The following is a 72,089-nucleotide window of genomic DNA, read 5'->3' on the forward strand; positions in this document are numbered from 1 at the left end:
AGCCTCTTCAAAAGTATGAATCGTGAGCCAATGAACTCCAGCCTTGAATCAAGAACTTGCTTATTCGAACAGCTGCCATCTCTCAGCACTCTATTGACTTAGTTTCAATTTTAAGAACACAGATAATCAACACATGGTCTCTCGATTTGATCAGCAGTCTTTCCTGATGACACAAATTCTTCCGTTTTTAATAAAGCAAACACTCCAGTATCTCAAGGACCGTCATGAAGGTTTTCCTCTTTCGGTTTCAGATGCAAAATGAGCAGATGTTTCATCTCCGTACATGGCTTTCCTTCTGGCATCTCAAAGGATTGTGTGTGTGACCCTGAATCCAACCCACAAAATAACTTGATAATATATATAAACTATTGTAACTTTAAAGATTAATATTCGCACAAATCGGTCCATGATAATTCACCAAGACAATGGCATCTTCAAACAATAATTTTGATTGGTAAAGATTAATAACAACACTTTTTACTTCACTCTAACTCCACTCTGCACAAATATGTGTGTGTGTGTGTGTGTGTGTGTGTGTGTGTGTGTGTGTGTGTGTGTGTGTGTGTGTGTGTATCAAAACCAAAACCATTCCAATTCAGGCAGTGTCAATCTTTTTTTCTTCCTACAGTCGACAATCATCTCCTTGGTTTTGGTGGCATTGAGTGCGAGGTTGTTGTTGGTCCATGATTGAACCCTGCTTTCAATCTCCCTCCTGAATGCTGACTCGTTGCCCTCCTCATGCAGCTCATGACTGTGCTATCGTCAGTGAATTTGTAGATGGTGTCGTCATACCAAGCCATGCAGCTGCAGATGTAAAGCGAGTAGAGCAGGGGTGAAATATGCAACCCTCTGGTGTTTGGGAGCGAATGGAGATTTTGGAAGAGTGGTTCTTGCAAATCCACACTAATTGGGGACTGGAGGTGAAGAAATTCTGGATCCAATTGCACAGTATGTTGTGGCGACCCAGGACTTTGGAGTTTCCTCATCAGCTTTGATGGGAGGATGGTATGGAATGCCAGACTCTAGTCAATAAAGAGCATTCTGATGGATTCACCTTTGTCATCTGGGTGTTTCAGGGTTTTGGCAGAGCCAGTGAAGATGGCATCTGCCATAGGTCTGGTACTGCATTAACCAAATTGGAATTGATCCATGTCGCCCTTTGGACAGGAGATGATGTACTTCAACACCAGCCCCTCAATCCACCCTATCACTGGATGTGAGTGTCACTCGTCAATCATCATTTAGGCAGATTACCCCACTCTTTGGAACTGGTATGTTTGATGCCTATTTGAAACAGGTGGGTGCCACTCCCTGTCGGAGTGAGATGTTGAAGATATCCATGGCCAGTTGGTCAACACAGGTTATCAGTCCTCTGCTGGGTTCTCCATCCAGGCTTGATCCTTTCCTTTGATTCACTCTCCTGAAGGCAGCCCATGTTGTCATCTTCGGTTCCTGATAGCAGCAGATCATCAAGAGATGTAGGGGGGGAGGGGGCATTTGCGATGGTTCTTCCCTGTACTAGTGGTCATATCAGGTGTAGAAGGCATTGAGTTCATGTGGAGTGAGGCTTTGCCATCTCCCACTGCACCAGATTTGTTTTTGCAGCACTTTATGTCATTTAGGCCCCTGACACAGCTGATGGGTATCCTTTGTTGTTTCCATTCTCATGCTGAATCTCCACTACCTGCGAGATGGCTTTCCATGGTTCGTATTGGCTCCTTGTGTATCTGTATCTCCAAACTGTGATTTGGCTCTCAGCAATTTCTGGATATTGTTGTTCATCCAGGATTTCTGGTTGAGAAAACTCCCTGAACAACTTGGTGGGGACACCCTTGTCCACAGCTGATTTGATAAAGTTCGCTATGTTCCTGGTACAGTGATTCAGTTTCGCAGGTGAGTTCTTGAACACGATCCAATCCAGGGACTCGAGGCAGTCCTGCAGCTGGCTTCCCCTCCCGTGACCACCTTCTGGTTGTCCTGATCTAATAAGTGTTGTGAGCAATTTTAGGCCCCATTTCTAAGAGAGGATGTGATGGCCCACAGGTGGTTTACAAGAATGATCCTGGTGATGAGAGGAATAATGTTTGAGGAGCATTTGATGGTTCTGGGCCTGGACTCGCCCGAGTTTAGAACAATGAGACAGGACCTCATTGAAATCTGATGAATAGTGAAAGGGCTGGATAGAGAGGATGTTGCCAGTCGTGGGAGAGTTTAGGATCAGTGGGAACAACCTCAGAATAAAAGGATGTCTGTTTAAAACTGAGATGCAGAAACCTTTTCATCTAGAGCAGTGATTTTCAAACTCCTCCTCCACCCCACCCCCACCCCCCGGATCATATTCTACTTAATCCTTATGCCAGAAGTGCTCTGTTAGTAAGGGATTACTTAAAGTGGGAGGTGAGTGGAAAGAAAGTTTGAAAACCACTGTTTTAAGTGTACCTCATTGACTTGTTCTGTGCGTGGTTTCATAACTCCAGAGGAAATGGGCCAGTGACAATTTTTCTCAGGCAAAATATTTCCTTCACAATTGGGTCCACTGCAGTCTTTCTCAGCCTTTATTCCCATTCATATTCCACTTTAAGCAATCTCTTACTCATTTTTCAACACTCCAAGGAATAAAGTCCCAACCTGTTCAACCTTTCCCTGTAGCTCAACTCCTGAAGACCTGGCAGCATCCTAGTAAATGTTCTCTGCACTCTTTCAATCTTACTAATACTCTCCCTGTAGCTAGGTGACCAGAACTCCACACAATACTCCAAATTTGGCCTGACCATCATCTTATCCAACCTCACCATAACTTCCCAATTCCTATTTTCAATATGTTAATTAATGAAGGCCAAGATGACAAAAGCTGTCTTTAGAACCCTGTCGTCCTGTGACACCACTTTCATGGAATCATGTAACTGTGTTTTATCTCTTGCTGCCGATTGGTATAACTTCTCTGTTCAATTTCATAATGTTGGCTTCTGGACTATTTTATTGTGCCCTTGATCTAGAGCACACATGTCAAACTCTGGCAAGCGGGCCAAATGTGGCCCGCGATATAATTATATTTGGTCCGCAAGATCATTTCAAAATGTATTAGAGGTGGCCCACCGATGCTGTTTTTTGGTAATGTCACCCCCACCATCCTCCCCCTTCATTGCACATCCTTCCCCATTGTAACACGAGAAATTGTAACACGAGAAGTCTGTCGATGTCATCAGCCGGCAAGCCGGTTGGAACGCTCCCCGCACAACCAGTCACTTCTCCCACCTGTCGAGCGGTGCGGCGGATTGGCGAGCGCCTGTGATTTCCTGTCGGCGCGACGGGCATGGCAGGCTGCGTATGGCCCCTGGGAAGCGCGAGCCCCGCGCGACTGGCACCGGACAACACTTCCACAGCACAAGCGCACTTCTCCCAGTCGCCACGGCCTTCAGCGCTTGCACCCGCGCGGACCCCAGGGACAGCTGGTTTGGCCCTGCACATGAAGAGAGAGATGGTGGCTGTCGGCAAAAGCTGATCGGCAGCGCACTGGGCCTGAGTGGGTGGGTAAGCAGGGGTAGGCAGAGGGTGTAGGTGAGTAGTAATGGGCAGGGGAAGTTATGGTGGTGCGAGGGGCAGTTAGAGGGAGGGATGAGTAGAAGGAGGGGTGGATAGGGAAGAGGTAAAAGGGAAGGGGCAGGGCGAGTAGGGGAGGGGTGATTAGAGGGTGAGAGACGGGTAGAGGGAGGAACAGGTTGAGGGGAGAGGCAGTAGAGGGGCATGTATAGGATGGGGTAGGTAGAGGCAGAGCGAGTGGAGTGAGGGGTGAGTAGAGGTTGGGTAAAGGACTGGTCAGGTAGAGAGATGATGGGTCGAGGGTGAATAGAGGCCTCGAGCCTGAGGAGTGAGCAGGAAATGCTGAGTCCTGATGCAGGCCAAAATGGACACAGCATTACATATGTTGAAAGAAGAGAAAACATACAGATGTTGTTGAAAATTTTCAATAAATATTTAGTTCGGCCCTCGACTTAGTCCAAGTTTTTAATTTTGGCCTTCTGTGAATTTGAGTTTGACACCCCTGATCTAGAGAGTACTGGCAGGGCAAAACAATTTTGTTTTCTTTTGTCAGGTCAAATTTTGTCACATTGATCCAAAAACAAGTATTTTCACCATTCCTTCATTTCAGATTCTCTGCAGCTGTGGTATTGTTCCTCACAGTGACGGCATCATGTTTGTCTTGTTTATCCTTTACCCCTCCATCCAGACAGATGTGGTGATCAATGAGTCGACTCCACTCATCCAGCACCACTACCATTTCTGCAGCTTGGGCTTTTCATCCCACGTATTCAGTTTGTTATTTCCCCTCTTCTTTTTCTCAGCAAAGAGAATCAGGTTTGTTTGATCATCTTTCTGAATCCCAGTGAAAGGTTATCGACCTGAAGGTTTTAACTCCGATTATTTTTCCAGTAGATGACCTGCTGAGTATTTCCAGCATTGAGATTGTATTTTACTTTCTTGGTGTATTACTGAGTACTTTGAATGGGAGAAGAAATGTGGGTTGGGTTTAAGTGGAGAAGTCTCGATCATGGAGTGGATTTAGAAAAATAGACATAAAAGGGGAGGGTGCATGGAAATAGTTAATTCATCTTTTGAAATGTTTTTTGAGCTATGATTGTTTTCTGATGTACGCGCAGTGTTCAGAATTAAAAATTTATTGTGATGAACATGTCAGAAAATTTGTCATATTGTGGCAACAATACAGGTGCAAATATTGATCTAAATTACATTTTAAAAAAAGAAATCCATTTGTGCAAAATGAAGAGTAAGTGAGGGAGTGACTGTGGTTCCTTGTCCATTCAAAAATCTGATGGCAGAGGGGGAGAAGCTGTGTTTGTACCATTGGGTGTTCGTCTTCATGCTCCTGGACCTGTTTCCCTGGTGATCACAGTGTGAAATACGCCTGGTCTGGGTGGTGAGGGTCCTTGAGGATAGAGGTTGTTTTCTTGAGACTCTGGCTCTTGGAAAAGTCCTTAATACATGGGCGAAGGATGAAAGGGGAAAAGTTTAGTGGAAACATGAGGGGGAGCTTCTCCACACAAGGTGGTGGGAAAGTGGAACAAGCTGCCAGCTGCATGAGGAAATGTGAGCTCAATGTTAGCAATGAAGAGTTTGGACAAGTTCAGGGATACGAGGGAGATGGAGGGTGATGGACTGGTTGCTGGTCAGTGGGACAAGGCAGAATAAGAGTTTGGCACAGACTAGAAAAGCTGAAGGGCCTGTATCGGTGCTGTTATATTCTGTGAATCCATGGAGTGATGCACTGGGTCGTACATCTACAACCCGACAAAACTACCATGGTGCCTGCACAAAAGCACACAATATGCAGCACGTAATGACCAAATGAATAAACTAAATAAATATATGTAGAGGGCCAAGCGGGCACACAGCCCACGTTGTGAACCGTCGGTGACGCAGTTCTCCGACGTCGCGCAGTACCATAAAACAGACCACTGGGCACTCACCCATTTAATGGACCACACGTGCACGGTGCTGCATGCCGAGGAACAGCACGTTGATCTGTGGTGTCTTCTACGGGTAGGTACAGGACATTCACAGGGCTTAATTTAAACCTGCTGGTTCCATGGATCGATAGCAAACTCTTAATAATGTCTCACCATGTCTCATTTGGCAGCCTATAATATACCCTCATCCTTCTTATTTTTTCATTTTACCCACACTGCCTCCCTCGATGAGCCCTCCTTTATCTTTCTCTGGATTCTAGCTGTTGTAAGCCAAGAAACATTTTTGTAAATCTTCTCTGCACTCTCTCCATCTATCTATATCCTTCCTTTGACAAATGAGTCCAGAACTGAACACAATACTCCAAACCTGGCCTCACCAATGCCTTCAACAGTCGCAGCATCATTTTCCAGCTGTACTTTATGCTATGATATATGCCATAACCACCCTGTCTACCTGGCAATCCACCTTCAAGGAACTCTGTACCGTAACTCCAAGATCCCTCTGTTCCTCTGCATTCCTCGATGCCCTCCCCTTAACTGCATATGTCTTAGTTTGGTTATTTTTTCTGGAATGCAGCACCTCACACTTGTCGACATTAAATTCCTTCTGCCATCTTTCAGTCCACTTTTCCAAACAAACCAAATCCTGTAATCTAAGAAAACCTTCCTCACCATCCACCACTCCCCCTATTTTCATATCATCTGCATATTTGCTTACCCAGTTAACCATCCCATTTCATTCCCTAACCACAGATCGAACATTGCCCCCCCTGTAGTGGGCATCTCCACATACTGCTGCAAAAACCAGTCCTGAACACATTGTATAAACTCTAAGCCATCCTGCCCTCTCACTGACTGTGTTTCCCAATCGATGTTAGGAAAATTGAAATCCCCAAACAACACCACCCTATTCCTACTGCAGATCTCAGCTAATTCCTTGCACATTTGCTCTTCTAATTCTCCCTTCCCATTTCCCAGACTATAATGTACCCCTATAATAGTAACCTCACCCTTCTTATTTTTTAGTTTTACCCACACTGCCTCCCTCGATGAGACCTCCAGTCTCTTGCCTGAGCACCGCTGTAATATCTTCCCTGACAAGTAATGTGGTATATAAAAGAAGTCTGTAAAGTTTGAATAAAGCAGTCTTGTGTTGACTAACATGGGTATGTATATGACTTTAGTAGCTGTACCGAAGTTGCCGCCAGAAATGGTGACCCCCGAATGCAAGATTCAGCCGAAGCTTGAATCTCCAGTGATCATGGACACAACGACTGCAGCAGCTGCCACCACGGCTGCAGTTAAACCAGGTTCTGCCTATTTCTCCTGGAATTGACTAGACATGAGCTTTTAAATATGGAGGGCCTGGGTGACAGGGATGCATCTGATCTAATGAATGAGATGCTCGTATTAGCAGATGGCCATTCTCATTGTTTACTTTTTGAGACTCTATTCCTGTCCAAACTCCCAGGTCGTGTCGCAATACCAATCGTTAACATGGATTTCTGCCATCCCCATGATGTAGCGTGGGAGGCTGACAGGCCCGATCATACTGCAATGCAATCATCTGCTCACAAACAGCCGCTTTGATCAGTAGATCCATCTACCGTGTCCTACAAGCCTCCTCTACCTGCTGTTCAGTTAAAGAAGGATGAGTGCACTGACAGGCGGTGAAAATGGTGTTTTTACCATCGCCAATGGGGAAAAAAGCACATAGATGTGTCCCGCCATTTATCTATTAGGAAAAAGGCAGGAAATGAAAAGAACGGCTGCCAGTTGGGGCCTCGGCATCTGGCACAAGTACCGACTGGCCTATTGTATCTTCAAGACGACACTGGTAAGTACAAATATCCTGCCAACCTATTTTGAAAAAAACACATAAATAACAACACTTGGCTCTTCAAGCAGCAAATGGGGCTACAATTCCCTGCTTTAGCAAAGGACGGGTCACGATTGGGAAAGGAGGTGTGACATTCCGTCGGAATTGTGTATTGTCTTCCGTTGCACAGGTCATTTTGGGTGCAAATTTTTTAAGGTCCCATGATTTGCCAGTAGACGTGAAGTGGAGGAAATTGGTCATTCCACCACTTTGAAAACATACCCACTGGTATGCAGCAAAGGGAGAATTTCCTACCTCGGGATGCATACCCCGCACAAAGATGCGTATGCTGTCCTGCTCAATGAATTTCCAACCATTATCTCCTAATTTCAACACCTCCAAAACAGACCAAGGTGTGTCCCATTACATAGACACATCAGACCTGCCGATTTACGCCAGGGCTCATCATCTTCCAACTGATTCACTGCGGCAGTCAAGGGCAGAGTTTACTGCAAGGGAGATATTAGGCATCATTCAGTGCTTCAACAGTCCTTGGGCATCACCGTTCCACACGGTACCCAAAAAAACAGATGGATTGAGACCCTGCGGCAATTACTGTAGGCTCATTAACTACACCCAACAGATACCCTCTCCCTCATATGCAACATTTCTCTGCCCATCTGCACATTTTCCATGTTTTCTCCAAAGTTGATCTTGTCAAGGGATACAGTCAGATCCTGGTCTATAAGGATGACATTGTTACCCCTTTCGGGCTTTTTGAATTTCTTAAAGATACCATTTGGGCTGAAGAATGCCACTCAAACTTTCTAGCATCTTATAGATGCTTTGGGCAGAGTTCACTTCCATCTACTTGGATGACGTCCTCAAAGCCAGTCAAACTGAACAGGATATAACCAACTGCATTTAGGCTGTCTGTTCCAATGGCTGCAGGAATTCCATCAACCATAGCAAATAACAATTTGGCAAGTCCACCATCGACTTCCTGGGACACAAGATCATGGTCAATGGTGTATTTCCCTTAACCATCAAGGTAGAGGCAGTCTGTGCTTTTCCAACACCTACCACGGTTCAGGGCCTGCAGAAATTCTTGGGCATGATAAACTTCTTCACCGATTCATTCCAGCAGCTGCTGACATTCTTCGACCATGGTTTCCGATCCTCACCACAAAGCACAGGGATGATCCCTGGAGAACAGAGGCAGAGGTTGAGTTTGCAATGCCAAAGATGCTTTAATCAACGCAGCAATGCTCCCCCATCCTAACCCCGACACTTCCTTGACATTTAGTCCTGATGCCTCGAGTACGGCCCTGGGTGTGGTTCTTGAGTAGTACGTCGATGGCCATTGCCAACTCCTCATGTTCTTTTCCTGACATCTTTGGCCATTGGAGATGAAATATCGTGCATTGTATCAAGCCACATGGCGCTTCTGATTTGTTTTGGAGGGTCGGCATTTCACTGTGTTCATAGACCACCAGACGCTCGTTTTTGCCTTCAGCAAAATAACGGATCCATGGTCGGCAAGACAGCAGGGTCACTATCATATATTTCAGAATTTACCATGGATGTGCGCTCTATTTCTGGTAAAAACAATGCCGTCACGAATATTCTGTCCAGACTGACTGTATATCATATTCAGCGTGACATTGATATTCTGGAATTAGCCAGTGTCTAGACAATGGACCCCGATGTTCAGGCATACAGTACGGCCATTACTAACCTGGACATACAGCAGGGGGCAGCACAACTGGGTGGCCAACCTTACTTCGTGACATGTTTTTGGGCTACACTCGACCAGTGATTCCACCATCTTGGAGGCAACGTCTTTTTGACCAGATACACAGCTTGTCTTATCCATGCATCAGAACATCTGTCAAGCTCATGTCAAATAAATATGTATGACATGGACTGAAAAAATGTGTCGCTCAATGGGTTTGAACATGTACCTCCTGCCAGACTGCCAAAATTCAGTGCCACATTAAGGCACCTCTTCAACCTTTCCCATCGGTACGCAGGCAGTTGGAACACATGCATGTGGACTTGCTTGGACCATTGCCAGTATCTCAAAACATGAGATACATTCTAACAGTCGTAGAATGTTTCACACGCTGGCCAGTGGCCGTCCCTTTGCCATCCAGTGACACTGAGACAAAGGCCAGAGCATTCATCTTCAATTGGATGGCTAGATTTGGTTTCCCGACCCACATTTCTTCAGACCGCGGAACACAATTCACCCACGGTCCAACGGCTTTGTGGATGTTTCCACCGGCAACTGAAGTCCGCACTTAAGGCCCAACTCACCGGTCTCAATTAGGTTGATGAGTTGCCCTGGGTTCTATTGGGAGTGTGCACGGCTCCAAAGGAAGATAGGTCTGCATTGTCCGAAGAGATGGTTTATGGTACGGTCCTTACAGTTTCATGGGACTTTCATTTCACAACCAACTCTGATCTGAACATCCTTCAGCAGCTTCGACATGGTGTCGCGATCAGCAAACCTTTTCCTAACCACTGGCTTGGATCCTCTAAGCAGAATGTTCCCCCACCACTCCTGGATATTGATTTTGTTTTTATCCCAGGAGTTCCGTTACAATGACTGTATGAGGGTCCTTTCCACGTGGTGAAGATAGATGGGGTTCTTTATACTTTGGACATTGGTGGGCATTCACAGCTGTTTAATGTGGACAGACTCAAGCCTGCCCATGTGGATCCCGCTTCACCTCTTCAGTGCCCCAAGCCCAGACGGCGAGGGGGTCCACCTCAGGTGCATGCAGCTGGTGTTTCAGTTTCTGGCGACGGGTTCTGGGTGGCGGTGGGGGGGGTTGGTGTAGCAGCTGTCTAGTGGGCTGAGTGGGCAAGGTTCTTTGGCGGGTGCGTGAAATCATAAGGCAAAGAGCTGGGTACTCATCCATTTAATTGACAACCCTCGCGTGGTGCTGCGTGCCAAAGAATGGAACGCTGATCTGTGGATTCTCTTGCCGGAAGGTGCGGAACATTCACAGGGCTTAATTTAAACCTGTGGTCCCGTGGATCGGCAGCAAACTCATAATAATGTTCCACCTTGACCCATGGAGCCCGGGACAAGCTGTAAATAAAATAAGCCTGTATAGTTTGTATAAAGCAGTCTTTTGTTGACTAACCTGGTGTATGTGTGTTCCTTTAGTAGCTCTATCAAAGTAGCCGCTACATATATAAATATTTTGGATGATTATCCCACTTACAAGATACTTTTCATCCATCTCACACCCTGTGGGAAGAAACTATTCCCCAGCCTGGCAGTCCTGATTTTGATGATGGACGTGGTTAAAGATGCTGAGCACTGCATGGAAATGGTCTTTGTACAATTCCTTGAGCACTATTTGAACAACACTCCCAGTAATGTCATCGTCAGAAGAAAAGGAGACCCCAGTGATCCTCACAACTCTTTGCATCATTCCTGTCTGATGTTTTACAGCTACTAGACCATCCAATGATGCAGCCAGACAGGAGAATCAACTGCGCTCCTGTGAAATTTCAGGATGAGAGCCGTTGGCCTTGACCTCCTCAGTCTCCTTTGGAAGTGTAGGCACTTCCTGACCAATAAGGAAGTGTGATTGTTTTGTGTATTAATACGTGTGCTGTATGGATGGGAATTTTACGTGATTGTATTGTCTATTCTTGCTCTTTAACAATCTTTAGTGGAAGAAGTAGTCATTGTACTTTAGGATGTACAATCATGTACAGATTATCCTTAAATAGCCATTTGGCCCAGATGTCTATTCAGTCCAAGAATACTTTCGATCACAGGCAGATTTTGAACAATAACACCATTCATTCTGCAACAACTGCCGCTTAATTTTGCCAGTTGTTCAATGGCAAGCTATATAGGAAAAACACCATGTCGACTCTTCTACCTTAAAGGAGTAATTATATTCAAATGGGCAGTAGATCAAGAGATGGAGACAGTGAAATCAGACAGAGGTGAGTGGCTGCTTAAATTAGAAACATTCGTGTTCATGCTATAGAGTTTAAGGCTGCCCAGGAGGAATATAATGTGTTTTCTTTAAGATTGTTTACCCTCACCTTGGTGAAGGATGGGGCCAACAGAAATGTTGTTGGAAGGGTTCGAGAATTGATATGGTAGGCCACAGGAGGCTCAAGTTTAGATCCACAGAGCGCATGTGTTCAGCAAAATGGCCACCCAGTCTCTATTTGGACTTGCTGATATCGAGGTCAACTGAGTCAACCAAATGTAGGAGATTAAGTTGGATGGGGTGCATGTGAAACACTGCCTCAACTGGAAGGTCTGATTGTGGCCTTGGATGGAGGTGAGAGGATAGGAAGGGACAAGTTTGGCAATTTCTGCGGTTTCAATGGGAAGTGCATCAGGTGGTGGTGGGTGGAGAGGAAAGTGCCGTCGAGGGAGTCACAGAAAGATGTGCCCCTGTGAAAAGAGGATCTGAGTGGAGCAGGTTAGAGGATGGTGCTGAAGTTGGAAGTGTTCAAGGTTAACGTGTCAGATGTGGCAGCTGATGGGTGGTAAGTGAGAAACCTGAGGGATTCTGTCCTTGTTCGGCTGGAGAGGAGGTGGGGTAAGGGCAGAAAGAGAATTGGAGATACGGGTGCAGACTTGATCAAAGACAGTATGGAGAAAACTGCATTTATTGAAGAAATAAGACATTTTGGGTGTCCTGGAGTAGAAGACCTCATCTTGGGACTGTTACAGGCCCATAGGACCCCAAATCCTAGCAGCAATAGGAAATCACCAAGACAAAGGGATACTTTAACAAATGTTGTTTTTAATTGTCCAGGCCTTCCAGCATTTGAAATCCTTCTGAGGTCCCCCTTATCCTTCTGTACTCCAACTAGTACAGTCGAAGAGTCGACAATTGTTCCTCATACACTAACCCTTTCATTCCTGATATCATTCCAGTAAATCATCTCTGGCCTTCTCCAACACCAGCACATCTTTTCTCAAATGCGGCACCCAAAACTCTAATTCTGATTGAATGGAAAGGCACTTCTCCAACGACACAAACACAACAGTTAAATTATATTATGTTTTGTTGATATTTACAAAAAATTATTGAAGAGTCAATTAATAATTTTCAAAAGATGCCGGGTCCCTTTTTTGGACTATTATCATAACCTGAAGTTGCTGTGTTACGAGACCAGAGGATCCCAAAACACAGCAGCAATAGATATTCACCAAGACAAATGGTGACTAAAACAAAAGCTGATATTAATTATCTTTAAACATGAACACGATTTACACTTTAACTTATCACTATTTTAATACTTTAACTTAATTTACTTAACTTACCCCCCTTCTAATTCTAAGTGCACATGTGTGTAATGTGTGTGTAAGTTCAGAAAAGTTCTTTGGTTCACAGTCCAATCTCACTTCTCATTCCTCCAAGTCCACTTGTTGCAGTCCATTCATATACTGTGCACATAATTGAACATATATAAAGTTCACCAGGCTTTGGTGCTCGAAAGGTAAATGATTACCACTCAGGAAGGTTCTTGTTGGTTTTCGGAGAGAGGTGTGTTGTTCAGGGAAGTATTACGGTGTTTTTAACTCAACGTACTGTCAGAAATAAAACTTCTCACACATGAGTCTCTTTAAAACTGATGACACGACAAGCTTTATTTACAAGTCTGCAGAGTTGGACTCAACTGGCTTCTCACCAGTTAAGCCCCGATACATACAGTGCATTGATTTTTATACCCTTGTTGTTTGCCCTTCCCCTTCTTATTAATACTGTTTTAATTGGTTAGTATTGCAAAAGCATTCTAAGTACAACTGCATTTTTAATTATCACGTTCGTTACGTACACTGCGAACTCTACATACACTAAATTCTGTTTCTCACCCTTCTTATCAATCTTTTGTCTCCTGCATGTCTCTCACTATGACCATGAAAAGATATGTTTAAAAAAACATATCCAGCTGAACCTTTTGTCCTTGGCTGCTAGTAAGCTCCCTGTCCGTTCTGGCTTCCCTTTTTATGATTAATCATCACATTTTAACTTAAGCCATTTTAACCTAAATTCTCTATCTCTAACAATGTGGTTTATGGTGTGAAAAATAATTTTTTTTAAAAAAAAACAATCTTAAATGGTATAATGTCATATATAGGATCATGTGAGTTGATTGGGAATAATTCAATTTTATGAAAATGTAGATTCAGAGGAAAGTTTAGTGGTGATAACAGAGGCCAGATGTTATTTTCCACAGAGTGTGGTGGGTGCCTGGAATGCATTGCCAAGGGTGGTGATGGAGGCTGGAACAAAAGGGACATTCAAAAGACAACATGGAATGTCCAGGGAAGTTCTAATTTATTCATCACAATCCCATCTGAAATCACCATTATTGATGGATTGCGATGAAGGCCTTTGGTCATCCTGATGAGTTCTAGAACATTCCATTCTGTTATAAACAGGGTGAATGCGATGTTGGGATTCATTCCCAGAGGGACAGCAGGCAAGAGCAGGGGTGTGATGTTGAGACTCCATCAAGCTCAGGTAAGGCCTCTCTTGGAGTATTGGGGACAGTTTTGATGCCTTATTTGAGAAACAAAGTGCTGGCTTCGGAGAGGGTTGAGAGAAGATTTACTGGAATGAGACCAGGATTGAAAGGGTTAACATATGAGGAATGGTTTTCAGCTGGAGTACAGAGGATGAGGGGAAACATATCGAGGCAGTTCAAATGCTAAAGGCCTGGCCAGAGTAAATGGGGAAAGGATGTTTCCCATGGCCTGGATTTTAGGACGAGGGTATAATTTCTGGAGAAAAGATGCCAATTTAAAAGAGAGATTCAGAAAAATTTCTTTAGCCAGAGGTTCATGATCTGTGGAGCTTGATCCCACAGGCGGCTGTGGAAGCGAGGTCTTTGGGAGTATTTAAGGCAGAGATTGCTATGCTTTGTATTAGTCTGGGAATCTTGGTTTACAGGGAAGAAGCCAGGGAATTTGTTAAATATTCGACCAGCAGCAATAGAAATTCACAAAGGCAAGGGTATCTTCACAACATTCATTTATTTATTAATAATCTCTTACTTCACTTGAAACTTAAATCTAACTTATCCACATGATGTGCAAATGTGTGTGCATGTGCGCATGGGGCAAAACCCAAACTATTAAATTATAAGCTTAATTCTGAAGAGTTGATTTTAATGTTCAGTCTCAGAAATTTTTGTGTTGAAAATAGTCTTTACTGCTGTTCAAAAGCAATTATGGAGGAAGCGTGAGCCATCAGACCTCAAAACTCACAAATTTCTTGTCAAGTTGTTTCCAAAGAATTGTTTCTTCATATGACTGATTTTCCACTCTTGCATGGAAATTTCAGGACGTTTTTCTTCCCCAATGATTTAAAAAACCCAAGCAAGGGTTACACGAAGTCCCATGAAGAAACAGACGCAATAGAACTACCCTTGTATCATTGTGCCTCCTGTGTGGTTCAAAAATCCCAACAGAACCACAAAGTACAAGACATGGCTTTAATTCGAGTCACACCAGCGGGAATAAGTAGTATTAATGTCAGGTGGACACTGTCACCTGGCTAATACAAGGATCTCATTGGAATTTTACCATGGGGAGGTACAATATTTAAGGCATATTCTTGAAATCAAATTTGATGGACATCCCTTTAAACTTGTTTGAGGTACATTGTTTCATGTCTCAGCTTTTCACATTTCTGGATGCACTTTCTTAAGAAATGGAAATGATAGACGTCAAACAAGACTTCACATGAACAAGTCAACTCGAATAGATGTCATTTCTCATGTACAAATGAGTTGCTGTCTGAGATGCTGGATTCCAATCACTTTAACATCCACGTTTTGTATGCCTTGGGCTTTGAAGACTTCCTCACTGTGCTGTAGGTTTGGAACGGGCCACGATTTGAACTGAACAGGAGTCTGGCAGAGGCTGCGGGAGCATCGGAGACAAATCCACGGTCACCCAATGACTGTGAAGGGACTCTCTTTGACCTCTCTTTGCCTGACTGTAAGGGGAGCCAGTCAATGTTCAGGCTCACAGTGAATCTTTGTCTGCTTTATTGTCAGACTGAGGGCAATGATTTCAGATTCAGATTTATAGTCAAGGTACATGAATGATCGCACATACAACCCTGAGATTTGTTATCTTGTGGGCCAGGCCAAATGACCACTTCTTGGAATTGCAAGAAAAAACTGGACACTGCGGAAACAAATAAAGAAATGGAAACAAACTGTGCAAAAAAGAGAAGTGGGAAAAATCAATAAAGTGGCAAAGTAAAGTCCTTAAATGAAGCCCTGATTGAGTTTGTTGTTGAAGAGTCTGATGGTGGAGGGAGAGCGGCTGTTCCTGAACCTAGTGGTGTGAGTCTTGTGGCCCCTACACCCTATCCAGCGAGAACAGAACATGTGCTGTGTGGTGTGGATCCTTGATGATAGCTGCTGTAATATTGTTGATGATGTGTAATATTACATTTATGTTTGATGACATGACAATAAATCGTATCTAAACTAATCTAATCTGAAAGCAAGTATTTACCACTCAGCTTTGGGGAGTGTGGGGCTGAACTGCCTTCTTGAAGTGCAGTCATCTTTCTGGTGAAGCTGCTTTTAGGCAGGAGGGTGGGAGAGGGGGGTCTTCCAGGATTAAGATCCAGGGATGATAAAGGACCAACAATATATTTCCAAGCAGGAATGGTGCAGGACTTGGAAGCTGTGGGAAAACTAACAGCCTGGTGCTGCAAGTGTGCGGGATGCATGGCATGAGGAATGTTTGCTGGCTCTCGGCCTGGACTCGTTAGAATTTAGGAGAATGTGTGGGGGGGAGGTCATCATTGAAACATTTTGAATGTTGACAGGCATGGTCAGAGTGGATGTAGAACAGTTGTTTCCTATGATGGAAGAGTTGAAGAGAAGGAACAACTTCAGGATTGAAGGAATTCCACTTAGAGCAGAAATGTGGAGGAATTTCTGTAGCCAGAGGGTGGTGAATCTGTGGAATTTGTTGCCACAGGCAGTTATGGAGCCAGGTCATCGGCAGAGATTCTTGATTAGTCAGAGCATCAAGGGGAGAAGGCCAGGTAGTAGGGCTGAATAGCCTATTACTGCTCCATAGTCTTGTGTTCACCTGGACAGGAGTGATGTTTTCTTATTTTAGTTATCTAAACCTTGGTGAGACACCAGGATTGCTTTGATCTCCTTACCATCACATTTTAAAATTGGAGCCAGTTTGAGGTGTGTGGTTTGCAGCAGGTGTTCATCCCACTTTTCTTTGTTCTTTTGACTGATTATGTTCCCTATTTCTTGCCAATCCAGCTGAAAGTTGTTAACCATGAGGACCGAGCAATTGTGGCCTCTCGGTGATATAGAGGGGCAACTGATTCGATTGATCCTTGTACTTAACGTGTACATTGCACTTGGCAAGAACTTGTATTTCCTCCCCCATAACTGTTTTTAAGATGGAGCATCTGTGTGTGGTAGCTGGCCCTCCTTCATTGTTCTGGGCCTGAGGGAAACCGCTCCTCCTGTATTGAGTTCCATCCATATCAGTTTGCTGTTCATGTGGACGTGGATGTAAAAATTTGGCTCTTTGTGGCCCACGGATGGGGATTACTTGGATCACATGTTCACTTTGGTTTGGTTCCACTTCTGATTCATTGGTATCCGGATTTCAGTGTCTGGCTTTTCCCGTCTCTTGGTCAAAATGTACTTTTCAGGAGGCTGGCTGGTAATCTTTCCTCAGTTTAATCAATGGCCATCTTGCTTTGATGTGCCCCTTCACATTGCATTTGTGGCATTTGGCTTTTTGAAGTAGCAAATATTGGGACTTTGATTCGTCTTCCCACAGCAAAAACATTTTTGACGGGCAGGTTCCTGGCGGGAAGAATCTTGGCACCAAGATTTATTGATAGCCAAGTCTCTCGGACAGACATCTGCATTGCTTCCCACTGTCTCGGCGGCAGTAGCAATGTCTAACGCCAGTTCAGGTGTCAGATTTTGTGCTGCAATTTGTTTTCCTCGGGTCGTTTGTTCAGCTAAACCCATTATGAATTGATCTCTTGACGTCTTTGATCTGCCCAACTGCATTGTATCTAGACAGTTTACATGAAATTGGGGACAGACTCTCTGTGTTGTTGTTTACATCGGTAAAATTTATGACTTTCTGTCATCGCTGGAGGTGGGGTGTTAAGGTGCTGAGCGATCACTTGACAGATTTCAGCAGATGCTTTCGTTGAAGGCATGTGTGAGCTAGTCAGCGATCTTAAGAGCTCAGGTGCCTCCTCCCATTAGGGTTAAAAACAATGCCCGTTTTTAGTGGATGGAGGATTTTCAGTCATATCATGTACAATACAATGATCGTCAAAACCTTCTACAGATGCTTCCCACGTGTCTTCATCTTCATTGGATTAGTCTAAGGGAGCTGCAGGAACTGCTGCCGTCATCTCACTGTCTTCTGGAGTAGAAATGATAAATGTGTCATGGTTGAGTGAGTTCTTGAATCCTCGTCGCCACTGTTATGTTCGAGCCCCCCATTGTAAATAATGACAGCCACATCGTCAATGCCGACTAACTCAATGCTTTATTCATTACATACTACAGAAATGACTACCAAATATTCAGTATAAATCATTTCATACACGTAATGGTGTCATATCCAACAGAGAGGTGAGCATTGATGATGTCTGTGGGAAAGGAGAAAGGGAAAGGGGAGAGAGACAGATCTTGGGGAAGGTGATGGGGGAGAATTGAAGTGGGGAGCTTAATGACAGCCAGAGAAGTCAATATTAATGTTATTCAGTTTCAGCAAAATTTGTGACACATATTCTTGTCAATCTCTGATTCCGAGCATGAGATTCAGCTCCCTTCCCAGCACAGGACATGTCGGACAGGCCTTGATCCTGCTGACACAGTGGTGGAGATAAGTGGGGGTGTAGGAGCAGATTTGTTCAAAAGTGGCGTGTATTTTTGAACTGAAAGTCCACGACATCATCAAGACATTCTACAAGTGGGTGAAGAGCAAGAGGATAAGACGTGAAAGAATAGGACTTATCAAGTGTAACAATGAGAAAGTGAGGAAATAGCAGAGGGGTTGATGAAGACTTGACGATGGAAAAGGATCTTGGTTATTGAAGTGATGACCTGCAGCAAACTGAAAAGCTTGAGCCTGGAGATAAAAGAGAGAGGATGTGCTGGAGCTTTTGGAAAGCATCAAGTTGGAGAAGTGGCTGGGACCAGATGAGATGGATCCCAGGCGACTGGAGGAGGTGAGGGAGGAGATCGCTGAACCTCTGGCAACGATCTTCGAATCATCGATGGGACGGGAGAGGTTCCGGAGGATGTTGATTCTTTATTCAGGAAAGTGAGTAGAGGTAGCCCAGGAAATGATCGAGCAGTGGTTGGTCAATTGATGGAGAAGATGATGAGAGGCAGGATTTATGAACATTTGGAGAGGTCGACTATGATGAAGAAGAGTCAAGGTGACTTTGTCCAGGGCAGGTTGAGCCTTACGAGCCTGATTGAATTTCTTTGAGGCTGGGACTGAACCCATTGATGAAGGAAGAGCAGGAGATGTTGGGTGTATGAATTTCTGCAAGGCATTTGATAAGGTTCCCTATGCAAGCGTTATTGAGAAGGTATGGAGGCAAAGCAACCAAAGGGGCATTGCATTGTGGATGCAGAATGAGCTTGACCACAGATGGGAGAGAGTGGTTGTGGACGGGTCCTATTCTGCATGGAGGTAGGTGCCCAGTGGTGTTCCTCAGGGATCTGTTCTGGGAACCATTGAGATTTGGATCAATGACCTGGATGAGGAAGTGGAGGGATGGGTTAGTCAGTTTGCAGATGACACAGTGATTGGGGGTGTTGTGGATAGTGTGGAGGCCTGTCAGAGGTTACAGCAGGACATTGTTTGGAAGCAAAACCCCGGCTGAGTAGTGGCAGTTGGAATTCAATCCAAAGAAATGCGAACTGGTTCATTTTGGTAGGTCAGATATGATGGCAGAATTTAGTTTTAATGGTAAGACTCTTGGCAGTGTGGAGGATCACAGGGATCTTGTGGTTTGAGTCCATAGGGGGCTCCAAAAAGCTGTTCAGGTTGATTTTGTGATTAACAAGGCATACTGTCTATTGGACCATTAATCGTAGAATTGCATTTAGGAGACGAGAGGGTTAAGAGATGATTTACTGGAATGATACCAGGATTCAAAGGGTTAGCATTTGAGGAATCGTTTTAAGCTTTTCGGCTGTTCTTGATAGAGTACAGAGGATGAGGGGAAATTTATCGAGGCAGTTCAAATGCTGGAAGGCCGAGCCAGAGTAGATGTGGCAAGGATGTTTCCCATGACAGTGGATTGTAGGATAAGAGGGCATAATGTCAGGATAAAAGGGTGTCAATTTAAAACAGAGATGCAAAATATTTCTTTAGTCCGGGGCTCACGAGTCTGTGAAGCTTGTTGCTAAAGGCGATTGTGGAAGTGAGGTCATTGGGAGTAATTAAGGCAGAGATTGAGATGTATAGGATTAGTCAGGGAATCATGGTTTATAGGAAGAAAGCCAGGGAATGTGTTAAATACGAGACCAGCAGCAATAGAAATTCACAAAGAAAACAATATCTTCCAAACAATCGTTTTTTTTATTTATAGTTTATCATTTGTTCCTTAACTCTAAACATAAATGTAACTTAACCCCACAATGCGCAAATGAATGGGTGGGTGGGTGGGTGCGTGCGTGCGTGCGTGCGTGCGTGCGTGCGTGCGTGCGTGCGTGCGTGCGTGCGTGCGTGCGTGCGTGCGTGCGTGCGTGCGTGCGTGCGTGCGTGCGAGGAGGGGGTGCCCATTATAGTTTAAGCTAAATTCTGAAGAGATGATTTTAAAGAGATGATTTTGTTCCATATTTTTTTTTTCTCTCACTCTTCTCTGAACTTTTTAGTGAAGAAGTCTTACATATGTTTTCTGATTCAGAATCAGAATTTATTGTCAAGAACAAGTAATGAATTTCAGTGATTTGGGGTAGCAGAATAGTGCAAACATTCATGTTATAACCATCTTTTAACATTGCTTTAAAAAATGAAGTTAACAGTGGAAAAAAACAAGGCAGTGTCTTTGGCTCATTGATTATTCAAGAATTTAGTGGCATCGGAGAAGAAGCTGTCCTCGTGGCATGCGCTGCTTGTCCTTAGGCTCAAGTACCTTTCTCCTAAGGGTAGCAGAGTGAAGACATTATGGTCTGGGTGGTGGGGGACTTTGCTGAAACAGGATTCTTTTTTAATATAACGCCTCACGTAGATGTTGTCGATGAAGTGAATTCTGCCACCGATGATGTGGCAGGGTGAACTTCCTGAGAGTTGGCACCTCTATACCAGGCAGTGATGAAACCAGCCAGAATGCTCTCCAAAGTTCACCTGTGGAGGTTAACTGGTGTCTTGGATGAAATACCAAAGCACCTAATACACCTCAGAAAGTATAGCCACTGGCGAGCCTTCTTTCTGAATAGATTCTTGATCATCTCCACGGCTGAATCCTCCATGAAGATCGAATCGTGGTCTGCAGACTTCACCCTGATATCCATAATTATCTCCTCTGTTTTGGTGTCATTGAGGGAAAGGATGTCGTTGTTACACAGTAGCCGAGCTGATCTATGTCCCTCCTGTACACTTTGTCATTCCATTTGTTATTTGGCCGAGATTAGTCCTGTCATCGGGAAACACGCAGAAAGCAATGGAAATGTGCCTCGCCACATGGTCACGTGTTAACAATAATGAGAGCGATGTGGGCAAAGCACAAATTCTTAGAGTGGGCCTGTGCTGAGAAACTGTGGGGAGGAGACGTAGTTTCCGATTCATACTGGCTGTTGTCTTTGGTTGAGAGAGTTAAGTATCCAATTGCAGAGTGAGGTACAGGGGGGTGAGAGATTTTACTTCTTGACCAGCTCTGAGTTGATAGCAGTTTTGAAGGACAAGCTGTAGTCAATGAAGAGCACACTTTAGTTCTCAGGGTCAGTCTGATATTTACAATAGACAATAGGAGCTGGAGTGGGCCCTTCGGCCCGTCGAGCCAGCACCACCATTTTACAAATCCTGGCTGATCACTACCATCAATACCCCTTTCCAGCCTTATCCCCATAACCCTTAACTCCTTTGCCCTATGATTTCCCTTTTTGGATCAACAGAGACGACCTAAATGAATTGAATTATGAATTAACCACATGTCGTCTCTTTTGCCTCCCTTGTTGCTCGACGTTCAATATTAATGAATTGGAAAGATGCTGTTGCCCCTAAAAACACTCAATTACTCCGTGATATGGTGGCAGGCCTAACTTTGAATTAATCAGATGTTCTTCCACAGATTCACATTTAAACATTCTATGTCCATGGGCACCTTTAATTCAACATTTTGGTAACAATTAATCACTTGGGCCTTGCTTTATATGTTTGTTTTCTTTAATGGTAGTGAAATTTTATGTACTCACAAAAGAACTTCAGAAGGGAAGGTGAAGGAATTTGGAGTATCGTATACTCTTTAAATCATGTTCTATTAGACATATGTTATAATTGTTTAAATGTTTATCAGTTTATTTCTGTTTGTTATGATATGATCAATTTATTTTTATAATTTGTATTTTATCTGAATCTTCCTTTTTATGTATTACCATTGATTAATGGCTTCTGTTTGTTTCCTGTTTCTTAAAGGCCACTGGAAATATTTTAAAAGAGAGCCTCATGCCTTTGAAGCAATGGGCCTCCTGCCGGGTACCGGATATGAAATGGGCCACCAGCCGGATGTGGAAAGGGCCTCCTGCCAGATGCCGGATGTGGCTTAGTCCTCCTGCCGGATGTGGAATGGGCCTCCATCTGGATGCCGGATGTGAAATGGGCCTCCTGCCGGATGTGGAATGGGACTCCTGCCGGATGCTGGATGTGGAATAGTCCTCCTGCCGGATGTGGAAAGAGCCTCAATCCGGATGCCGGATGTGCAGTGTGCCTCCTGCTGGGAAGGTAATTGTTTACATATTTTTTGGTCTCATGCACCTATTTCCACTTTTTGTGAAGATACCTTTCATATCTTGTCAGGTTCAGAATCAGGATTTATTGTCAAGAACATGTCCTAATATTTGGTGATTTGGGGCAGCAGGATGGAGCAAACATTCATCTTATAACCATCGTTCAGAACTAGACTTAAAAATAAAGTTAACAGTGCACAAAAAAGCAAGGCTGTGTCTTTGGCTCATTGATTTTACAGGATCTGGTGGCATCAGGGAAGAAACTGACATTGTGGCATTGACCTCTATTCCTCAGGCTCCAGTACCTTATCCAATGATAGTAGAGTGAGGAAGTTATGGTCTGGATGGTGGAGGTTTTCCATGATAGAGACTTTTATTTTAAGACAGCATGTCATGTATAGATTCTGACTGGAGTGAATTCTAGTGCCTGTGATGTTACAGGGAGAGCTAAAAACCCTCTCGAAATTATGATTTTCCTGAGATATGGCACCTCCAAGCCAGGCAGTGATGCAACCTACCAGAATGATCTGCATAGTACACCTGTGGAGGTTAAGGTGTGTCTTCATTGCGATAATGAATCTCCTCAGGCACATCACACAATAGAGCCAATGGTGAGGCTTTTTTGTGAAAGCATCACCATGGACGCTCCATGACAGATCTTCAGAGTTTTAATGCTTAGGAATTTGACGTTCGTGAACATCTGCACTCCTGCGACCTCCATGAAGACTGGGTCGTGTTCTTTTGACTTCCTGCAGAATCCAAAATCTTGTCCTTTGTTTTGTTGACATTGAGTGAAAAGTTTGATTTGTTAGCATCCAACCAGCTGATCTATGTCCTTCCTTCTTCGCTACATCATTGCCATTTATTGTTTGCTGACAATTGTGGTGTCATCCGCCAACATGTCGATAGCAATGGAATTATGGCTCACCACACACAGTCATGGGTTTACAGAGAGTAGAGCAGGGGGCTAAGCACACATCCTTGGACTGCGCCTGTGTTGATGATCAGTGGGGAAGAGCCCTTGTTTCCAATTCATCCTGACTGTGGTCTTCCAATGAGAATGTCAAAGATCCAATTGCAGAGTAAGGTACAGAGGGATAGAGTTAGTTGATTTTTGACCAGAACTGAGGAAACAATGGTATTGAAGGACGTCCTGATGTTGATAACTCATCCAAAATTGCTCCTTTTGGATCAACAGAGACAACCTAAATGAATTGAACTATGAATTAACCACATGTCATCTCTTTTGCCTCCCTTGTTGATCGACGTTCAATATTGATGAGTTGGAAAGATGCTGTTGCCCCTAAAAGCACTCAATTACGCTGTAATATGGTGGCAGGCCTAACTTTGAATTAATCAGATGTTCTTCCACAGATCCACATTTAAACATTCTGTGTCCATGGGCACCTTTAATTCAACATTTTTGTAACATTTAATCACTGTGACCTTGCTTTATATGTTTGTTTTCTTTAATGATAGAGAAATTTTATGTACTCACAAAAGAACTTCAGAAGGGAAGGTGAAGGAATTTGGAGTATCGTATACTCTTTAAATCATGTTCTATTAGACATATGTTATAATTGTTTAAATGTTTATCACTTTATTTCTGTTTGTTATGATAAAATGGTTAGACATGATCAATTATTTTTATAATTTGTATTTTATCTGAATCTTCCTTTTTATGTATTACCATTGATTAATGACTTCTGTTTGTTTCCTGTTTCTTAAAGGCCACTGAAAATATTTTAAAAGAGAGCCTCATGCCTTTGAAGCAATGGGCCTCCTGCCGGGTACCGGATATGAAAGGGGCCACCAGCCGGATGTGGAATGGGCCTCCTGCCAGATGCCGGATGTGGTATAGTCCTCCTGCCGGATGTGGAATGGGCCTCCATCCGGATGCCGGATGTGAAATGGGCCTCCTGCCGGATGTGGAATGGGACTCCTGCCGGATGCTGGATGTGGAATAGTCCTCCTGCCGGATGTGGAAAGAGCCTCAATCCGGATGCCGGATGTGCAGTGTGCCTCCTGCTGGGAAGGTAATTGTTTACATATTTTTTGGTCTCATGCACCAATTTACACTTTTTGTGAAGATACCTTTCATATCTTGTCAAGTTCAGAATCAGGATTTATTGTCAAGAACATGTCCTAATATTTGGTGATTTGGGGCAGCAGGATGGAGCAAACATTCATCTTATAACCATCGTTCAGAACTACTCTTAAAAATAAAGTTAACAGTGCACAAAAAAGCAAGGCTGTGTCTTTGGCTCATTGATTATACAGGATCTGGTGGCATCAGGGAAGAAACTGACATTGTGGCATTGACCTCTATTCCTCAGGCTCCAGTACCTTATCCAATGATAGTAGAGTGAGGAAGTTATGGTCTGGATGGTGGAGGTTTTCCATGATAGAGACTTTTATTTTAAGACAGCATGTCATGTATAGATTCTGACTGGAGTGAATTCTAGTGCCTGTGATGTTACAGGGAGAGCTAAAAACCCTCTCGAAATTATGATTTTCCTGAGATATGGCACCTCCAAGCCAGGCAGTGATGCAACCTACCAGAATGATCTGCATAGTACACCTGTGGAGTTTAAGGTGTGTCTTCATTGCGATAATGAATCTCCTCAGGCACATCACACAATAGAGCCAATGGTGAGGCTTTTTTGTGAAAGCATCACCATGGACGCTCCATGACAGATCTTCAGAGTTTTAATGCTTAGGAATTTGACGTTCGTGAACATCTGCACTCCTGAGACCTCCATGAAGACTGGGTCGTGTTCTTTTGACTTTCTGCAGAATCCAAAATCTTGTCCTTTGTTTTGTTGGCATTGAGTGAAAAGTTTGATTTGTTAGCATCCAACCAGCTGTTCTATGTCCTTCCTTCTTCGCTTCATCATTGCCATTTATTGTTTGCTGACAATTGTGGTGTCATCCGCCAACATGTCGATAGCAATGGAATTATGGCTCACCACACACAGTTATGGGTTTACAGAGAGTAGAGCAGGGGGCTAAGCACACATCCTTGGACTGCGCCTGTGTTGATGATCAGTGGGGAAGAGCCCTTGTTTCCAATTCATCCTGACTGTGGTCTTCCAATGAGAATGTCAAAGATCCAATTGCAGAGTAAGGTACAGAGGGATAGAGTTAGTTGATTTTTGACCAGAACTGAGGAAACAATGGTATTGAAGGACGTCCTGATGTTGATAACTCATCCAAAATTGCTCCTTTTGGATCAACAGAGACAACCTAAATGAATTGAACTATGAATTAACCACATGTCATCTCTTTTGCCTCCCTTGTTGATCGACGTTCAATATTGATGAGTTGGAAAGATGCTGTTGCCCCTAAAAGCACTCAATTACGCTGTAATATGGTGGCAGGCCTAACTTTGAATTAATCAGATGTTCTTCCACAGATCCACATTTAAACATTCTGTGTCCATGGGCACCTTTAATTCAACATTTTTGTAACATTTAATCACTGTGACCTTGCTTTATATGTTTGTTTTCTTTAATTATAGAGAAATTTTATGTACTCACAAAAGAACTTCAGAAGGGAAGGTGAAGGAATTTGGAGTATCGTATACTCTTTAAATCATGTTCTATTAGACATATGTTATAATTGTTTAAATGTTTATCACTTTATTTCTGTTTGTTATGATATAATGGTTAGACATGATCAATTATTTTTATAATTTGTATTTTATCTGAATCTTCCTTTTTATGTATTACCATTGATTAATGGCTTCTGTTTGTTTCCTGTTTCTTAAAGGCCACTGAAAATATTTTAAAAGAGAGCCTCATGCCTTTGAAGCAATGGGCCTCCTGCCGGGTACCGGATATGAAAGGGGCCACCAGCCGGATGTGGAATGGGCCTCCTGCCAGATGCCGGATGTGGTATAGTCCTCCTGCCGGATGTGGAATGGGCCTCCATCCGGATGCCGGATGTGAAATGGGCCTCCTGCCGGATGTGGAATGGGACTCCTGCCGGATGCTGGATGTGGAATAGTCCTCCTGCCGGATGTGGAAAGAGCCTCAATCCGGATGCCGGATGTGCAGTGTGCCTCCTGCTGGGAAGGTAATTGTTTACATATTTTTTGGTCTCATGCACCTATTTCCACTTTTTGTGAAGATACCTTTCATATCTTGTCAGGTTCAGAATCAGGATTTATTGTCAAGAACATGTCCTAATATTTGGTGATTTGGGGCAGCAGGATGGAGCAAACATTCATCTTATAACCATCGTTCAGAACTAGACTTAAAAATAAAGTTAACAGTGCACAAAAAAGCAAGGCTGTGTCTTTGGCTCATTGATTATACAGGATCTGGTGGCATCAGGGAAGAAACTGACATTGTGGCATTGACCTCTATTCCTCAGGCTCCAGTACCTTATCCAATGATAGTAGAGTGAGGAAGTTATGGTCTGGATGGTGGAGGTTTTCCATGATAGAGACTTTTATTTTAAGACAGCATGTCATGTATAGATTCTGACTGGAGTGAATTCTAGTGCCTGTGATGTTACAGGGAGAGATAAAAACCCTCTCGAAATTATGATTTTCCTGAGATATGGCACCTCCAAGCCAGGCAGTGATGCAACCTACCAGAATGATCTGCATAGTACACCTATGGAGGTTAAGGTGTGTCTTCATTGCGATAATGAATCTCCTCAGGCATATCACACAATAGAGCCAATGGTGAGGCTTTTTTGTGAAAGCATCACCATGGACGCTCCATGACAGATCATCAGAGTTTTAATGCTTAGGAATTTGACGTTCGTGAACATCTGCACTCCTGAGACCTCCATGAAGACTGGGTCGTGTTCTTTTGACTTCCTGCAGAATCCAAAATCTTGTCCTTTGTTTTTTTGACATTTAGTGAAAAGTTTGATTTGTTAGCATTCAACCAGCTGATCTATGTCCTTCCTTCCTCGCTTCATCATTGCCATTTATTGTTTGCTGACAATTGTGGTGTCATCCGCCAACATGTCGATAGCAATGGAATTATGGCTCACCACACACAGTCATGGGTTTACAGAGAGTAGAGCAGGGGGCTAAGCACACATCCTTGGACTGCGCCTGTGTTGATGATCAGTGGGGAAGAGCCCTTGTTTCCAATTCGTCCTGACTGTGGTCTTCCAATGAGAATGTCAAAGATCCAATTGCAGAGTAAGGTGCAGAGGGATAGAGTTAGTTGATTTTTGACCAGAACTGAGGAAACAATGGTATTGAAGGATGTCCTGATGTTGATAACTCATCCAAAATTGCTCCTTTTGGATCAACAGAGACAACCTAAATGAATTGAACTATGAATTAACCACATGTCGTCTCTTTTGCCTCCCTTGTTGCTCGACGTTCAATATTAATGAGTTGGAAAGATGCTGTTGCCCCTAAAAACACTCAATTCCTCTGTGATATGGTGGCAGGCCTAACTTTGAATTAATCAGATGTTCTTCCACAGATTCACATTTAAACATTCTGTGTCCATGGGCAACTTTATTTCAACATTTTTGTAACATTTAATCACTGGGACCTTGCTTTATATGTTTGTGTTTCTTTAATGGTAGAGAAATTTTATGTACTCACTAAAGAACTTCAGAAGGGAAGGGGAAGGAATTTGGAGTATCGTATACTCTTTAAATCATGTTCTATTAGACATATGTTATAATTGTTTAAATGTTTATCACTTTATTTCTGTTTGTTATGATATGATCAATTTATTTTTATAATTTGTATTTTATCTGAATCTTCCTTTTTATGTATTACCATTGATTAATGGCTTCTGTTTGTTTCCTGTTTCTTAAAGGCCACTGAAAATATTTTAAAAGAGAGCCTCATGCCTTTGAAGCAATGGGCCTCCTGCCGGGTACCGGATATGAAATGGGCCACCAGCCGGATGTGGAAAGGGCCTCCTGACAGATGCCGGATGTGGCTTAGTCCTCCTGCCGGATGTGGAATGGGCCTCCATCCGGATGCCGGATGTGAAATGGGCCTCCTGCCGGATGTGGAATGGGACTCCTGCCGGATGCTGGATGTGGAATAGTCCTCCTGCCGGATGTGGAAAGAGCCTCAATCCGGATGCCGGATGTGCAGTGTGCCTCCTGCTGGGAAGGTAATTGTTTACATATTTTTTGGTCTCATGCACCTATTTTCACTTTTTGTGAAGATACCTTTCATATCTTGTCAGGTTCAGAATCAGGATTTATTGTCAAGAACATGTCCTAATATTTGGTGATTTGGGGCAGCAGGATGGAGAAAACATTCATCTTATAACCATCGTTCAGATCTAGACTTAAAAATAAAGTTAACAGTGCACAAAAAAGCAAGGCTGTGTCTTTGGCTCATTGATTATACAGGATCTGGTGGCATCAGGGAAGAAACTGACATTGTGGCATTGACCTCTATTCCTCAGGCTCCAGTACCTTATCCAATGATAGTAGAGTGAGGAAGTTATGGTCTGGATGGTGGAGATTTTCCACGATAGAGACTTTGATTTTAAGACAGCATGTCATGTATAGATTCTGACTGGAGTGAATTCTAGTGCCTGTGATGTTACAGGGAGAGATAAAAACCCTCTCGAAATTATGATTTTCCTGAGATATGGCACCTCCAAGCCATGCAGTGATGCAACCTACCAGAATGATCTGCATAGTACACCTGTGGAGGTTAAGGAGTGTCTTCATTGCGATAATGAATCTCCTCAGGCACATCACACAGTATAGCCAATGGTGATGTATTTTTGTGAAAGCATCACGATGGAGGTTCCATGACAGATCCTCAGAGTTTTAATGCTTAGGAATTTGACATTCGCGAACATCTGCACTCCTGAGACCTCCATGAAGACTGGGTCGTGTTCTTTTGACTTCCTGCAGAATCCAAAATCTTATCCATTGTTTTGTTGACATTGAGTGAAAAGTTTGATTTGTTAGCATTCAATCAGCTGATCTATGTCCTTCCTTCTTCGCTTCATCATTGCCATTTATTGTTTGCTGACAATTGTAGTGTCATCCGCCAACATGTTGATAGCAATGGAATTATGGCTCACCACACACAGTCATGGGTTTACAGAGAGTAGAGCAGGGGGTTAAGCACACATCCTTGGACTGCGCCTGTGTTGATGATCAGTGGGGAAGAGACCTTGTTTCCAATTCGTCCTGACTGTAGTCTTCCAATGAGAATGTCAAAGATCCAATTGCAGAGTGAGGTACAGAGGGATAGAGTTAGTTGCTTTTTGACCAGCACTGAGGGAACAATGGTATTGAAGGATGTCCTGAAGTGGATAACTAATCTAATATTGCTCCTTTTGGATCAACAGAGACAACCTAAATGAATTGAACTATGAATTAACCACATGTCAACTCTATTGCCTCCCTTGTTGATCGACGTTCAATATTGATGAGTTGGAAAGATGCTGTTGCCCCTAAAAACACTCAATTACGCTGTAATATGGTGGCAGGCCTTAATTTGAATTAATCAGATGTTCTTCCACAGATTCACATTTAAACATTCTGTGTCCATGGGCACCTTTAATTCAACATTTTTGTAACATTTAATCACTGGGACCTTGCTTTATATTTTTGATTTCTTTAATGGTAGTGAAATTTTATGTACTCACAAAAGAACTTCAGAAGGGAAGGTGAAGGAATTTGGAGTATTGTATACTCTTTAAATCATGTTCTATTAGACATATGTTATAATTGTTTAAATGTTTATCACTTTATTTCTGTTTGTTATGATATAATGGTTGGACATAATCAATTATTTTTATAATTTGTATTTTAACTGAATCTTCCTTTTTATGTATTACCATTGATTAATGGCTTCTGTTTGTTTCCTGTTTCTTAAAGGCCACTGAAAATATTTTAAAAGAGAGCCTCATGCCTTTGAAGCAATGGGCCTCCTGCCGGGTACCGGATATGAAAGGGGCCACCAGCCGGATGTGGAATGGGCCTCCTGCCAGATGCCGGATGTGGTATAGTCCTCCTGCCGGATGTGGAATGGGCCTCCATCCGGATGCCGGATGTGAAATGGGCCTCCTGCCGGATGTGGAACGGGACTCCTGCCGGATGCTGGATGTGGAATAGTCCTCCTGCCGGATGTGGAAAGAGCCTCAATCCGGATGCCGGATGTGCAGTGTGCCTCCTGCTGGGAAGGTAATTGTTTACATATTTTTTGGTCTCATGCACCTATTTCCACTTTTTGTGAAGATACCTTTCATATCTTGTCAAGTTCAGAATCAGGATTTATTGTCAAGAACATGTCCTAATATTTGGTGATTTGGGGCAGCAGGATGGAGCAAACATTCATCTTATAACCATCGTTCAGAACTACTCTTAAAAATAAAGTTAACAGTGCACAAAAAAGCAAGGCTGTGTCTTTGGCTCATTGATTATACAGGATCTGGTGGCATCAGGGAAGAAACTGACATTGTGGCATTGACCTCTATTCCTCAGGCTCCAGTACCTTATCCAATGATAGTGAGTGAGGAAGTTATGGTCTGGATGGTGGAGGTTTTCCATGATAGAGACTTTTATTTTAAGACAGCATGTCATGTATAGATTCTGACTGGAGTGAATTCTAGTGCCTGTGATGTTACAGGGAGAGATAAAAACCCTCTCGAAATTATGATTTTCCTGAGATATGGCACCTCCAAGCCAGGCAGTGATGCAACCTACCAGAATGATCTGCATAGTACACCTGTGGAGGTTAAGGAGTGTCTTCATTGCGATAATGAATCTCCTCAGGCACCTCACACAATAGAGCCAATGGTGAGGCTTTTTTGTGAAAGCATCACCATGGAGGCTCCATGACAGATCATCAGAGATTTAATGCTTAGGAATTTGACGTTCGTGAACATCTGCACTCCTGAGACCTCCATGAAGACTGGGTCGTGTTCTTTTGACTTCCTGCAGAATCCAAAATCTTGTCCTTTGTTTTTTTGACATTGAGTGAAAAGTTTGATTTGTTAGCATTCAACCAGCTGATCTATGTCCTTCCTTCCTCGCTTCATCATTGCCATTTATTGTTTGCTGACAATTGTAGTGTCATCCGCCAACATGTTGATAGCAATGGAATTATGGCTCACCACACACAGTCATGGGTTTACAGAGAGTAGAGCAGGGGGCTAAGCACACATCCTTGGACTGCGCCTGTGTTGATGATCAGTGGGGAAGAGACCTTGTTTCCAATTCGTCCTGACTGTAGTCTTCCAATGAGAATGTCAAAGATCCAATTGCAGAGTGAGGTACAGAGGGATAGAGTTAGTTGCTTTTTGACCAGCACTGAGGGAACAATGGTATTGAAGGATGTCCTGAAGTGGATAACTAATCTAATATTGCTCCTTTTGGATCAACAGAGACAACCTAAATGAATTGAACTATGAATTAACCACATGTCATCTCTTTTGCCTCCATTGTTGATCGACGTTCAATATTGATGAGTTGGAAAGATGCTGTTGCCCCTAAAAACACTCAATTCCTCTGTGATATGGTGGCAGGCCTAACTTTGAATTAATCAGATGTTCTTCCACAGATTCACATTTAAACATTCTGTGTCCATGGGCACCTTTAATTCAACATTTTTGTAACATTTAATCACTGGGACCTTGCTTTATATGTTTGTTTTCTTTAATGGTAGAGAAATTTTATGTACTCACAGAAGAACTTCAGAAGGGAAGGTGAAGGAATTTGGAGTATCGTATACTCTTTAAATCATGTTCTATTAGACATATGTTATAATTGTTTAAATGTTTATCACTTTATTTCTGTTTGTTATGATATAATGGTTAGAAATGATCAATTATTTTTATAATTTGTATTTTATCTGAATCTTCCTTTTTATGTATTACCATTGATTAATGGCTTCTGTTTGTTTCCTGTTTCTTAAAGGCCACTGAAAATATTTTAAAAGAGAGCCTCATGCCTTTGAAGCAATGGGCCTCCTGCCGGGTACCGGATATGAAAGGGGCCACCAGCCGGATGTGGAATGGGTCTCTTGCCAGATGCCGGATGTGGCTTAGTCCTCCTGCCGGATGTGGAATGGGCCTCCATCCGGATGCCGGATGTGAAATGGGCCTCCTGCCGGATGTGGAATGGGACTCCTGCCGGATGCTGGATGTGGAATAGTCCTCCTGCCGGATGTGGAAAGAGCCTCAATCTGGATGCCGGATGTGCAGTGTGCCTCCTGCTGGGAAGGTAATTGTTTACATATTTTTTGGTCTCATGCACCAATTTACACTTTTTGTGAAGATACCTTTCATATCTTGTCAAGTTCAGAATCAGGATTTATTGTCAAGAACATGTCCTAATATTTGGTGATTTGGGGCAGCAGGATGGAGCAAACATTCATCTTATAACCATCGTTCAGAAATAGACTTAAAAATAAAGTTAACAGTGCACAAAAAAGCAAGGCTGTGTCTTTGGCTCATTGATTATACAGGATCTGGTGGCATCAGGGAAGAAACTGACATTGTGGCATTGACCTCTATTCCTCAGGCTCCAGTACCTTATCCAATGATAGTAGAGTGAGGAAGTTATGGTCTGGATGGTGGAGGTTTTCCATGATAGAGACTTTTATTTTAAGACAGCATGTCATGTATAGATTCTGACTGGAGTGAATTCTAGTGCCTGTGATGTTACAGGGAGAGCTAAAAACCCTCTCGAAATTATGATTTTCCTGAGATATGGCACCTCCAAGCCAGGCAGTGATGCAACCTACCAGAATGATCTGCATAGTACACCTGTGGAGGTTAAGGTGTGTTTTCATTGCGATAATGAATCTCCTCAGGCACATCACACAATAGAGCCAATGGTGAGGCTTTTTTGTGAAAGCATCACCATGGACGCTCCATGACAGATCCTCAGAGTTTTAATGCTTAGGAATTTGACGTTCGTGAACATCTGCACTCCTGAGACCTCCATGAAGACTGGGTCGTGTTCTTTTGACTTCCTGCAGAATCCAAAATCTTGTCCTTTGTTTTGTTGACATTGAGTGAAAAGTTTGATTTGTTAGCATACAACCAGCTGATCTATGTCCTTCCTTCTTCGCTTCATCATTGCCATTTATTGTTTGCTGACAATTGTGGTGTCATCCGCCAACATGTCGATAGCAATGGAATTATGGCTCACCACACACAGTCATGGGTTTACAGAGAGTAGAGCAGGGGGCTAAGCACACATCCTTGGACTGCGCCTGTGTTGATGATCAGTGGGGAAGAGCCCTTGTTTCCAATTCGTCCTGACTGTGGTCTTCCAATGAGAATGTCAAAGATCCAATTGCAGAGTAAGGTGCAGAGGGATAGAGTTAGTTGATTTTTGACCAGAACTGAGGAATCAATGGTATTGAAGGACGTCCTGATGTTGATAACTCATCCAAAATTGCTCCTTTTGGATCAACAGAGACAACCTAAATGAATTGAACTATGAATTAACCACATGTCGTCTCTTTTGCCTCCCTTGTTGCTCGACGTTCAATATTGATGAGTTGGAAAGATGCTGTTGCCCCTAAAAACACTCAATTCCTCTGTGATATGGTGGCAGGCCTAACTTTGAATTAATCAGATGTTCTTCCACAGATTCACATTTAAACATTCTGTGTCCATGGGCAACTTTATTTCAACATTTTTGTAACATTTAATCACTGGGACCTTGCTTTATATGTTTGTGTTTCTTTAATGGTAGAGAAATTTTATGTACTCACTAAAGAACTTCAGAAGGGAAGGTGAAGGAATTTGGAGTATCGTATACTCTTTAAATCATGTTCTATTAGACATATGTTATAATTGTTTAAATGTTTATCACTTTATTTCTGTTTGTTATGATATGATCAATTTATTTTTATAATTTGTATTTTATCTGAATCTTCCTTTTTATGTATTACCATTGATTAATGGCTTCTGTTTGTTTCCTGTTTCTTAAAGGCCACTGAAAATATTTTAAAAGAGAGCCTCATGCCTTTGAAGCAATGGGCCTCCTGCCGGGTACCGGATATGAAAGGGGCCACCAGCCGGATGTGGAAAGGGCCTCCTGCCAGATGCCGGATGTTGCTTAGTCCTCCTGCCGGATGTGGAATGGGCCTCCATCCGGATGCCGGATGTGAAATGGGCCTCCTGCCGGATGTGGAATGGGACTCCTGCCGGATGCTGGATGTGGAATAGTCCTCCTGCCGGATGTGGAAAGACCCTCAATCCGGATGCCGGATGTGCAGTGTGCCTCCTGCTGGGAAGGTAATTGTTTACATATTTTTTGGTCTCATGCACCTATTTTCACTTTTTGTGAAGATACCTTTCATATCTTGTCAGGTTCAGAATCAGGATTTATTGTCAAGAACATGTCCTAATATTTGGTGATTTGGGGCAGCAGGATGGAGAAAACATTCATCTTATAACCATCGTTCAGAACTACTCTTAAAAATAAAGTTAACAGTGCACAAAAAAGCAAGGCTGTGTCTTTGGCTCATTGATTATACAGGATCTGGTGGCATCAGGGAAGAAACTGACATTGTGGCATTGACCTCTATTCCTCAGGCTCCAGTACCTTATCCAATGATAGTAGAGTGAGGAAGTTATGGTCTGGATGGTGGAGATTTTCCACGATAGAGACTTTGATTTTAAGACAGCATGTCATGTATAGATTCTGACTGGAGTGAATTCTAGTGCCTGTGATGTTACAGGGAGAGATAAAAACCCTCTCGAAATTATGATTTTCCTGAGATATGGCACCTCCAAGCCATGCAGTGATGCAACCTACCAGAATGATCTGCATAGTACACCTGTGGAGGTTAAGGAGTGTCTTCATTGCGATAATGAATCTCCTCAGGCACATCACACAGTATAGCCAATGGTGATGTATTTTTGTGAAAGCATCACGATGGAGGTTCCATGACAGATCCTCAGAGTTTTAATGCTTAGGAATTTGACATTCGCGAACATCTGCACTCCTGAGACCTCCATGAAGACTGGGTCGTGTTCTTTTGACTTCCTGCAGAATCCAAAATCTTATCCATTGTTTTGTTGACATTGAGTGAAAAGTTTGATTTGTTAGCATTCAATCAGCTGATCTATGTCCTTCCTTCTTCGCTTCATCATTGCCATTTATTGTTTGCTGACAATTGTAGTGTCATCCGCCAACATGTTGATAGCAATGGAATTATGGCTCACCACACACAGTCATGGGTTTACAGAGAGTAGAGCAGGTGGCTAAGCACACATCCTTGGACTTCGCCTGTGTTGATGATCAGTGGGGAAGAGACCTTGTTTCCAATTCGTCCTGACTGTAGTCTTCCAATGAGAATGTCAAAGATCCAATTGCAGAGTGAGGTACAGAGGGATAGAGTTAGTTGCTTTTTGACCAGCACTGAGGGAACAATGGTATTGAAGGATGTCCTGAAGTGGATAACTAATCTAATATTGCTCCTTTTGGATCAACAGAGACAACCTAAATGAATTGAACTATGAATTAACCACATGTCAACTCTATTGCCTCCCTTGTTGAATATTCAATATTGATGAGTTGGAAAGATGCTGTTGCCCCTAAAAACACTCAATTACGCTGTAATATGGTGGCAGGCCTTAATTTGAATTAATCAGATGTTCTTCCACAGATTCACATTTAAACATTCTGTGTCCATGGGCACCTTTAATTCAACATTTTTTTAACATTTAATCACTGGGACCTTGCTTTATATGTTTGTTTTCTTTAATGGTAGAGAAATTTTATGTCCTCACAAAAGAACTTCAGAAGGGAAGGTGAAGGAATTTGGAGTATCGTATACTCTTTAAATCATGTTCTATTAGACATATGTTATAATTGTTTAAATGTTTATCAGTTTATTTCTGTTTGTTATGATATAATGGTTAGACATGATCAATTATTTTTATAATTTGTATTTTATCTGAATCTTCCTTTTTATGTATTACCATTGATTAATGGCTTCTGTTTGTTTCTTGTTTCTTAAAGGCCACTGAAAATATTTTAAAAGAGAGCCTCATGCCTTTGAAGCAAAGGGCCTCCTGCCGGGTACCGGATATGAAAGGGGCCACCAGCCGGATGTGGAATGGGCCTCCTGCCAGATGCCGGATGTGGTATAGTCCTCCTGCCTGATGTGGAATGGGCCTCCATCCGGATGCCGGATGTGAAATGGGCCTCCTGCCGGATGTGGAATGGGACTCCTGCCGGATGCTGGATGTGGAATAGTCCTCCTGCCGGATGTGGAAAGAGCCTCAATCTGGATGCCGGATGTGCAGTGTGCCTCCTGCTGGGAAGGTAATTGTTTACATATTTTTTGGTCTCATGCACCTATTTCCACTTTTTGTGAAGATACCTTTCATATCTTGTCAGGTTCAGAATCAGGATTTATTGTCAAGAACATGTCCTAATATTTGGTGATTTGGGGCAGCAGGATGGAGCAAACATTCATCTTATAACCATCGTTCAGAACTAGACTTAAAAATAAAGTTAACAGTGCACAAAAAAGCAAGGCTGTGTCTTTGGCTCCTTGATTATACAGGATCTGGTGGCATCAGGGAAGAAACTGACATTGTGGCATTGACCTCTATTCCTCAGGCTCCAGTACCTTATCCAATGATAGTAGAGTGAGGAAGTTATGGTCTGGGTGGTGGAGGTTTTCCACGATAGAGACTTTTATTTTAAGACAGCATGTCATGTATAGATTCTGACTGGAGTGAATTCTAGTGCCTGTGATGTTACAGGGAGAGTTAAATACCCTCTCGAAATTATGATTTTCCTGAGAGATGGCACCTCCAGACCAGGCAGTGATGCAACCTACCAGAATGATCTGCATAGTACACCTGTGGAGGTTAAGGTGTGTCTTCATTGCGATAATGAATCTCCTCAGGCATATCACACAGTATAACCAATAGCCCTTTTTTTGAATGCATCACCATGGAGACTCCATGACAGATCCTCAGAATTTTAATGCTTAGGAATTTGACTTTCGTGAAAATCTGCAGCCTTCTTTGTTTATTTGGTGTTGCTTCTGGTATGTGTGAGTTGGTCATTTCCCCAGTAGTCTCTTCCTCCTGCTTTATGTGGAATCCTCCAAATCCCAGATGCCGGATGTGGAATGTTTCTGCTGCAAGATGCCGGATGTGGAATGGTCGGCCTGCCAGATGTGGAATAGTCCACCTTTCAGGTGCCGAACGTGGAATGTTCCTGCTGCTAGATGCCAGATGTGGAATAGCTTTGCTGCCATATGCCAGATGTGGGATGGTCCTCCTGCCAGATGCCAGATGTGGGATTGTCCGCCTACCAGTTTCCAGATGTGGAATGGTCCGCCTGCCAGGTGCCAGATGTGGGATGGTCTGCCTGCGAGATATGGAATGGTCTGCCTGCTAGATGTGGAATGGTCCACCTGCCAGGTGCCAGGTGTGGATAGTCCATCTCCCAGATGCCAGATGAGGATTGGTCAGGTGCCTGTTGTGGGATGGTCTGTCTGACAGGTGCCGGATTTGGACTGCGCCTCCTGGCGGATGTCAGCTGTGTAATAGTCCTTCTGGATGTGGAAAGGGCCTGCTAAAGGAAAAGATACTTTGGGGAATCTCCGATGTTCTTCTACCTTGATCACATTTAATCTATCTCTGCTTATGGGCTCCTTTTATTCAATATTTTCCTAATTTATGAGATCACTAGAAACTTGCTTTATTATTTTGTGTTTTACTTTAATGATAGTGAAATGATTTGTACTTACCCGAGAAGTTCAGAAGGTGAGAGGATAGAATTTGTCGTATTAAATAATTTTGTGACTTTTTACAATTCGCCATGTTATAATTGTTGAAGTAATTTACAACCTTGTTGTCATTTGACTGTTATGATATTGTGTTTATATAATAGTTTGATTTCTCTTCTCTAACTCTTTCTTCTTTCTGTTTCCAGGTGCTCAATCATTTATCCAACATCCTGTGGACCAGACACTTTCAGAATTTGGAATTTTATAGAATGTAAAATAATAATATCAGTGGTATTTATAAGTACATTTAAGCTGTTTTCAAATGATCAAAAACAAAGGCACGTCCCAACTAGAAATGCCACTGCACAGGGTGGGGTTACAGTGGCCCTGGGTAGTGGGGTTACAGTGGCTCTGGGTAGTGGGGGTTACGGTGGCTCTGGGTAGTGGGGTTACGGCGGCTCAGGGTAGTAGGGTTACGACGGCTCTGGGTAGTGGGGTTACGGCGGCTCTGGGTAGTGGGGTTACGGCGGCTCTGTGTAGTGGGGATATGGCGGCTCTGGGTAGTGGGGTTACGGCGGCTCTGGGTAATGGGGTTACGGCGGCTCTGGGTAGTGGGGTTACGGCGGCTCTGGGTAGTGGGGTTACGGAGGCTCTGGGTAGTGGGGTTACGGCGGCTCTTTGTAGTGGGGATATGGCGGCTCTGGGTAGTGGGGTTACGGCGGCTCTGGGTAGTGGGGTTACGGCGGCTCTGGGTAGTCGGGTTGAGGCGGCTCTGGCTAGTGGGATTACGGCGGCTCTGGCTAGTGGGGTTACGGCGGCTCTGGGTCGTGGGGTTACGGCGGCTCTGGGTCGTGGGGTTACGGCGGCTCTGGATCGTGGGGTCACTGTGGCTCTGGGTCATGAGGTTATGGCGGCTCTCAGTCGTGGGGTTACGGTGGCTCTGGGTCATGGGGTTACGGCGGCTCTGGGTCGTGGGATTATGGCGGCTCAGGGTTGTGGGGTTACGGCGGCTCTGGGTAGTGGGGTTACGGCGGCTCAGGGTACTAGGGTTACGGCAGCTCTGGCTAGTGGGGTTACGGCGGCTCTGGGTCGTGGGGTTACGGCGGCTCTGGGTCGTGGGGTTACGGCGGCTCTGGGTCGTGGGGTTACGGCGGCTCTGGGACGTGGGGTTACGGCGGCTCTGGCTAGTGGGGTTACGGCGGCTCTGGCTAGTGGGGTTACGGCGGCTCTGGGTCATGGGGTTACGGCGGCTCTGGGTCGTGGGGTTACGGTGGCTCTGGATCGTGGGGTTACGGCGGTTCTGGTAGAGGGGTTACGGCGACTCTGGGTAGTGGGGTTACGGAGGCTCTGGGTAGTTGGGTAAGGGCGGCTCTGGGTTGGGGGTTACGGCGGCTCTGGGTATTGGGGTTACGGCGGCTCTAGGTCGTGGGGTTACGGCGGCTCTAGGTCGTGGGGTTACGGCGGCTCTGGGTAGTGGGGTTACGGCGGCTCTGGATCATGGGGTCACAGTGGCTCTGGGTCATGAGGTTATGGCGGTTCTCAGTCGTGGGGTTACGGTGGCTCTGGCTCGTGGGGTTACGGCGGCTCTGGGTCATGGGGTTATGGCAGCTCAGGGTTGTGGGGTTACGGTGGCTCTGGGTAGAGGGGTTACGGCGACTCTGGGTAGTGGGGTTACGGCGGCTCTGGGTAGTTGGGTAAGGGCGGCTCTGGGTTGTGGGGTTACGGCGGCTCTGGGTATTGGGGTTACGGTGGCTCTGGGTAATGGGGTTACGGCGTTTCTGGGTAGTGGGGTTACGGCGGCTCTGGGTAGTGGGGTTACAGTGGCTCTGGGTAGTGGGGTTATGGCGGCTCTGTGTAATGGGTTACGGCAGCTCTGGGTCATTGGGTTAAGGCAGCTCTGGGTCGTGGGGTGATGGCGCCACTGGGTGGTGGAGTTACGGCGCCTCAGGGTGGTGGGGTTACGGCAGCTCAGGTTAGTGGGGTTATGGCGGCTCTGGGGAGTGGGGTTACGGTGGCTCTGGGTAGTGGGGTTATGGTGTCTCAGAGTCGTGGGGTTACAGTGGCACTCGGTAGTGGGGTTACGGTGGCTCTGGGCCATGGGGGTTACGGTGGCTCTGGGATGTGGGATTACAGTGGCTCTGGGTCGTGGTGTTTCGGTGGCTCTGTGTAGTGTGATTAAGGTGGCTCTGGGTAGTGGGGTTACGGTGGCTCTGGGTAGTGAGGGTTACGGTGGCTCTGGTTAGTGGGGTTACGGTGGCTCTGGGTCGTGGGCTTACGGTGGCTCTGGGTTGTCGGGTTACAGTGTCTCTGGGTTGTGGGGTTATGGCGGCTATGAGTGGTGGGGTTACGACACCTCTCGGTGGTAGGGTTATGGCGGCTCTGGTTAGTGGGTTTACGGCGGCTCTGGGTCGTGGGGGTTTAGGTGGCTCCGGGTCGTGGGATTTTTGTGGTTCTGGGTCGTAGGGTTACAGTGGCTCTGGTTAGGGGGATTAAGGTGGCTCTGGGTAGTGGGGTTACGGTGGCTCTGGGTAGTCGGGCTACGGTGACCCTGGGTAGTGGGGTTACAGTGGCTCTGGTAGTGGGGGTTACGGTGCCTCTGGATAGTGGGGTTACGGTGGCTCTGGGTCATGGGGTTACAGTGGCTCTGGGTCGTGGGGTTACGGTGGCTCTGGGTAGTGGGGTTACGGCGGCTCTGGATTGTGGAGTTACGGCGGCTCTGGGTCGTGGAGTTACGGTGGCTCTGGGTAGTTGGATTATGGTGGCTCTGGGTAGTGTGGGTACGGTGGCTCTGGGTAGTTTGGTTACGGTGGATCTGGGTAGTCAGGTCACGATGACTCTGGGCAGTCGGGTTATTGTGCTCCGGGTAGTGGGGTTACGGTGGCTCTGGAGAGTGGGTTTACAGTTGCTCTGGGTGGTGGGGTTATGGTGGGTCTGGGTAGTGGGGTTATGGTGGCTAGGGTAGTGGGGTTACGGTGGCTCTGGGTAGTGGGGTTACGTTGGCGCTGGGTAGTGGGGATTACTGTGGCTTTGGTTAGTGGGGTTACGATGGCTCTGGATAGTGGGGTTATGGTGGCTCTGTTTAGTGGGGTTATGGTGGCCTGGGTAGTCGGGTTACGCTGGCTCTGGGTAGTGGGGTTAAGGTGATTCTAGGTAGTTTGGATATGGTGGGTCTGTGTAGTGGGGTTATGGTAGCTCTGGGTAGTGGGGTTATGGTGGCTCAGGGTGGTGGGGTTGCGGCGGCTCTGGATGGTGGGGTTATGGCGTGGTGGGGTTACGGTACCTCTGGGTGGCGGTGTTATGGCGGTCTGGGTCATGGGGTTAAGGCAGCTGTGAGTAGTGGGGTTACATTGGCTCTGGGTCGTGGGGTTACGGTGGCTCTGGGTAGTGGGGTTACGGCACCTCTCGGTGGTAGGGTTATGGCGGCTCTGGTTAGTGGCTTTACGGCGGCTCTGGGTGGCGGTGTTATGGCGGCTCTGGGTAGTGGGGTTAAGGCAGCTGTGGGTAGTGGGGTTACGTCGGCTCTGGGTAGTTGGCTTACGGGACTCATTTAAGGATTCTTATGTTTAGACTTTAACGATTTTTTTCAAATGTATTGTACACTTTGTTTGCAGTTCTTCATGTGTTTACATGTGGATGTTGTGTACAGTTTTTTAGACCTCCAATAAGTGGTATTTGTGTCTGTCCAGAGGAAAAATGAATCTCTGAGTTTTTATGTGTGTACTTGACAATAAATCGGAATCAATATGGCACCATTTGTTCCCAGTTGTTCTTTATTTGTTTCCCTGCATAGGTTGAGTTGGTTCTTTTTGGCATGACCAAGAAGTGGTAACTCTGCCTCGCCTACAGGAACAAGAATCTCAGGGTTGAATGTGACGTCATGCACTGAACTCTGACAGTCAATCTGTAGTTGGCCCAAAGGGCCTGTTTCTACGCTGTGAAACTTTATGACTCTGTGAAAAGATCTGAGTGGCGGGAAATAATTTTTTTCAGGGAATGCCACAGTAAAGTCTGGAAATTCAAACTGCATTTAATTGTAATGATTCAGCAAAAATATGAGGAGAATTGGGATCAGTTCTTCGGAGAGAACAGGGAAGCAGAGCTCAAGTCCCCTCCTTTCCTGTCACAAGGAAATACAAGACAACGAGAGAAGGTCCCACGGACATTGAGCCATGTACACGGTGCACAGGCTTTGTTGGGAAGAGTTGGAGCTGAAGCAGGGGCCCTCACCAAAGCCACATCTGTCCCCATCTTTATCACCATCCTGACTGGGACTGTTGGAACCCTCCTTATTTGCTCAACAGCATTGAACACAGAACATTCCAGCACAGACCGGCCGTTCAGTCCACAATGTTGTGCTGACCGACGTAAACCTACTCCATAACAATCTAACCTACCTTACACCCGTCACCCTTTATTATCCTTACATCCATCTGCCTGTCAAAGAGTCTTCAATGTCCCGGTTGTCCCAGCCTCGATCACCACCCTCGCCAATACATTCCAGGCAGCACCACTCTCTGTGTGGACAAATGAAAGAGTTAGATCTCTCTCACATTTCCAAGAGTTAAGATTCAATTTATTGCCATGTAATAAAGACAGTGCAACATTACACAAAATTTGTTTTTCATCTGCTGTAGGGCAGACAGATTTGACATTGGCAGAAATTGCTTGAAGCACCTCTTTACAGTCAGAAAAAGAGAAGCAAATGAGACCTTCCCAGAGTCACTGAGCGTCCGTCAATTTGCCTCCAACCCTCCCATAGCCCCTGTTACCACACAGAATCTAGTCCAAACCATCAGCAGCTTGAGCTCCAGATCTGAGCCCCCATCATGATGAGGAACCCTTCAGGGACCTCGGTCCCCTCTCTCATCCTGCTTCAGATCCCTGGATCCCCTTCGGCCAGTCTTGAGCCAGTCTCCTGCAGTCCTGTGAATCCCTCAACTGCACTTGTCAGCAGCTTCCCTCGAATCGCCCCCGCCCCCCTGCCTGTGGGTTCAACGACAGAACCCCTCTCTGGGCTGCCGCTGTGATCCTGTCCCAGGGGTCACCTCCTCTGCATCTCCTTCTTAAACCGGGTTGGGCTCCCCATTTCCTGGTGCCCTGAGCCAGTCCTCTGCTTCCCCGAAGTCTCTCACCTCTCCTGGCTGCTGCCAATCATAGGCCCTGCTATCCTGGAGGCGGCCCCCACGGCTGCAGTATTTTTCAAATAAAACCAGCATCAGGTCAATGTACAGGTTTTTAAAGCCTGTCCGGATCCAACAGCATTCAGACTGGATGGTAGGAGCCCACGACGGAGCACTGGGTTTCCGCTCTCCATGGGTCTGCAGTTCTGCCAGTGCTGCCATGTTCTCCCAGTCCCAGCTCTCTGAACAGTCAGGGTACCAAGGCTGTGTGGAGAAGCAGGGGAGTGGGGCGGTGGGAGAATCGATCAGTTCATGATGAAATGGTGGAGCGGACTCGATGGGCTGAATGGCCGACCTGCTCCTAGGTCTCATTGTCTCATCTTTTGCAAAGTACAGACATGGTTTTTAAACCAAAACACACAATTTGTAAATCACAGTTTGGGCTTTTTAAAAGAAAACTGCCCACATTTCGGCCCTGCAAAGTTGTGGTTTTTGACCCCAAAACACCACACATTTTGTCAAATACAACCTGATCTTTTGGAAAAAAAAATCACTGTGCACTTTCCTGCAAAACACAGCACAGGCCCTTCGGCCCTTGACATTGTGCTGACCCATATATTCCAATACAAACATTTCCCGACCCACTACCAGTGAATCCCAATTCACTGCATTCACCCCTTCTTGTAGAATTTAGGGTCTGTGAATGAAGACAGATCATGGGTTCAGAAGAAAAGTTGAAAAATATACATTTACAAATTTACAGAATTAAGTGATGCGGGGACCTGGAGATCCTGGTGGAGCACCTTAGCACTGGGGGGGGGGGGCCTTAGGCTCCTTGGGTCTCCTGGTCCCCTTGTGAGGGAGGAGAGGTGGGCTGGTCCTCTGGCTCAATGGTGGAGGGGGATGCACTTTCCTCCTGAACTGGATCCCCCGAGGCCCTGACTGGGGGCTGTGAGAATGAGCTCCGTGACTTGCAGGGCACCTGAGGCAACAGACCCTTTGATCTGGTGGTTGCCAGGTCCTGATGTAGACCGTGTTCTCCCTCCCATCCGGGTATCCACAAAGGCATACGTGGGATTGTTGTGGAGCAGGTTCGCCCTTTCCACCAGGGGGTCGGTTCTTGCTTCTCCTCACGTGCTTCCTGAGAAGGACTGGACCCGGAGTGGTGATCCAGGTTGGGAGTGTTGTTCTCGATGTCGACCTACTTTCCAAATTGAGTAAGAGCTTGTGACGAGTAGTGTTGGTCATGGTACATAGTAGCGACTGGATGGAATGGAGCGCCATAGGGAGGACTTCCTGTTACCCCTCACCAGCAGGTGGCTCGTCACTCATAAAGGATGAATATAGCTGGGACACCTGAACAGTGCTCTAACAAACCTTTCCCAATTGATCTCCCAAAAACATATCTATATACTCTGTCACACATTGATGAAGTCCACAATCAGCTCTTTGACGCAGACAGTGGGTGTTATATTGCTTCAGCCAAGATATCTGTCTCCGTCCTGTGTGCTGACCCATTGACCCTTTTTATACAGTGCACTGCTGTGGTATCATTTGCTAATAAGTGATTGGAAAATGTAATTTCTGAATCAGTCATAGGTGCAAAGAGAATAGAGCAGGAGATGGAATTGGCCACCCTGTGACTCTCCGCTCCTGATTGTGGAGGAGATGAGTTTACCAATCCGTACTCTTTGGGGTCTGAAGGGAAGGAAATCCAAGTGGTCAAGTCACCTTTATTTATCATTCAAACCATTGCCATTAATATCACAGGAAAGATGAGAGAGGGTTTCTCCAGGAACAAGGAGCATATTGACATAAATCGGAATGAACTATTAAGTCATAAGACAATTTTTTTAAAAACCCACGAAAACAAACCCATGATATACGAGTACACATATGTTCTCGGAATAGAGGAGCCTGATGGCTTGCGGATAAAAGCTGTTACACAATCTGGATGAGTGGGCCCGAACGCTCCTTCCAGAAGGAAGAATGGAGACCATTTCCAAGAAGGGTGTGTGAAGTCTTTCACCATATTATTTGCCTTCCACGTGGATCTTGCCTTGTAGATGTCCATCATGGCAGGAAGAGAGACCTCAATGATATTCTCTGCTGATTCCACTATCCTCTGGAGGGTTTTAAGGTCTGAGGTGGTACAGTTTCCAAACCAGAGTGTGATGCAATGGCTCCGAATCCTCTCAATACATCCTCTGTAGGATGTCGTGTGGATGGAGGGTGGGAGATGAACTTTCCTCTGCCTTCAGAGGATGAAGAGATGCTACTGGGCTTTCTCGATAATGGAGCTGGTGTTGAGGACCAGGGGAGATTCTCCACCAAACGCACACCAAGAAACCTGGTCCTTTTCACAACCTCAACGGTGGAGCCGTCAGTGGTCAGTGAAGAGTGATCCTTCGGGCCTCCCTGAAGTGGACAACCATCTCTTTGGTTTTATTAACGTTCAGATATAGACTGTTGGCTCTGCACTAGTCTGTTAGCAACTGCACCTCAACACTGACTCATCATTCTTGCTGATAAGGCCCACCACGGTCGCATCATCAATGGACTTGAGGATATGGTTTGAGCTGAGTCTAGTTGCACAGCCATGGGTCAGCAGAGTAGACACCAATGGACAAGCCCACAGCCCGGGTGAGGTGGGGAGGGGTGATGATCTGGGAAGTCCTGATTGTGACCCAGAATGCTTGAGATCTCCCCCACAGGATGTCAAGAATCTAACTGCAGAGGGAAGTGTTTAGGCCCAGCAGGTTCAACGTCTCCATCAGGTACTGAGGTCTGATTGGGTTGAAGGCTGAAGTGAAGTCAATGAACAACATTCCAACAGACCTGTGTTTGCTTCCAGATGGGTGAGGCTAAATGGAGGGAGGTGGTGATGGCATAATCCATAGAGCAGTTTGATCAATATACGAATGGCAGGGGGTCCAGTGAGGGGAGCAACAGGAGGTTGATGTGCCCCATGATGAGACTCTCAAAGCACTTCATGATGGTAGATGTAAGTGGAACAGGGCAGCCGTCACTGAGGCAAGAACTGATGACTTCTTCGGCCCAGGGACGATGGTGGCGGCTTTGAAGAAGTAGGAATTGTGCCCCTGTAGAAGCACAAGGTCGACTGGTGCTCCTCCGTCTTCTGTCTGGGCTGTGGTCATTCAGGCACAGGGCTTTTGACCTGGTTTATGGTGGCCTCGTTCTCTCATTGTCCGCCAAACACATCGGCATGGGCTGCGACTGTCCTGGGATTTGAGAAGTGCTCGTCTGCTTGCAGGAACGGGATGTCCTCTGGCATTTGTTCGAGGTAGGCTTGCTCAAGCATCAGGCAGGGTCTGTGACCTTCTATCAGTGCAAGCATCTCGTCCATCAAGGCCAATTTTATCAATACAGTCATCTGTTCTAGGAATAATATAACCATCTGTTTTAGTTACTGAATTAACCTTCCTGTAATCTGTACAGAATCTAATAATTCCATCTGGTTTCGGTACCAGAATACAAGAAAAAAAACCTTCTGAGTTTTAAGGTCTAATAATGTAATTTCTCAACATATATTCCACCTCCTGATCCATGATTTTACTCCTTAATGTATATACTATATAGGTCTACCCCCAGGCCATTGAGGTGCATCAGCCTGGCTGCGTGCTGCCGACAGGAGAGTCTTTCTTTTCTTTTTCAATCTTTTTATTATTATTATAATTTATAAACACATATAGTTCAAAGAGATATAAAAAAAAATACATAGTAAGTAATGAATTAATACAGAGATATTAAACAATAATATTACATAATAAAAATATATCATAAAAAAAATTTGATCAGTTTAGGGTGTGAACTATCTCTAAAAAAAAAGATATAATTAATAACAATATATGAAAAAAGAGAAAAAAAAACCCAAAAAAGAAGAAAAAACAAATCTGAATTTAAAAAAACTTAAAAAAAAAACCTACAGATATAGCTAAACCACGCCGATCACTCCGATCTCATCTTACAGCCCAATTATCATACATAATCATAAAAAGAAAACAGAGCCAGATCAACTCACCACAAATGAAAATATTGAATAAATGGTCGCCAGGTTAACTCAAACTTAGAAGGGGATTCATAGACAGAGTTTCTAATTTTCTCTAAATTTAAACATAGTATGGTTTGGGTAAACCATTGGAAAACAGTGGGAGGATTTACCTCTTTCCAATTTAATAGTATAGATCTTCTAGCCATTAGTGTAAGAAAAGCAATCATACGATCCGCAGGAAGAGATAAATAAGTCAAATCTATCATAGGTAATCCAAAAATTGCAGTAATGGGATGTGGTTGTAAATCAATATTCAAAACAGTAGATATAATGGAAAAATTTTCCTTCCAATAATTCTGTAAAGAGGGACAGGACCAAAACATATGTGTAAGGGAAACTATTTCCAATTGACATTTATCACATATAGGATCGATATGAGAATAAAAGCGATGGAGTTTATCTTTAGACATATGAGCTCTATGAACAACTTTAAACCGTATTAGTGAATGTTTTGCACATAGAGAAGAAGAGTTTACCAGTCGCAGAATTTTATTCCAATTTTCATTAGAAATATGAAGGTTGAGTTCTCCTTCCCAATCATTTTTAAACTTTTCAAAAGTCCCAGAATTTATTTTTGTAATTATAATTTAGATATCACACCTTTTGGAGGGAATTTTGAATATAGTATATCCTCTAAAACAGTCGTAGTCTCCCGATTGGGAAAAGAGGGTAAAGTCGAAACTAAGAAACTCCTAATCTGCAAATATCGAAAGAGATCGAGGTAAATCATATTTCATGGATAATTGTTCAAATGACATGAAAGAGTTATCCAAGAATAAATCCGAAAAGCATGTGATACCTTTAACTTTCCAGAGTAAATAAGCTTGATCAATTAGAGAGGGATGAAAAAGGAAATTTAGTACAATAGGAGTTTCCAAGATAAAATGACTTAGGCCAAAAAATCTCCGGAATTGAAACCATATACGTAGTGTATGTTTAGCCATTGGATTATCAATTTGTTTATATAATTTAGTAAGTGTAAAAGGGAGAGCAGCTCCCAAAATAGAGCTAATTGAAAAATTTTGTATCGGTTTAATTTCTAAATTTACCCAATGGGGATTTAGAGATAATTCTGAATAATTCAACCAATACCTTAAGTAACTAATATTAATTGCCCAGTAATAAATTCTAATGTTGGGTAATGCCAACCCTCCCTCTAGTTTAGATTTCTGTAAATATTTTTTCCCCAATCTAGGATTCTTGTTTTGCCAGATATACGAGGACAATTTAGAATCGACCTTATCAAAAAAAGATTTAGGAACAAAAATAGGTATAGCTTGGAATATATATAAAAATTTAGGTAAGATCATCATCTTAATAGCATTAATTCGGCCTATCATGGATAGGGATAATGGTGACCAAGGGGAGTCTAAAGATGCTGAGGAGGAGGGTTTTGAGGGCAATGTACTTGTCCTCCTCAGAGGGATCATGGATCAGATCATCAACTCTGGCTGCTGTTTCCTTGTTGAGGACACTCACCATGTGGTAGAACACACATGGTGATCTGCCGGAGTTGAAGCTCCGCCTCCACCTGCCTGATCCATGTGCGGGGCCGGTGGGTCCAGAATGGGGGAGCTTCACAGAGACAGTGCTGATCGCCGAGGAATCCATGATTTGAGACCAGATGTCATCTGGGCTCTGCAGGGTCACCAATGTCATGGCCGCTACACACAGAAAACACCACAGGACTTGATGGAATTTCCAGGACAATTGTTTAATTGAATTTGGAGCGCCCCAATTTAAGGCCAACGTTTGTTCTGCCCCACGCAGTGGTGACGTCATTAAGTGGCCCGGGACACAAACTGAGGCCACGAGGCAATAACAAAGCCCTGACAGCGCCATCTTCTTCAGCTGCCCCGCCAGCGCAGCGGTACAAACAGGGCCGGTTCATTCACAGAGATGTGCACCACCATCAAACCTTATGATGAGGATAAGGGGAGTGGAGAACCATCTGTTTCAGAGGTGTTTGCTGTTGAGAGGGTTGAAGAAGTTATCGATCATAAGATTATGGCAACAAAATCTTGTGAGGGTAACCTTAAAGAAACCATGGTTCCTGAGCGCCTGTCGAACTCAGCAATTTTGGAAAATTTGGAGGAAAAGTTAGGTCATCTTAAATCACAAGAAACAGATGCAATTGAAGGAAGTAATTTTGAAATTTACAGATTTGTTCCTGATGTCCCAAAATAAACACATCAGTGATTTATCATGATGTAGACGTGGGAGAAGCAAGTCCCATGAATAAACACCCATATAGTATATACATTAAGGAGTAAAATCATGGATCAGGAGATGGAATATATGTTGAAAAATTACATTATTAGACCTTCAAACTCAGAAAGATTTTTTTTCTTGTATTCTGGTACCGAAACCAGATGGAATTATTAGGTTCAGTTCAGATTACAGGAAGGTTAATTCAGTAACTAAAACAGATGCTTATCCTATTCCGAGAACAGATGACTGTATTGATAAAATTGGCAAAGCTAAATTTCTTACTAAGTTGGATTTGTTGAAAGGTTACTGGTGTCTGTCTTTAACTGGGAGAGGAAAGAATATTTCGGCTTTTGTAACTCCATCCGGTTTATATGAGTATAACATGTTACCTTTTGGCATGAAAAATGCCCCTGCTACATTCCAAAGGATGATTAATTTGGTAATCCAAGGGTTAACTCATACAGATGCATATATTGACAAAGGGGGTGATGTGGCCATCTTGGGTCTGTCCTCAGGGTGCACCGGGATCTGGTGATATCCGCACACCAGGTCAACCTTGGAGAAAGCCCTCGCACCGTGCAGGTTGGCCGTAAAGTTCTGGATGTGAGGGATGGGGTAACGGTCAGGAATGGTTGCCTCGTTGAGTTGTCGATAGTCTCCGCAGGGACGCCAGCCGCCGGAGACACACTAACCTGACAGATTGACACTGTGGAATCCTTGATGAAATTGAAACTTAAATGCAAATTTCCCTAACTACATTCTGGTTTCTGGTTGAAAAGTACATATTTCAACTTCTTTAATTGTTTTACAAGTGCTATTAATATTTAAACATTACAGTTCATAGATGTCAAAACAATGTTTAATCATTTCCCAAAAAAGCAGTTATTTTAATGTTTGTAGTTTCATTTTAGCATTTGTATTATGTTTTTTTAAAATAGAAATGAGGATGTGAATTTCCTGATCTACATTTTGTTTCTTGTAGAAAAGTATTTTTTTCCAACCTCTGAGAACGTTTCACATTTGAAATTAATTTATATACAACACAGTTCATAGTTTGTGAAAACAAAGATAAAACTTTTCCCAAAATAGCATTTATTTTAGTGTTTGTAGTTACATTTTAGCACATATTTAAAATTGAAATGTAGATGTGAATTTCCTGATGTACATTTTGTTTTCTTGAAGAAAAATCGTTTTACATTTGCTGTTAATTTATACACAACACAGTTCATAGCTTGTGAAAACAAAGATTAAACATTTCCCAAAATGCCATTTATTTTAGTGTTTGTAGTTCCTTTCCATTTTAACATCCCAATTTTATACTCTGAGACTCAAGAACTTTACAGGTTGATACTGTGGAGTTCACTTCCATAAAAATGTCACACTTTGAAACTCACTCACATCACCAGGTCACACTGTGAAAATTATTCACATACCAAGTTTACACTGTGGGACTCACTCACATAACATTTTCAATGTGGGATTCACAAAGTAAACAAGATTATACTGTGCAAATCTCTCACATACCAAGTTTACACTGTGGGACTCACTCACATAACATTTACAATGTGGGATTCACTAAGTAAACAAGATTATACCGTGCAAATCTCTCACATCCCAAGTTTACTCTGTGGGACTCACTCACATAACATCTACAATGTGGGATTCACTAAGTAAACAAGATTATACTGTGCAAATCTCTCACATCCCAAGTTTACTCTGTGGGACTCACTCACATAACATGTACAATGTGGGATTCACTAAGTAAACAAGATAATACTGTGCAAATCTCTCACATAACAAGTTTACACTGTGGGACTCACTCACATAACATTTACAATGTGGGATTCACTAAGTAAACAAGATTATACCGTGCAAATCTCTCACATAACAAGTTTACACTGTGGGACTCACTCACATAACATTTACAATGTGGGATTCACAAAGTAAACAAGATTATACTGTGCAAATCTCTCACATACCAAGTTTACACTGTGGAACTCACTCACATAACATCTACAATGTGGGATTCACTAAGTAAACAAGATTATACTGTGCAAATCTCCCACATACCAAGTTTACACTGTGGGACTCACTCACATAACATTTACAATGTGGGATTCACAAAGTAAACAAGATTATACTGTGCAAATCTCCCACATACCAAGTTTACACTGTGGAACTCACTAACATAACGTTTACAATATGGGATTCACAAAGAAAACATGATTATTCTTTGGAACTCACTCACATCACAAGGTTACACTGTGGAACTCACTAACAAAACATTTTCAATGTCGAACTCCAATTAGAAAACAAGGTCAAAAAGTGGGACTCACTCACTTACAAGGTTAGACGGCGGGTAAAAATCACATCACATGTTCATTCTGATGAACTCATTCAAATAACAAAGTTACATTGTGGAATCCGCCTCAATAAGAAAGATAAACTGGAAGAGTCATGTAATGGAGTAGTGGCTGGTAGGAGAATACCAGCCCTCTCCAGAAAAAAAGGAAATAAGTGAAGAAAAAGCAAAGCCCCTGTCTTGGGTAAACTTATACCTCTCATTTTGTTCATTTTAGATTGGTCACAGTGTTTGAGCTACCGAAAGAAAATAGACACACACACACCGAGAGCAGTTCAGTTTATAAAATATTTATTACAAATTCAAAAGCTGATTTCACACTACAATATGCAAGCCCTTCCCAACTATATTTATCAACGCTTGGACTGGTCCCAACTGCCGAAGCGAGGCAACGACTGCACACTTGTAGTAGGTTGTCAGGGTGCCGGTAGCAGCTTCTCCACCTCCCCCGACCGGGACGTTGCTCGGACTCTGGCTGTTCTTCCTTCTTGACAAGGGGTGTTCCCACCCCTCGGAGAGTCTAAACTTAAGCAGCAGGACCACAGGCTTATATACCCCAAAAACAATTAATCATGCGCCTCCTCCTTCTAACATTTGTCAGTCAAAATCAAAACTGAACATTATATTCTACAATTTAGAAGATTAATTATTATGGAACCAGGATGTTATGATTTCCTGGTTTATCTCGTAGATACAAAGACTTATTAAAACTTCTCGAGCAAGACAGGTTGTGACCAATTCGTCAATTTCAGAGTGTTGCATTTGACAACTGCTTTCCCTGGGCCTCACAGTGGAATTCCATTTCAAAGTCTATCTTCAGATAAATCCCCATGGCTGAGTTTAATTACATCTGCTAGTTCTGAAAGTAAGGTGACCTGCGTGTGGACCCAGTGTCGTCAGTTCCTCATAAGCAAAAAGCATCTGGGCACATGGTTTTAATCCTCCATTACAGCCCCAGACACACAAATCATAACAAATAAAAAATAAAGGTGTGGAGGAAATGGCTCCTCAGAAAGAAAAGCCAAAACAACAGGAAGAAAAGAATAAAGACACCAGAAGAGAAAGTGAAGGCCTTACCTGCACGAAAAAGCAGGGACCCGCCGTGGAAAGAGGAGCCCGCTCCCCGAGGTGAGTGGAGACACCGCAGGGTCGCGACCCACCAACTGTGGGACTGCAAAAATGGCTCACGGAGCCAAACAGGGGTGCACCACTGCGGATGCGCGAAGAATCGTGCATGCGCGATGTGCATGACAAGGAGAATACTGACGGGAGGGGGACCAGCTGTGGAGTTAAAATCCACAGCACCAACAGCTGTGAGATGCCCGACAGCAGGGCTCTCAGCTGGAAGATAAAGAAAGCAACTGGAAAGGGAGGGATGAGAAAGAAAAAAGGAAGCAAGAGACACAACAGATAAACAGCCCAGAAGAAGAGGACCAACATCAAGAAACCATGGAAAAAAAACCCAACAAACTGAGACAAGCAGCTCATCCAGAAAGTCCGAAGAGATACAGATACAAGGAAGAGAAATAGAAGACACAAACCCAAGAGCAGACACAGAAGAAGAAGAAGGAGAACACCAAGCTCTGCACAGAGGAATAGGAGGTAAAATGAATGGAGAGTACATAAAGAAAAATTATTTTTCAAGAACAAATGAAAGCATTAAAAGAATGGCTGACACTAGAATTTAGTGAAATGAAAAGTACAGAAGAAAAAGTGAGTAAAATAGAGCTGGTCATAACAGATGTAGGGAAAGGATCAGATAATGGGGAAGAACGTGTAATGGCAGTAGAAATGGAAGTGAACAACCTAAAAAGAAAATTGGAAGAAAGTGACAAAAAAATTAAAGAAACACAGGAGTTGTTAGCGCAGAAGTTGGATATAATGGAAAACTATAGTAGGTGAAACAATATAAAGATAGTGGGCCTTAAGGAAGATGAAGAAGGCAAAGATATGAAAGAATTTATAAAAGAATGGATCCCAAAGGTCCTGGGAATGCCAGAAATGCAGGAAAGAATGGAAATAGAAAGCACACACAGAACATTAGCCCCGAAACCACAGTCACAACAAAAAACAAGATCCGTTTTAGTAAAATTCCTGAAATACATGACAAGAGAAAATATATTGGAGAAGGCAATGAATAAAATTAGAGAAGAGAAAAAACCACTGGAATACAAAGGTCAATTTTTTTTCTACCCCGACTTAAGTTTGGAGCTCCTAAAGAAGAGGAAGGAGTTTAATGCAGCAAAATCGATCCTATGGTAGAAAGGATTTAAATTTATGTTAAGATATCCAGTGGTGCTTAAAATAGTTACCTGGCGCAGCAAAATGGACTGTTCTCGGATCCGGAGAATGCACGAGAATTTGCAGAACACCTGCAAGACAGACAGAGAGATGAAGAGATGTAACAAGAACAAAGAATGACGATAAACTATATATGAAGATGTAAAAATAATCTATAAATAAGAACTAAAGGAGGGAAGAAAAGGGAAGTCAGGGAGTAGGGGGAAAGAAAAGAGGAGGAGTTAACAAATAAATAAATAAAACATAAAAAGAAAAAGAGAAGAAACGAGTAGGAGCTTTGTTATAATGTGAAGATAAAAGTCTTTTCTGGAGGGGGTTGGGTGGGAGAGAATAACAGTTACTGCGAAATCAGTTGACACTTGCGAACGGGTTCGCAGTCTGAATGGAGAGGGAAGTTGTGGTTGCCCAGCAAGGGACAAGGGGTGACTCAGAGATGGGGGACAGTTGGGGTTAAGGGGATTATAGATGTGGGAATGGTGGAAATATTTTATGTTTTAGAAGTGTTGTCATACAGTGCATTCAAAAAAAGAAAACTGAGAAATGGAAATGGGGAAAAGGGGAAAGGTGGTGGTGAGGAATCGGAAATGAGATTTAAACAAAGTATGAGATGGCTATGTTGAACTATATGACAATAAATATTAATGGAATACATAACCAAATCAAAAGGAAGAGGATATTAAATTTACTGAAAAAATAGATATAGCATTCGTGCAGGAAACACATCTAACTGAAGTGGAACAGAAGAGATTAAGGAGAGAGTGGGTAGGACATGTAACGGCAGCATCATATAATTCAAAAGCCAGAGGTGTAGCTATATTAATCAATAAAAATGTACCAATCAAAACAGAGGAGGAAATAATAGATCCAGCAGGGAGATATGTAATGATAAAGTGTCAGATATATTCAGAACTCTGGAATTTGGTCAATATATATGCACCTAATGAAGAGGATCAAAAGTTTATGCAAAATATTTTTTTGAAGATTATAAAAACACAGGGGAATATATTGATAGGAGGGGACTTTAACCTTAATTTGGATTCAAAGATGGATAAAACTGGACAAAAGACTAGCAGAAAGTACAAAGTAGCCAAATTTATGGTTAAATCAATGCAGGAAATGCAACTTTTGGATCTATGGAGGAAGCAACACCCAAAGGAGAAGGAATACTCACATTATTCGAGTAGACATAAAACATACTCAAGGATTGACCTGTTCCTGTTGTCAGCCCATATTCAAGGGAGATTTAGGATAATGGAACATAAAGATAGATAGTTATCTGAACGCTCACCCCTGTTATTAGCAATAGAAGAGGAGGACATCCCAACAACAACATATAGATGGAGATTAAACTCCATGCTACTTAAAAGACAGGGGTTTAGAGAATTTATTGAGCGCCAAATTAAAATGTACTTTGAAATAAATATGGAATCAGTGAAAGACAAATTTATATTATGGGATGCAATGAAAGCCTTCATCAGAGGGCAGATAATAAGTTATGTAACTAAGATGAAAAAGGACTACAATTGGGAAATAGAACAGCTGGAAAGGGAAATAGTAAGTACAGAAAAAGATCTAGCGTCAAGGGAAGATACAACAAAAAGAAGAGAATTGGCAGACAAAAAAAAATATGAAACACTACAAATGTATAAGGTGGAGAAGAACATAATGAAAATAAAGCAGAAGTATTACGAGTGAGGAGAAAAAAAAACGCACAAAATACGAGCTGGGCCGCTTAAAACAAAACAAGCTAAAAGAACGGTTTTGGCATCAAGGAAAAAAGACAAACAAATTACATAAAACCCAACAGAGATCAATGAAAACTTTAAGGAATTCTAGGACCAATTATACCGAACTGAGATTGAAGGGAAAGAAGACAAAATAGATGAGTTTCTCGCTAAAATTCAACTACCAAAATTGCAAGAGGAGAAAACAATCATAGCTCAAAAAACAATTTGAAATGATGAATTAACTATTTCCATGCACCCTCCCCTTTTACGTCTATTTTTCTAAATCCACTCCATGATCGAAACATCTCCACTTAACCCAACCCACATTTCTTCTCCCATTCAAGCACTCAGTAATACACCAAGGCAATAAAATAAAATCTCAATGCTGGAAATACTCAGCAGACCATCTACTGGAAAAATAATCGGAGTTAAAACCATCAGGTCAATAACCTTTCACTGGGATTCAGAAAGATGATCAAATAAACCTGATTCTATTTGCTGTGAAAAAGAAGAGGGGAAATAACAAACTGAATACATGGGATGAAAAGCCCGAGCAGCAGAAATGGCAGTGGTGCTGGATGAGTGGAGTCGACTCGCTGATCAGCATATCTGTCTGGATGGAGGGGTAAAGGATAAACAAGACAAACATGATGCCGTCACAGTGAGGTTCAATACGACAGCTGCAGGGAATCTGAAATGAAGGAATGGTGAAAATACTTGTTTTTGGATCAATGTGACAAAATTTGAGCTGACAAAAGAAAACAAATTTGCTTTGCTCTGCCAGAACTCTCTAGATCAAGGGACACAATAAAATAGTCCAGAAGCCAACATTATGAAATTGAACAGCCAAGTTATACAAATCGGCAGCAAGAGATAAAACACAATTACATCATTCCATGAAAGTGGTGTCACAGGACGACCGGGTTCTAAAGACAGCTTTTGTCATCTTGGTCTTCATTAATTAACATATTGAAAATAGGAGTTGGGAAGTTATGGTGAGGTTGGATAAGATGATGGTGAGGCTGAATTTGGAGTATTGTGTGGAGTTCTGGTCACCTAGCTACAGGAAGGGTATTAGTAAGATTGAAAGAGTGCAGAGAAGATTTACTAAGAAGCTACCAGGTCTTCAGGAGTTGAGCTACAGGGAAAGGTTGAACAGGTTGGGACCTTATTCCTTGGAGTGTCGAAAAATGAGCAGGAGATTGCTTAAAGTGGCATATGAATGGGAAGAAAGTCTGAGAAAGACTGCAGTGGACCCAATTGTGAAGGAAAATTTTGCTTGAGAAAAATTGTCATTGGCCCATTTCCTCGGGAGTTATGAAACCACGCACAGAACAAGTCAATGAGGTACGATTAAAAAAGTGGTTTTTGAAATTTTTCTTTTCAATTACATTCCTCCTTAAGTAATCCCTTATTAACAGAGCACTTCTGGCAAAGGGATTAAGTGGAATATGATCCGGGGGGTGGGGGTGGGGGTGTAGAGGAGGAGTTTGAAAATCATTGTTCTTGATGAAAAGGTTTCTCCATCTCCGTGTTAAGCAGACATCCTTTTATTCTGAGGTTGTTCCCACTGGTCCTAAATTCTCCCAGTACTGGCAAAATCCTCTCTATCCAGCCCTTTCACTATTCATCAGATTTCAATGAGGTCCTGCCTCATCCTTCTAAGCTCAGGCGAGTACAGGCCCAGAACCATCAAATGTTCCTCAAGCATTATTCCGCTCTTCCCCAGGATCATTCTTGTAAACCACCTCTGGTCCATCACATCCTCTCTTAGAAATGGGGCCTAAAATTGCTCATAACACTTATGAGATCAGGACAACCAGAAGGTGGTCACAGGAGGGAAGACAGCTGCAGGGCTGCCTCGAGTCCATGGATTGGATGGTGTTCAAGGAGTCAACTGAGGGGAGGTGGGGGGGGGGGTGTCGTGGAAAGATGGCATCAATAAAAGACGTGAGAAGACACCTCACCCTGACTGAACTGTTCAATACTCGAACTGTAGTGACTTTTTTGACTTTATCAATGTTTTGAACAATAATTTTCTACTGTAGGATTCTGGAAATGAAGAAGGGAAAAAAATAGTGTTGGGCACGACCAGTTGCCCCAATAATCACAGAGACAAAGACTGAGGGGAACGATAGGCTTTATTACACACAAGACTGCAGGCCCGCGTCCAAGTGAGGGAAGTGAAGGGAAGGAAGAGGTGGCTCGATCTTTATGCCCTGGGTCACAGGGGAGGAGTCCAGGAGAGGATGACATCAGGTGCGGCGGGGGTGGGGGAGGGGGTGCAGCCCGTGCCTGTACTGGTCAGTACATACAACATTTCATTACAAGCAACTTTGAAAAAACCTAGGTTTTCAACCTGTGAAAAGTGCAGAAGAAGCAAGGCTGACCTTCCAGAAGGAACCTCAGCAACAGTTATATATAGATCCGAATCCTCAACTTAGAACTCGGGAGAAGCTGGAAGAAACGTCCGCATCCTCTGCGCCTCCAGAGACGCAAGATGTCGCCAAGATCTTTGGCCTGGCGGCAGGCCAGGAGGAGTGCGAGCGTGGTATCTGACCCGAGCCTGGCTTGACTAAGGAGAGTGGGGGGTGGGTGCCCAAATGCGAGCACAAGTTAGCAGGAAGGTGACTGACAGTATGCAGCGGCCCATCTGGAGATACTCCCCTGCGTGCTACTGAGCTTCTCAGTATGGATGGATGTTCTCACATGCAGGAAATTCTGGATCAGATCCACAGTAGGGCTGCCAGGTATGAGGTGAAGGAGAACAACTCAGAAGTTCGAGGCGAAGAAGAACAAGAATGACTACTTGCTGCAGTTGGACTCATTGAAGGGTGGCCTAAGACTTTAAGAACATCTCCTTCTCCAATGAAAGCTGTTGATTCACCACAGACACCTTCCCCAGTCTTCAAGGCCCCTGCAACAGGGATGGAAGTCAACTTCATGTCTACAGAACTGATCCAACCAAATGAAAAGATTATGTCTTTTATGACCTAAAATTTTGAAACTTTAAATGATCAATTTGCTGGTATAAAGGAAATAATGGCTGGTATGTGTGAAGAAATTACATTTATTCAAGTTGATATTAATAAGAGTTTAACTGCAATGGATACTGGACAAGATCAATTGCAGAAGATAGAAGACATTTTTATTGACTGTAAGGACCTTGTGGAACATTATGCAGAGAGAATGGATTATATTGAGGATTTGTTTACAGAAGAGAGATTTGTTAAAAAACATTGATTCATGAGAAAATCAAAGTTGTCTAATAATATTAAGATAGTTGTTCTGCCGGAAGATATTGATGGTTCAGATCCTGTGAAATTATTTTTGTAAATGGATTCCAGAGTTGTTGGGAGTCGAGTCTTTTTAGATAGGGCTCATAGGGCATGAAGAAGAAAACCTTTTCTGTGTCAAATGTCAAGAGCGGTTCTTTTAAGATGTTTGTGATATCAGGATAGAGAAATTATATTGCGGATTGCGGATCAGAAAGCTCGCCTTGATCAAAGCCCTACGATGTATCAAGGCAATAGGGTTTTACTTTATGCTAATTTAAGTCAGGAGATTATTAAGTGATGGAAAGAGTTTAATCTGGTCAAAGCAGTTCTGTGGAAGAAAGGGTATAAGTTTACTTTTCGGTATCCGACGATATTTAAGGTGATTTATGGGCGAGATCAGTCTCAATGTTTTGAGAGTCCTTACGGTGCATTATCTTTTGCAAATTCCTTCCAAGATTTGAAGGAATCGATGGGGAAAATGTCCGAGGATGAGATTGGGAAGGGAACGGGAAAAAGAAGTTGGAATCAGAATTGGTGAGTGATATTGAAGATGAAGCTCAAGCTCAATGTGGGTGTTATCACTGGGATGACTGATGGGTCTTAATGTTCGGTTGGGGGGTGGTGGTTGACTCTACTACTTCTAAAGCCATCTGCCACTTGCGGTATTGACTGCACCTGGTCCACAGAGGGGGGTCCTAGGCTCTTAGGTTTTTACATTTTTTACAGAGGTTTCTTATTGTTTGAAAGGGGGGTTTGGGTTTTTTAAAAAATTTATATCTTATTGTAATTGCTGTGTGAAGTGTCAATCTCAGGAGGAAATTAAGTTATGGCTCATTTAAATTTTGTGACCTTTAATGTTAAAGGACTTAATAATTCAATGAAAAGGAATGGAATATTGGCATATATAAAGAAAATGACAGTTGATGTTGCTTTTTTGCAAGAAACTCATTTGTCTGAGAAAGAACATACGAAATTGAAAAGAGATTGGGTCGGACATGTTTTTCATCTCCATTTAATTCGAAAGCTCGAGGTGTTGCTACTTTGGTTCAAAAGAAGATACCGTTTCAGTTGGAATCATTCTCTGCCACATTGGGTCGAGAGCTGTTGGTGAATTGTAAATTTGTTGCTGAAGCGTGGACTTTGATGAACGTTTATCCACCCAATGAAAATGATGAAGACGCTATTTCTGAAACTTTTTGGAATCTGGGTCAAGCTAATGAAAATATTTTGGTTGGTGGGGATTTTAATTGTGTGTTGGATAAATTTCCAAAAACTTTACAAAGAACCAAAATGGCAAAATGGATGTTAGACTCAATGAAAGATTTGAATTTGTTGGAAATCTAGAGGAAGTTAATACTGACAGAAAAAGACTTTTCTTTTTATTCACCCAGACATGATTCTTTTTTGAGAATTGACTTTGCTTAATGTTAGTACAATTACAGGGTAGATTTATACATGCAGTGTATAAGAGTAGGAATTGTCTGATCATTCCTCATTGTTAAGTAGAAGTACACAATCCTTTATCCGGACATCTAAAATCCAGAAAGTTCCAAAGTGGGGAGAGAGACGGCAGCGCGAGGAAGGCGGGAGAGGGGTGGGGGGAAAATGGCAGCGTGACTGGAAGGGAGTGAGGGTGGATACAGCAGCATGATTCGGGTGGGCTTAAATCTGGCTTTCCGAAATCCACAAAAATCTGAAATTCAGAACACAGTGACCACCCTCCCCCCCCCCGCCAAGGGTTCTGGATAAAGGATTGTGCACCAGCACATGTTCTGGTTTGCATAATGTAGACACCCCTTATCGCTGAAGATTTAATGGGATGTTATTGAAGCAACCAAAATTTCTAAGTTATATCAAAGACCATATTCAGTCTTATTTGCCAATTAATACATATTCAGTACAAAGTAAATTTGTTTTGTGGGATGCTTCAAAAACTTATTTAAGATGTCTGATAATCAATTATTCTATAAGAATTAAGACGCAGCATTTGGCAGAGAGGCAAAATTTGGAGAAGGAAATAACAATGTTAGAAAAGGAATTCCAACGAAATTCGATTGTGGATAAAAAGACTTTTTTGATTCAGTTGAAACTGTTATAATATAATGCAAACATATTAATATGAAAAATTAATACAATGATCCAAATTGTGTTACTATCAGTAAGGAGAAAGAGTGTATAAGGTTTTCGCTCGGCAATTAAAGACTGAACAGGCATCAAGGACAATAAATGCGATAAGAAATAATTCAGGAGTTACTTTTAAACCTCAGGAAATGAATGATGAATTTCACTCATTTTACCAGAATTTATATCCTTTTGATGTAAGTCAGGATGAGGAACGTGTTGAGTCTTTTTTAGGTAGTTTGGAGTTATCGGTTTTGGACGATAAAGATAGGACAGAATTGGAAGTTCCTTTAAGTGATTTAGAAATTGAAGAAGCGATATTGAATATCACCTGGAGAAGATGGGTTTTCAGGAGGGTTTTATAAAGAATTTTATGAAGTCTTGTCTCCTGTTTTGATGGATGTTCTTAAACAAGCTACAGAAGAGCAAAAGCATTTCCAGAATCCTTTTCTAGAGCTAGAATTAGTTATTGCAAAAAAGGAAGAGCCCCATTGAATGTTACCTCATATCAACCAATATCTTTATTAAATGTAGATTATAAGTTAGTAGCTAATAGACTTGTGAAGTATTTACCATGTTTAATACATGTTGATCAAGCAGGTTTCATTAAGAATAGATTTTCTTCTGAAAATATTGTTAGACTGTTGATGTTGATTCATGTGTCAAGACATTGTTTGAATCAATCGATGATAGTGGCATTAGATGCAGAAAAAGCCTTTGATCGAGTTGAAAGGTACTTTTTATTTAAAGTACTTGAAGATTTAAGTTTGGACCTTTTTTAACTGGTTGAGTTAAAGCCTTGTATAAAAATCCTTTGGAAAGGATGGTGACGAATGGACAAATTTCAGATACCTTTAATTTAACACGCTCCACTAGGCAAGGTTGTCCTTTGTCACCATTGGTGATAGAACCGCTAGCCCAAGCTATAAGACAAAATGATAAAATTAGTGGGATTAAAACAAATGAAGAGAATATAAGGTTCCTTTGTACCAATATATTTAACAAATCCTCAGTAATCGTTATGACATCTGCAAACCTGTTTGGTACAATATGGAGAAATGTCTGGTTGTAAGGTTAATTGGGATAAGAGGAACATATTACCAATGACAGAGGAAGATTATCCTGCTTGTAAACAGATTACACAGCTTAGATGGACGAAGAAAATTAAATATTTAGGGGTAATGTTTGATGCAGATTATCAACATTTGTGTAAGTTTAACTATGTTTCTCTATTGATAAAATTAAAGCTGATTGAATTAAATGGAAAGATCTTCCTTTGACATGAATGGCACATGTGAATTGTATTAAAAATGAATATTTTTCCTTGAATTCAATATCTTTTTCAATCAATTCCATGTTCGTGTCCAAACATATTTTTTAAAGAGTTATGCAGCAATCAGAATATTTTTATAGAAAGGTTCATTGGCTAGAGTATTGTTGAAAACATTAACATGGAAATATGCATTAGGGACGACATGGCTATATGCATTAGGGACGACAATGGCCTCATTTTCAGAATTATTCATTAAATTATTAGTTTATTATCAGTTAAAATTTATTAATAGGATGTTCAATGTTAATTAACCTCCACACTGGGCTAAAATGTTATTAGCACAGATTTCTCATTCTATTATACATCAATGTATATTTAGATGGACTCCTCGTCTTTTGCTTTATTATAATGTGCCAGTATTATGACATTTATGTGATACTTGGTATAAAATAAATCTGTCAATAGGAACTGGAGATAAGGTTTCATTACAAATTGCATGATATCAGGATAAATACATCTCCTTCTCGATGAATAATCTCAGTATTTAAATATTTGCCAGATGAATTGAATTCAAGTGTTAGCAGATTGTTTTGAAGATGGGATATTTTTTTCTTATGTTAGGCTTCAGGAAAAAATTGAGGTACTGTTAAATTCTTTGCTTGCATATTTTCAAGTACATGCTCCAGTAGTGAAGAGTTTTGGGTGGGAATCGAACATGCCTAAGTTAACTAAATTTAAAAGGGATTTATTTCAGAAATGTATTCTTTGTTGCAAGAGAAAATGGCTAAACTGGATTGATATAAATCAAAGCTTAAAGGGGAGAAAGATTTATCCTTAGAATTGTCCCAAGAAGGATGGACTACTATGTGTGAAGATAGTGTGACTAAATTTGGTGAACTACAATTTTCTACATCAGTTGAATTAAACACCAGAAAAGTTAAAAAGATATGGATTTAGTCATTCAGATTTATGTATTCATTGTGGGACTCAAATTGGTACTTTTTTTTTCCAATTCTGTCTGGTTGTGTGATAAAGTAAATCTTTTTGGATAAAAATGAAACAGTTTAAGGTGGATTTATTAGAGACTACTTTAATGTTAGATCTACTGCTTTTTTTAAATGGGGTATATTCCAACTTTAACAATGGGTTTAAGAATGGATAAATCTCTAATTGAGTTTATTCAGTTCGCATTAGCATTGGTTGGGGAATGTATTGTTATTACGTGGAAAAATGATGTGGATTTAAATATGAATTGTTGGCAAAATGAAAGCTTGTATTTGTTTGGAAAAGATAACATAATTTTCATAATAATTTTTTATGTGAAGACGTGGTCTAAAATTTACAGTCTTTTGCCTCTCTTCCTTCTTAAAGAGTGGAGTAACATTTACAATTTTCCAGTCCAGACTTGGCAGACAAGGATAGATGGACTTTAAACATGAACATGGTGAGTAATTAGTGAAGCTATTCATTCAGATATACTCCTCACAACGAGGTAATTCCAAAACACCCAAGTTATAGGGTTCCACCTGAGAGACGAGGCCAATAGCCGCAGAGATCAAGACAAAGCAGAATCATACACACCATTACTACCAAGATTTACATTAGTGACATATCAGAGTCAATGCGATACTTTAAGATTAGTTACAGCACAGTAACAGACCCTTTAGGCCCACAAACCTGTGCCTCCCAATTCACCTTCAACCACCCCCATACATTATGAACATTGGGAAAAATCTGGACCCCCCTCCCCCACCCCGGGGAAAACCTAAGCACACACAGGGAGAACATAGAAACTCCTCACAGAGAGAGCAGGATTTGAACCCCATCCCTATCAATGGCAGCACAACAGAGTTGCGATTGTGCCATCCACTGTCGAACCACGTTGGATGGGAAGAAACTCAAATAAAGAAAGTCAATAAATGGAGAGCATCAATATTTTGTGAATTGGTACGGATTAGTCCAGATTTTTAGAAAATATGGATGGACTGTACTTTGCAACAACATAATAACAGTCAATACAAAAGAAGCCACAGCGAGCTTGCATGGGAGCCAGGAAGGGAAAGTAGCCACTTTATTGAAATGGAAGCAAGAGAATGGTCTCAGGAGCACGAATCCATGTGAGAGAAATTCCGGTTCACGAGCAAGTCACTAAAACCCAATGATGCCTTCCAAAGTGCATTCCGATTTGGGAATACAACGCATTCATCTCGACCTGCTTCTCCACTTTGGGCATTTTAGATCATTAATATTCCCCAGTATTCTTCAACATCTGATGATGAGGTGTTACATGTGTTGTTAAGAGGTGTAACAATGCAGCTCGCAGTATTTGCACAGCAGATATAATAAGGGATCCACCCTTCTCCCTCTCCTGCATAGTGTCTATTTAAGACAAACATTTTTTCTCTCAATTTGCCCATAATCTGCAAAGAAATGATGATGAGATCACAAGATGTTGCAGTAGAACTTCATTCATCTTTTGATTTGATCGTCTAAACAAGCTTAAAAAAAAATTACAGAGCAGTGAGGGTCTGGGATGCATTGCTGGGGTGGAGATCGGGGCTGGTACAATAAGGACATTCAAAACACTCTAAGATACATGGATGGAAAAATAATAGAGGGTAATGAGTGTGAGGTAGGGAAGGGTTAGATTTGTAACGGCACTGATACACCACCATTTACAAACAATTAAAGAATACACTCACTCGTTTCTTCCAGATGGCAATCCTCCTCAGACACAACATTGCATTCTTCAACTCCCCAAACACCACCCAGCCAAACCTCTCATTGGATCAGTGCCACATGGTGATCCTGACACTCTCTCTCTACTCCTCCTGCATCCGAGATCCATCACCCATATACTGATGTTTAACACACCTGCGCACATGGGCTAATCCTCCAGCGTGATGCTTCAATTACATCATCAGCGGCAACTGGCACCGTTCCCAAAGCAGGCAGATGCATCACCGTGACAGCCCCCTACCCCCACCCCCACCTCCAGCCTCCGAGCCATGCAAGGAGGCGACTGAATGGAACTGTCCCCAGTGTAGCGGTCTGGAAGGTTGACAGTTCAGCCTGATCTCGTATGATACTGCAAGACAGGCGATGCAGGGGTATGACTGGTCCTTTCGCTCGGGCCCTGATGCAGAATGTGGACATTCGAAATACACTGGCTTCAACCTGTTGATGGAAACAGTGTTACCTTTTCCATTCCTGTCAATAACAAAACACTATGGATGGTGCCATAAGACCTGGAAAGAACCATTGTTAATGGGCTAAAGTGGTTTACGAACAACATCATGTCAAAGAAACACACGAGAACACTGTTGTCAATCATTTGGCACATCCACTGGAGATGATGCTGCCACATAGGAGAACGTCAGAGTTTTATCATTTTCTCGAAGACGGTCAAGATAACTGACCTGTTCATGGAGCACTGTGTCTGGACTCAGATTCACAAACTCACCTGGCAAGGTCAGCATAGAGCCACTAAACATCCATGATCTGCCCTAAGAGCTGTAGTCACGCAAAGGAGAACCATGGGCAAACGTTCGCTCCATGTCGATGATTTGCCACCTGCTGTCAATGGTGCTTTCGATTGTCAATGAAAATGCTCAAAGACGCTGTTGGCCCTGAAATGCTTAGCCATAATTCAGGTAGTGCCCAGAGGATCAATGAGAGCTCGGACCAATGCTGACTCGAACTGAGACCCTCGATCTGTTGTAATAGTGCCCAGAACACCAAAAGGTGGAATCCAATGATCCACAAAAGCCCTAGCAATTGCCTCTGCAGAGATGCCGATGATAGGAATTTCATCCTTCCACCTGGTAGTCCTGTCCTCACCCGTGAGCAGAGAAGTACATTGCCGAGATGGCGGAAGTGGACCTTCCAAGCCACAAGGTGCACGTGCTGGAAATAGGAATCCAAAACAACAAAATGCCCCAGCTTGAATTTCATGTGCCTGGAGACTTTAGGGCGTTGACCCAGCAAGCAAGTCCTTGCCCATAATCCAACATTCTGTTTAACATGAAGCCAGGTAAGATGTTCCTTCACCAGTTTGATTGATGCTCTTCCACCAGGAAGAGATAGATTGTGAAGAGAAAATCTCCTGCCTCATAGCCGCCCACACAAACAGCCTAGTCCTTCCTGTTGGGGAAAAAAAAAACCAGACCAACTTTTCTGCCGATTCATCCAGGGTCACATCTTGAAGATGGAGACCAGATTTGGTTACACCGGATGAAATCGAGATCAGTGCACCGTGCATGAGCCATGGCATTGAAATTGATGTCAGTAGTTGTATGTAATGTCGCACCTGGATTGGGCACCAATCACAGCATTCGCTTTCTCTCAGATGTCATGTGTGTCCGATGAAAATTGAAGGATGAAGTGCAAGTGCCAAATCTCCCTTGGCAAGTAAAGATACAGTATGCATAAGAGGCTGGTGGTCTGTACAAATGGTCAAAGGATGACCTTCCAATAAAAAGCTGAAATATTGGATTGGAAATTGGGATTCATGAGGGAATTACAAAGAAACATTTCCAAATTATATCTTCTACTTCAACAGTTATCTCCAAACCCAGACTTGAATAAATTAAAAGAAAGATGGGAATTGGATATGGGAACTGAAATTGACCCTTTTTGCTGGTCTGACATTTATTGGCACAGTAATTAATGTTTTTGATGGATTAGTTAATTATAACTTATTCATCAATTATATTTAATGCCACATCAATTAATTTATTCCTAATTTTTCAAATTCATGTTTTAGATCTGAATCCCAGCTTAAAATTGATTGTGGGGAAATGCAAAATTGTATTCCCTTCGCAAATGTGACTTATAATATTAGAACTGGGTATGATACATACTTCAAAATATGGAAACCAGATTTAGATATGGGTTGGGATATCTAATGTATTCACTTCTCCACCCCACCACCACTTTTCTTTAATCTTAATGGTTGAACCTTATCATGTTGGTTTAATTCTACTATTTTATTAATATCCTGCCTTTCCTTTTGGGAGGGAATAGTTATCACAGTAGCTTTGCACCTAGATCTGCATTTGTTATCTTTTATACTTTTTTCTCTTCTCACTTTTATGTACAGTACAACATTTATTTTTTTATTCTATTTTGATCATTGTAAGTATCATTTGGATATGATTCTATTATTATATTGAACTGTATATAAAGCTATAAATATGTTTTTTTAAACTGAAATGTTTCACTGCGAGATAGATAGATAAGAGTTATTGCCAAATGTCCTGAGCTGGTGACCACTTGGCTGGAACAAAAAATGCCAAAGTTTCCAATTGCCCACAGACTCGTTGTTCGAACACTGGTCCCACAGCACTGACCGATGCATCTGTGGTAAGAGAGCAAGGCCTTGGGCATTTGATGTACAACTTTAGTGGCATTTGTAAGAACAGTGTTCACATCATGGAAAGCACACACGGCATCGTCTTTCAAAATTAAGGTCTTTTTGAAACAGACATCAGATCCTTTGAGTCATTCAGTAAGAGGTAATAGAGATGCTGTGGCATTCACCAGGGAACAGCAATAAAAATTCCTCATACCTAAAAACCATCACAACTGGCCAACCTTAAAGGGGGGAGGAAATTCTCAAAATTCACGAACTTCCCATTCATCTGGCAAAATACCATGTTGCATAACTCTACGTCCCAAAAATACAAGATCAGCAGCTCCCGAAACACTTTCCTGGGATTGATCACGATGCCACATTCCTCAAGCCTCGGAAACAATGAGATAAGGTGGCTCTTGTGCTCCTCTTCATCCACACTTACAACCAGAATCTCCTCGATCAACACAAGCACCAAAAAAACCCAAGGCCAGTGAGTTTGTGGTCCATGAACCACTGGAATGTCTGAGCTGCATTCCATAGACCGAATGGTATTCTCAGAAACTCAAACATGCCGAACGGGAGCAGCACAGCTGTCTTCGTGACATCCAGAGACTCAAATGGAATCTAATAGTAAGCACGTTCTAGATCTATTTTAGCAAATGCATATTTGCCATGTAGGTTTGCTGAGAAGGCTTGTAAATTTGGAATATTGTATCAGTCAGGCACGGTGGAATTGTTCAGGGGACTATCATCTCTGCAAGGCCGCCAATCCCTTGTTTTTTTTCAGAACCATATGCAACCGTGAAGCCCAGCAGCTGTCAGATCTGTGGACTACGCCCAACTCTTGCCAATCCAATCTTGCGATTTTAAGATAATCCAGGGGTATTACGAGTCTGCGTCTCAGACCCTGCCTTTATATGGTGGCTTATTGCATGTCTGTACACCGTTATGATGAGGTCACGAGGCGAGGAAAGCACGAGCAAGGCTTGGAAAGGGCAGGAATCAGGTTGAAGGCTTGTCAGGCAGCAGATGGCATTGGAAGGACAACAAATGCAGCTCACTTGCATTCAAGAGCTGCAGTCCACACAACAACGTTTTTTCAAATACATCACGGAAAAATGTGACAAGAAATCCACTCCCAAAATGGAATTTGCCACATTTACAACTGAAAAACCACCCAAAAAGATTGCAAGACAGAAATGAAGCACGAGTAACCTGTGGCCATGTTTGAAAAAGAGAATCATTTGTAGCTGAAGGAACACATGACATATTAGAAAGACTATGTTCCTCAGGGATTTGAGGGACCAGCACCGATCCAAAGTGACAGATAATTTTGGAGTTTTACATAGAGATGGCAAACAAATAACCTACTCCAACAATTGCCTCGAATTGTTTCCATTTTTCTCAGTTGCCTTCGATAATCTCTCTCAAATGAGAACAAGATCCCAAGACAAAAGAACAGAACCAGGCCACCAGGCCCATTGAGTCTGCTCCGTAAATACACACTGAGCTACTCTACACTCCTTCCAATTTCCAGCCTTTTCCCCATATCCCTTCATGCCTTCACTAATGAGATACTTGTCTATTTCTGTTTTAAATACTCCCAGTGATCTGCCTTCCACTGCTGTATGAGGCAGTAAGTTCCACAGCTCCATGACTCTCTGGTGAAAGAAGTTCTTCCCAATCTCTGTTTTGGATGGATAACCTCTAATTTTTTTGTCCTCGATTCACCCACCAAGGGAACCATCTTACCCGCATCCACCCTATCTAAACCTTTCAAAATACAAAATGTCTCCATGAGCTTTCTTCTTTAATTTCCGATACCCCAATGAATACAACCCAAGAGCTGTCAAACACTCCTCGTACATTATATTTTGCATTCTGGGTATCCTCGTCATTCTCCTCTGCACCCTCTCCAACAACATCACATCCTTTCTCAGATAGGGGGCCAAAAACTGCACCCAGTGCTCGAAATGAGGTCTCACCAGTGCCCCATAGAGCTTCATTAACAACTCTTTACTCTTGTACACTATTTCTCTTGATATGAATGCCAACATAGCATTTGCTTTCTTCATTACCAATTTCACCTGGTCATTAACTTTTAGGTTTCCTTGAACAAGGACACCCAGGTCCCTTTGCACATCCAAGGTCTGAATTTTCATCCCATCCAAATAGTATGCTTCCTGTTTATTTCCACTGCCAAAATGTACAACTGTACATTTCTCAGTTTTAAACCTCATCTGCCATCATTTTGCCCAGTTTCCTAATCTGTTTATATCCTTCTGCAACTTTATGCTTTCTACACTTCCTACTCTGTCCCCTATCTTGGTGACCTCCGCAAATTTGGCCACAAAACCATTTAAACCACAATCCAAATCTTTAATTTCTTTTTCCTTGGGATATATCTATCCTGCATTCCTTTTATTACTGCCACATGCCATTCCAGAATCGATCATTACTGAACCTGAATATGTTTATTGTGATAAACATCTTCTAATAAATATTCTGGATTTAAATTTGTTTTAAATCCCGTTGTGGTTCCTCTTCATCACCTCTTTGGAAGTTGAATTCACAAAATTTTCCATATATTTTTTCAGCAATAATTCTGTGGTACAGAGGATTACTCATCTTTCCTAGAGGTTAAAATTTGCATTTTGATTTTGTTGACTCAACTGAACATTGTACAAGGAGAAGGCTGATTAAAATTGATTCAGTAATGATGGCCTTCAAACTTTGCATTATTGCTGTGGCTACACAACTTGAATGATAAACTGCTGTTTCTACAGGGAATTAACTCATGGAAATGTTCTAAATACATTCATTGGAGATAGACCTCTGTGAAAAGTTGACTGCCCATCGGCAACAATCCTTGAAAAGAGATGAATCATCACCCAGCAGAGCAGCCCAGGAATAGGCCATTTGGTGAACAATGTCTGTGGTGACCATGATGCTCATTTAAATTAATCCCATCTATCAGCACATGGTCCATACACATCACCCATTCCATCTTGTTCATGTGCCCAACCAAATGCCTCTTAAATCGTGGTGATTTCACCACTATCCTGGCAGCGTGAACCAGACCCCCACCACACTGTGCAAAAACCTGCCTCACTTCTCTCCTTTTCCCCTCTCATGTTCAATATAGGCATCGTAGTATTTTTACATCTCCCACGGCGGCGGGGGAAGAAGAAATCTACCTTCTCCAGGACCACAATAATTGGATAAATTTCAACCAGGTCATCACTCAGCTTCCAATGTTCCAGAGAAAACTATCCAAATTTGTCCACCCTCTCCTCAGAGCCAATGCTCTACCCCAAGCAACCCCCTGATGAACTCTTTTTGTCATGCAGCAACTAGAATTGCAGAAAACACTCAAAATGTGGTATAACCACATTTATACTTAATGCCCTGCTCAATGAAGAATACTTTCTTTAACACCCTACACTTTTGTTGCCACTTTCAAGGAGCTCGCGCTTGCACCCCAAGATCCCTCATTGCAATACTACTACAAGTCCTCTCCAAGTGCAAGACACTTGTCCAGATTAAACTCCATCTGCCATTTCTCTGCCCACATTTATAAGTCATCTGGTTTGGAAGGGAAAATATGAGGGGAACTGGGTGGATCAACAGGACAGAGAGAAAAACTTGGGGGGGGGTGTGCGTAGGTTACATGAACTTGGAAAATTCCATATTCATACCATCAATTCACAAATTCAATAAGAGATGGTTCCTCTGTCTTCTGCCTCCTCCATTGTCTGGGTGAGGTGAAATACAAAGATCAGTGTGGGAATGGAATGGAACTTAAAACAGCTTGTGACCATGAGCCAAGATGGCCATTGTGATCCAAGTGGAGGTCCTCAGTCAATCTGTCATTTACTCTTGATTGGGTTTCCTGCCACAAAGGGCACGGACATGGTTGGAGGAAGTGAATTTGAAACTTTACCCTGCATGAGAATTCCTGGATGGTGGTAACTGATGTAGATTGCAGGGGAAAATGCCCGAGGACTGGGAGGAATTAGGAATATGTAATTATTTGAAAGATCTTACTGCAAGATTCATCACCAACGAGTAGGAAAGCAGCTTCACTCTATTCTCCCTCTCAGAAAGATTTAGTTAATGAACAAAACAATCTTTCAGCACAGCCAGGGGCAAAAGGGCTCTTAATTTAGACTTACAATCAACAGACTTTGAAGTTACCTACCATAAATGACTCAAAATTCAATTCTAGATTCACTTCTGGTGGAAGTATGAGAGCCAGTGGCTTGCTTAATCAGATGAGCCTATTGTGAGTTTCCA

The 72,089-nt window shown here is 42.8% G+C and overlaps 2 long non-coding RNA genes across 3 annotated transcripts; one reads left to right on the top strand and one right to left on the bottom strand.

Moving 5' to 3' along the window:
* Positions 1 to 17,761: 17,761 nt before the first annotated feature.
* On the bottom strand, positions 17,762 to 51,789 carry LOC138745697 (uncharacterized). 2 transcript variants are annotated; one of them, XR_011346421.1, is made up of 3 exons: positions 51,720 to 51,789; positions 42,367 to 42,486; positions 17,762 to 21,253 (listed from the first exon to the last, which is right to left on the bottom strand). It is a non-coding gene; the product is annotated as an uncharacterized lncRNA (long non-coding RNA). The 2 variants fall into 2 exon arrangements; XR_011346420.1 differs by lacking the exon at positions 51,720 to 51,789 and adding an exon at positions 51,624 to 51,683.
* LOC138746333 (uncharacterized) lies at positions 28,111 to 32,325 on the top strand. Its single transcript, XR_011346871.1, has 3 exons — positions 28,111 to 28,400; positions 30,136 to 30,441; positions 32,176 to 32,325. It is a non-coding gene; the product is annotated as an uncharacterized lncRNA (long non-coding RNA).
* Positions 51,790 to 72,089: the final 20,300 nt, after the last annotated feature.

The sequence above is a fragment of the Narcine bancroftii genome, chromosome 11 (assembly GCF_036971445.1).
Source record: "Narcine bancroftii isolate sNarBan1 chromosome 11, sNarBan1.hap1, whole genome shotgun sequence".
NCBI lineage: Eukaryota > Metazoa > Chordata > Chondrichthyes > Torpediniformes > Narcinidae > Narcine > Narcine bancroftii.